At 39.8% G+C, this 60,948-nt stretch overlaps 1 protein-coding gene across 3 annotated transcripts; it reads left to right on the forward strand.

Moving 5' to 3' along the window:
• The first annotated feature begins 25,399 nt into the window (after window positions 1-25,399).
• Window positions 25,400-56,052, forward strand: LOC128695945 (probable peptidoglycan muropeptide transporter SLC46). 3 transcript variants are annotated; one of them, XM_053786914.2, is made up of 6 exons: window positions 25,400-25,509; window positions 44,613-46,323; window positions 47,000-47,101; window positions 51,402-51,539; window positions 51,745-51,985; window positions 52,816-56,052. In XM_053786914.2, the coding sequence occupies exons 2-6, from the start codon at window positions 45,420-45,422 to the stop codon at window positions 52,850-52,852; spliced, it is 1,422 nt and encodes a 473-aa protein (XP_053642889.2). In that variant the 5' UTR covers window positions 25,400-25,509; window positions 44,613-45,419; the 3' UTR covers window positions 52,853-56,052. The 3 variants fall into 3 exon arrangements, with proteins under 3 accessions (XP_053642889.2, XP_053642888.2, XP_069949168.1); XM_053786913.2 differs by lacking the exon at window positions 25,400-25,509 and adding an exon at window positions 28,868-29,039; XM_070093067.1 differs by lacking the exon at window positions 25,400-25,509 and adding an exon at window positions 29,245-29,368.
• The last annotated feature ends 4,896 nt before the right edge of the window (window positions 56,053-60,948 follow it).

The following is a 60,948-nucleotide window of genomic DNA, read 5'->3' on the forward strand; positions in this document are numbered from 1 at the left end:
GTTGCTGTGTCCAGTCTCTGGAACATCCTGTCTTTGTCCACCTTGTCAATTCCTCTCAGTATTTTGTAAGTCGTTATCATGTCCCCCCTATCTCTCCTGTCCTCCAGTGTCGTCAGATTGATTTCCCTTAACCTCTCCTCATAGGACATACCTCTTAGCTCTGGGACTAGTCTTGTTGCAAACCTTTGCACTTTCTCTAGTTTCTTTACATGCTTGGCTAGGTGTGGGTTCCAAACTGGTGCCGCATACTCCAATATGGGCCTAACGTACACGGTGTACAGGGTCCTGAACGATTCCTTATTAAGATGTCGGAATGCTGTTCTGAGGTTTGCCAGGCGCCCATATGCTGCGGCAATTATTTGGTTGATGTGCGCTTCAGGAGATGTGCCTGGTGTTATACTCACCCCAAGATCTTTTTCCTTGAGTGATGTTTGTAGTCTCTGGCCCCCTAGACTGTACTCCGTCTGCGGTCTTCTTTGCCCTTCCCCAATCCTCATGACTTTGCACTTAGTGGGATTGAACTCCAGGAGCCAGTTGCTGGACCAGGTCTGCAGCTTGTCCAGATCCCTTTGTAGTTCTGCCTGGTCTTCGATCGAATGAATTCTTCTCATCAACTTCACGTCATCTGCAAACAGGGACACCTCAGAGTCTATTCCTTCCGTCATGTCGTTCACAAATACCAGAAACAGCACTGGTCCTAGGACTGACCCCTGTGGGACCCCGCTGGTCACAGGTGCCCACTCTGACACCTTGCCATGTACCATGACTCGCTGCTGTCTTCCTAACAAGTATTCCCTGATCCATTGCAGTGCCTTCCCTGTTATCCCTGCTTGGTCCTCCAGTTTTTGCACTAATCTCTTGTGTGGAATGTGTGTATGCGAGTCCAATGATAGAATCGTTGTTTTGCATCTTGTACATCTTGTTTGCGATTATATATATATATCTATATCTATATATATATATATATATATATATATTTTTATATATATATATATATATATATATATATATATATATATATATATATGTATATATATATATATATATATATATATATATATATATATGTATATATATATATATATATATATATATATATATATATATATATATATATATATATATATATATATGTATATATATATATATATATATATATATATATATATATATATATATATATATATATATATATATATATATATATATATATATATATATATATATATATATGTATATATATATATATATATATATATATATATATATATATATATATATATATATATATATATATATATGTATATATATATATATATATATATATAAATATATATATATATATATATATATATACATATATATATACATATATATATACATATATATATATATATATATATATATATATATATATATATATATATATATATATATATATATATATGTATATATGTATGTATATATATATATATATATATATATATATATATATATATATATATATATAAATATATATATATATATATATATATATATAAATATATATATGAAAAACAACCACTCTGAAAGAATAGAGAAATTCCAAGCGCTTTCGTGACTACTCACATTATCAAGGAACTATGAAAGTAAAGCATCCAAGGAAGCTATATAACGGGTCCGGCCAGCACCTCACTATCAGATCCCACAACGGTTAAACACGTGACTCGCGGCGACCCAACTTGGATACGTCCCTTGCACAACTCACCCCCAAGCTATTCTACCCAAGAAAGTTTAAAAATTATTATTTGTCTAGTGTATTATTAAATTCTTCCCAAATTCTATTAATTATAAATGGATCTAATTTATATAAACCAAAGGAAATATTCATATTATTGTCAAAACTGCTTTTTATGAAACAAGATTCAATTATATTCCTGTCGACCATGGACTTGCTTGATACTACTTTCTCAACTTTTTGAAAATCAATTGGATGGTTAAAATCTCTTACATGAATAAATAGAGCATTGGAATCTTGTCCAGTTCTAATGCTATATTTATGTTGTTTTAATCTTAGTTCGAGATTTTTACCAGTTTGACCGTAATAAACTTTATCGCAAATTTTACAAGGAATCTTATAGACACATCCATCAGCATTTTGGGGGGAATTCTTTATCAAAAGTTTTTTCACTGTATCAAGATTTTTGAATACAACTTTAATATTAAAAGTCTTAAGAAGAGAAGGCATATCAACCAAGTTTTCATGGTAAGGGAGAACCAACATATTTTTAGTTGAATAAGGCTGGTTGTCCCTTTTTGGATTATAAAAAGTTTTGACAATAATATGAATATTTCCTTTGGTTTATATAAATTAGATCCATTTATAATTAATAGAATTTGGGAAGAATTTAATAATACACTGGACAAATAATAATTTTTAAACTTTCTTGGGTAGAATAGCTTGGGGGTGAGTTGTGCAAGGGACGTATCCAAGTTGGGTCGCCGCGCGTCACTTGTTTAACCGTTGTGGGATCTGATAGTGAGGTGCTGGCCGGACCCCTTATATAGCTTCCTTGGATGCTTTACTTTCATAGTTCCTTGATAATGTGAGTAGTCACGAAAGCGCTTGGAATTTCTCTATTCTTTCAGAGTGGTTGTTTTGCATATTTTGAAATCACCTGTTTACTGTGATCTTATTGCATATATATATATATATATATATATATATATATATATATATATATATATGTATATATATGTATGTATCTATATATATATATATTTATATATATATATCTATATATATATATATGTATATATATATATCTATATATATATCTATACATATATATATATATATATATATATATATATATATATATATATACAAATATATATATATATATATATATATATATATATATATATATATATATATATATGAAAATATTTATTATAATACCGATACTCCAAAAGTCATTTCTTTATATATTAATTAATTCTGATTTGTAAATGTCTTTTTCAAGTTATTTTGAATGTTGGTGTTGTTACTATAAGAATAAGAAATTTAATAAGAGCCACCAAAGCTTTTCCAATTAGAACAAATAAACTTTCAATAGTTAAATTACTTATTTTCTACAAATTATAAAAAAAATATTTATTGTAAAATAACAGAAATAAGCACATTGTTATCGCTCAGTTATTAAATAAATATATACATATATATTAAACGCCAGTCAATTATGTACATACAACTGAAAATTGTTAGTGGGAAGTTATATATTTTTCACAAGTTGCGTCTAGAATGATACACAATAATATGTTATTAGGTATCACTGAAACGGACCTTCAGTAGCTGCCAGAGTTTTTTTTCTCTCCAACTTTTATTTCGCTCATAACTCGAGAACCTCTCATCCGATCTGCTTCAAATTTTGAATGCTTGTGTACGGTAGCTAAGCCCAGAGTCTAGGAAAAACTAGTATGTACATGTGCCTTATGTCTAAAGTTTCTGAAGGCATTCCCAGCATCCTGGAATGTGTCGGATAACTTCCAAAACCATTATTGGCGAAACATCTAACGTTCAACAAAGTGAAAGTCAAGCGGGTAGGAGCAGATCTGATTATTTTATGTAAAAAAAATGTGTGAAATTTTCATTCCTATTTAATCACATTAAAAATATTTGAGTCTTACTTTTGTGAATGGCTTCACATTTTTTCCAGATTAATAAGTATTAATTTCTCTTTAAAATGAGAGTTCAGTACAGGCATAGTTGTATTCATTTACCTAGAAATGGATAAGTGAAAGTATTTAATTTCACGCACGTACTGTATTTGCAAACCATGTGCACCAGAATTACTATTTCTAGATTTTTGTAATGTCTGATGCAACTTATAAACAGGATAGTATTCGACTCACGAAATCGTAATGACACGATTGTAAACAAACCATACCACGGGTGGGGTTTGAACTCGCGGTCAGAGTCTCAAAACTCCAGACCGTCGCATTAGCCAGTGGCTAACGCGACGGTCTGGAGTTTTGAGACTTTCTAACCGCGAGTTCAAACCCCACCTGTGGTATGGTTAGGATAGTACTCATTCAGTTTTAGTTTGTACTCGGTCAAATTCATCAGCGCAATAACTTTTTTTAGAAAACTAATCATTTGAATTTTAACCATTTTTCCTCTTTCTTATAAAACACAAAATAATTTTTTAGAGGATTATTCAGAATATAAAATCTAACGCGAAGGCAAAAAAGAAAACTTAAGAAATATTTTAAACTCACATTTTTATAGTTTATAAATTTCAAGAATTTCAATTATTATTTGATAAGGTCTTATCTGAGTGGCTTCTAATTTTAACTCCTAGTCAACTATTGATAGTTGAAGGTTCGTGGAGCAACTGATAAGTACAGTTACCCTCTGAGCAAGTTCATGTCGACCTTCCCTGACGATGGTCTCCACCAGATAACCTGAAAAAGCTTCTTTTAATCGGCTTCAGAATTTTAAAACTGGTGTATCCTACTTAGAAGAAACATGTCATTGTTTATGGAGTAAGTGCCACTTTTAATCTAGAAATTATACTGTAATATTTTCCAATATGCTTCCTGAAGGGCATCTCTTGATCCAAGGGAATGTGCTAGTCCTCCTACTTCCTTGGATCGAGTCTAAATGCCGCCCATTCTACATGAGCTATATGACTCTTAAGGGTTTAGCGTTTTCCCCTGATTAAACTAAAACAATCTTTAATGCCCCATGCAGTGTGTTAAATGGATCAATACTTTCTTGGCTTTAGGGTGACTAGCTGCAAATTTTGTTGGATTCTGTGCATTAACTGGAGAATGCATCTTCCGGTCAGCTGTAAACTTTTAGTGTTAATTTTAGGTTGTGTAAGCTTTAATTTGCCAATTTCGTTAATTAAATTGTTTTCTGTTAAATATCTGAAGAACATCTTTTTTGATTAGAAATATGTGTGTTTGATTTTATTGGGTTATCTTAGGGGAAATATACACAATGTTATATGTGCCTATAACATCTGTGTGCTCTGAGGAGTTGTGAAAAAATGTACCCAAAGCTTAAATAAAATTTAATTACCTTCTTTTACTTATTTAAACTTTAGTCAATCTTACTTAGAGGAAAAATTGAATTGATTTTGACCTGTATAGGTCAAAGTTTGCTTTATTATGTAAGAAATTTGGAAAATTGAAATAATGCTTTTCATGTCATAATTTCTGAATGTCGCATCTGATTAGCTTCAACCCTTCATCACTGATAACTTCGTAATGGAACTTCTGAGCGGCTTCACGCTTAATGCAATATTGATCTCTCTGAGATAACAAGAGAATGCCTCTTCAGTTAGTGGAAGGTTTGAATTAGATTTAGGCTCTGTATGTCCTAATTTGCCATTTTTTTTGCAGAAACAGGAATACTGTTTTCCATATAATGACTTGTCAATGCATCTTCTGACTTGCTTTAAATCTGCAGAGCTAATATCTAACTGCATTACAAACGTATGTTGCACTCTGCGCTATTCCAATCGCGTGCATTGAGGCACAGGGCACTGGGGCTGTGCAATACTGGGGCACCTTTTTTGAATCGCGCAGCGACCGAAATACATCTGGTCGACAAGTAACACAGCGGTTGGTACAGGTCGTCTAAACGGAACCAAAGGTAGTAAGAAGTACCTTGACGCCAGGAAAGGCCTCTTGACTGGTGAAAATGGAAATATTCTACTTTCCCTCTCATCAAATTTATATGCCACTCATTCCCTAGGTACTGTATAGCCCTCATGAGTATAGCGTTTCCCGTGAATATTATAATAATTATAATCCGCTGAGCAGGTCATCAATGAATGATGTCCGCATCAAGAGAAAGTTTTCTTGACGAAGAAATTTAACGTCACAGCTGCAGTATAAGATAAGATAAGATAAGATTTCGTTCGGATTTTTAACCCCGGAGGGTTAGCCACCCAGGATAACCCAAGAAAGTCAGTGCGTCATCGAGGACTGTCTAACTTATTTCCATTGGGGTCCTTAATCTTGCCCCCCAGGATGCGACCCACACCAGTCGACTAACACCCAGGTACCTATTTGCTGCTAGGTGAACAGGACAACAGGTGTAAGGAAACGTGTCGAATGTTTCCACCCGCCGGGAATCGAACCCGGGCCCTCCGTGTGTGAAGCGGGAGCTTTAGCCACCAGGCCACCGGGCCACTCGAGTTACATATCAGTGTATGTGTAGTGGGAGATTAATAAGAGACAGCAGCTTCATGGCAGCTGTCCACATAGTAACGAACCAGCAAATACGCAGAATCCCTAAAATATGAATATAATGATAATATAATATCTTTATTTCTACAAGTACATGTACAAGGTATACAGGCCTAGCTGACATCAATGACATACTGTTATATAGAAAGCCGCTTGTTATGCTGAGCATTCTGGGCAAATTAGGTCGGTTTTGTCCCCAGGATGCGATCCACATCAGTCGACTAACATCCAGGTACTCATTTTTGCTGATGGGTGAACATAGACAACCGGTGTAAAGAAACACGCCCAATGTTTCTACCCTCGCCGTGTTAAGCGAGAGCTTTATCCACCAGGCCACGGGGCACCACACCTCCAGGTGTTCTTTTGTATAAACGTACAGAGAACCTTCACGGCGCGCATAACGGAGATAAAACACCTCAATTACTGAGAGCGCTTGAGGTTCCTAAACCTGTACTCCCTGGAACGCAGGCGGGAGAGATACACGATTATATACACCTGGAAAATCCTAGAGGGACTAGTACCGAACTTGCACACGAAAATCACTCACAACGAAAGCAAAAGACTCGGCAGACGATGCAACATCCCCCCAATGAAAAGCAGGGGTGTCACTAGCACGTTAAGAGACAACACAAGTGTCAGGGGCCCGAGACTGTTCAACTGCCTCCCAGTATATATAAGGGGGATTACCAATAGACCCCTGGCTGTCTTCATATCCATCCTGTGGACGGTAGTGGCTAGTTTATTGTGTACTCCATATCCATCCTGTGGACGGTAGTGGCTAGTTTATTGGCACTGGACAAGCACCTAAAGTCGGTACCTGACCAGCCGGGCTGTGGCTCGTACGTTGGATTGCGTGCAGCCAGCAGTAACAGCCTGGTTGATCAGGCTCTGATCCACCAGTAGGCCTGGTCACAGACCGGGCCGCGGGGGCGTTGATCCCCGGAACTCTCTCCAGGTATACTCCAGGTAATACCATTGTGAAGACTAGCTGCAGCATATGCAGGACGAGCGTGGATCAGCCACTGTGGACACTTCAAGAAGACAGGAAAGACTCATCAGTCCGGTTCAATTCGAGCCTCATGAGGATGGGAATATATCCTGGCTGGACCCAGATAACCACAAGAAGTCATGTTGCGGCCTTCCCATGAATCACTGGCTCCAAACTGTGAATGTAGTCATCCATTCCACGCCAGAGTTTGTGTGGTCACCCCAGAGTGCACAAATGTAGCCTCTTTCGAGCCCCAGAAACGGGTCATCAATACCCATCAAGACAGTATTATAAATAAGTTTATTCAGGTACAGGTACACAAAAGTAGTTACATAAATTATCATACATAGCAGCACATGTGTAGATTACTATGATAACCCAAAAAAAGTCGGACAAAGTGGCATATTTACATTGGGGTCGAATATAACAACAACGGGACAGACCTTTGTGCATGCACTGGACAGGCACCTAAAGTCAGTACCTGACCAACCGGGCTGTGGTTCGTACGTCAATTTCCGTGCGGCCAGCGTAACAGCCTGGTTGATCAGACCCTGATCCACTATGAGGCCTGATCTCAGACTGGCCCGCGGGGGCGTTGACCCCCGAAACCCTCTCCAGGTAAACTCCAGGTATGCATTGTTTCCATGACTTCTTGCCGATCTAAACCTTTACCAAAATTTAATATTTGTTAGTTTAGGTTAGAACAGTGAAGTATAAATTAACTTGTACTTAGTTAACTGGAAATCGTAAAACAACACAAACAGAAGGGTTTATTCTGTTAGTACAGGGTCTTAGAGCGTTGGCATCCGAACGCATATTGTTTACATTGGAGGATGAGAGCAGGATGGTCAGTGATCTGAGGCAGGGAATAAGGTGTGAGGCGGCCCTGTAAGGGTGTATCAAGCAAGTCTAATGTTCAAGCGAGTGTTTGGGAGTAACACTACCAGGTGAAGAGGAAGTAATAAGACTGGATCGTTGTTGCCACTTTCAATCAACGACGAGAAGTTTTGAATCCCATAATGGTAGATGTTTCCGGGAATCATCCTCTATCACACAGCTTGATGGTTTTCCCGTTATACTCCGTTATTCGTTTTCTATCATACTCCACACAGGATGGTTTCTTATCATAGTCCGTTACACAGGATGGTTTTCCTCTATTATACACCGTCATGTAAAAGACTTTTTCTGTCAAATTGTCATACAGGGTGATTTTCCTCTCATATTCTATCACAAAGAATGATTTCCATGTCACACTCTATCAGACACCCGTACTTCATCCAGTCATCCATCCAAGAGGCTAACAACTTAAATATTCTGTATTTCTTTTTTATTTTCTACGTAAGTCGCCGAATATACCTTACCTACCCTCATACCGTTTTCAGTTTTCTTCATTACATATTGTTTCGGCATGTTAACACAATGTCGTAACTGCCTTATTAAAAACTCGTAATTCACACCGCTAAAAAAAATTATACTACACATTGATACAAAACATTATACTACACACTGATATAAAACATCATACTACATACACTGATACAAAACATCATACTACATACACTGATACAAAACATTATACTACACACTGATACAAAACATCATACTACATACACTGATACAAAACATTATACTACACACTGATACAAAACATCATACTACATACACTGATACAAAACATTATACTACACACTGATACAAAACATCATACTACATACACTGATACAAAACATTATACTACACACTGATACAAAACATCATACTACATACACTGATACAAAACATTATACTACACACTGATACAAAACATCGTACTACATACACTGATACAAAACATTATACTACACACTGATACAAAACATCATACTACATACACTGATACAAAACATTATACTACACACTGATACAAAACATCATACTACATACACTGATACAAAACATTATACTACACACTGATACAAAACATCATACTACATACACTGATACAAAACATTATACTACACACTGATACAAAACATTATACTACACACTGATACAAAACATTATACTACACACTGATACAAAACGTTACACTACACACTGATACAAAACGTTACACTACACACTGATACAAAACATTATACTACACACTGATACAAAACATTATACTACACACTGATACAAAACATTATACTACACACTGATACAAAACATTATACTACACACTGATACAAAACATTATACTACACACTGATACAAAACGTTACACTACACACAGATACAACTGATACAAAACATTATACTACACACTGATACAAAACGTTACACTACACACAGATACAACTGCAGCGGCATCCTGATGCACTAATAGTCCAGTTCCAGTTACCGCTGTGGGGCGCCACAAACATCTGTACTTGCCCCAACAATGTTTTCAGTTACCAGAAGGGACGGAAAACTATATGATTTTGCAGATGCAAAAATAAACTTAGTGCATACTAAATAATGAAGATGACTGGAATTTTTTGCGAGGTGATTTGGGTAATCTGAGCAGAGTAACTATCACCTGCCACTGTCACCTGCTACCATCATTTGCCACTGTCATTTGCCACTGTCATTTGCCACTGTCATCTTCCACCGTTATCTGCCACTGTCATCTGCCACTGTCATCTGCCACTGTCACCAGCTACTTCTCATCACACTCGCTGTGGTAACTCTACTTCCTAATCTCTAAGCATCACTTCAGATAATCAGGCGATACCAGTGACATATTAGATAGACTAAATTTAACACTCCATTTGCTGCTGCTATTATTATTATTATTATTATTATTATTATTATTATTATTATTATTATTATTATTATTATTATTATTATTATTATTATTATTATTATTATTATTAATGTAATTATTCAGTGAGAGAGAGAGAGAGAGAGAGAGAGAGAGAGAGAGAGAGAGAGAGAGAGAGAGAGAGAGAGAGAGAGAGAGAGAGAGAGAGAGAGAGAGAGAGAGAGAGAAAGAGAGAGAGAGAGAGAGAAGGCAAGGTTCCAGTGCTTCAGATTTTTCAATTTTATTGCCAAGAAACGACTAAGTACGCATATTCAGCCCTCTATACCCCGAAGAAATATTTTTTCATTGTCTCCTTCAGAATAAAAAAAAAGACAATAATGTTATTAATAAAAATAATGACGAAGAATAAAATCAAAGAAATTGCCTTGACGTTCAGTTTTTTATGTAATTAAAATTGTCAGCTGACGCGAGTCTAGTGCATGATGAATCAGTGGTTGATAGCCACTAGTGTACTGATGCTGGGTATCAGTCAGCAACACTGGTGTACTGTTCCTGGGTATCAGTAAGCAACACTGGTGTACTGTTGTTGTGTATCAGTCAGCAACACTGGTGTACTGATGCTGGGTATCAGTAAGCAACACTGGTGTACTGTTGTTGTGTATCAGTCAGCAACACTGGTGTACTGTTGTTGTGTATCAGTCAGCAACACTGGTGTACTGTTGTTGTGTATCAGTCAGCAACACTGGTGTACTGTTGTTGTGTATCAGTCAGCAACACTGGTGTACTGATGCTGGGTATCAGTAAGCAACACTGGTGTACTGTTGTTGTGTATCAGTCAGCAACACTGGTGTACTGTTGTTGTGTATCAGTCAGCAACACTGGTGTACTGTTGTTGTGTATCAGTCAGCAACACTGGTGTACTGATGCTGGGTATCAGTAAGCAACACTGGTGTACTGTTGTTGTGTATCAGTCAGCAACACTGGTGTACTGTTGTTGTGTATCAGTCAGCAACACTGGTGTACTGATGCTGGGTATCAGTAAGCAACACTGGTGTACTGTTGTTGTGTATCAGTCAGCAACACTGGTGTACTGATGCTGGGTATCAGTAAGCAACACTGGTGTACTGTTGTTGGGTATCAGTCAGCAACACTGGTGTACTGTTGTTGTGTATCAGTCAGCAACACTGGTGTACTGATGCTGGGTATCAGTAAGCAACACTGGTGTACTGTTGTTGTGTATCAGTCAGCAACACTGGTGTACTGTTGTTGTGTATCAGTCAGCAACACTGGTGTACTGATGCTGGGTATCAGTAAGCAACACTGGTGTACTGTTGTTGTGTATCAGTCAGCAACACTGGTGTACTGTTGTTGTGTATCAGTCAGCAACACTTGTGTACTGTTGTTGGGTATCAGTAAGCAACACTGGTGTACTGTTGTTGTGTATCAGTCAGCAACACTTGTGTACTGTTGTTGGGTATCAGTCAGCAACACTGGTGTACTGATGCTGGGTATCAGTAAGCAACACTGGTGTACTGTTGTTGTGTATCAGTCAGCAACACTTGTGTACTGTTGTTGGGTATCAGTAAGCAACACTGGTGTACTGTTGTTGTGTATCAGTCAGCAACACTTGTGTACTGTTGTTGGGTATCAGTAAGCAACACTGGTGTACTGTTGTTGTGTATCAGTCAGCAACACTTGTGTACTGTTGTTGGGTATCAGTAAGCAACACTGGTGTACTGTTGTTGTGTATCAGTCAGCAACACTGGTGTACTGTTGTTGGGTATCAGTAAGCAACACTGGTGTACTGTTGTTGTGTATCAGTCAGCAACACTTGTGTACTGTTGTTGGGTATCAGTAAGCAACACTGGTGTACTGTTGTTGTGTATCAGTCAGCAACACTGGAGTACTGTTGTTGTGTATCAGTCAGCAACACTGGTGTACTGATGCTGGGTATCAGTAAGCAACACTGGTGTACTGTTGTTGTGTATCAGTAAGCAACACTGGTGTACTGTTGTTGTGTATCAGTCAGCAACACTGGTGTACTGTTGTTGTGTATCAGTCAGCAACACTGGTGTACTGTTGTTGTGTATCAGTAAGCAACACTGGTGTACTGTTGTTGTGTATCAGTCAGCAACACTGGTGTACTGATGCTGGGTATCAGTAAGCAACACTGGTGTACTGTTGTTGTGTATCAGTCAGCAACACTTGTGTACTGTTGTTGGGTATCAGTAAGCAACACTGGTGTACTGTTGTTGTGTATCAGTCAGCAACACTTGTGTACTGTTGTTGGGTATCAGTAAGCAACACTGGTGTACTGTTGTTGTGTATCAGTCAGCAACACTTGTGTACTGTTGTTGGGTATCAGTAAGCAACACTGGTGTACTGTTGTTGTGTATCAGTCAGCAACACTTGTGTACTGTTGTTGGGTATCAGTAAGCAACACTGGTGTACTGTTGTTGGGTATCAGCAAGCAACACTGGTGTACTGTTGTTGGGTATCAGTCAGCAACACTGGTGTACTGTTGTTGGGTATCAGTCAGCAACACTGGTGTACTGTTGTTGGGTATCAGCAAGCAACACTGGTGTACTGTTGTTGGGTATCAGTAAGCAACACTGGTGTACTGTTGTTGGGTATCAGCAAGCAACACTGGTGTACTGTTGTTGGGTATCAGTAAGCAACACTGGTGTACTGTTGTTGGGTATCAGCAAGCAACACTGGTGTACTGTTGTTGGGTATCAGTAAGCAACACTGGTGTACTGTTGTTGGGTATCAGCAAGCAACACTGGTGTACTGTTGTTGGGTATCAGTCATCAACACTGGTGTACTGTTGTTGGGTATCAGCAAGCAACACTGGTGTACTGATGTTGGGTATCAGCAAGCAACACTGGTGTACTGTTGTTGTGTATCAGTCAGCAACACTTGTGTACTGTTGTTGGGTATCAGTAAGCAACACTGGTGTACTGTTGTTGTGTATCAGTCAGCAACACTGGTGTACTGTTGTTGGGTATCAGTAAGCAACACTGGTGTACTGTTGTTGTGTATCAGTCAGCAACACTGGTGTACTGTTGTTGTGTATCAGTCAGCAACACCTGTGTACTGTTGTTGGGTATCAGTAAGCAACACTGGTGTACTGTTGTTGTGTATCAGTCAGCAACACTGGTGTACTGTTGTTGGGTATCAGTAAGCAACACTGGTGTACTGTTGTTGTGTATCAGTCAGCAACACTGGTGTACTGTTGTTGGGTATCAGTCAGCAACACTGGTGTACTGTTGTTGTGTATCAGTCAGCAACACTTGTGTACTGTTGTTGGGTATCAGTAAGCAACACTGGTGTACTGTTGTTGTGTATCAGTCAGCAACACTGGTGTACTGTTGTTGGGTATCAGTAAGCAACACTGGTGTACTGTTGTTGTGTATCAGTCAGCAACACTGGTGTACTGTTGTTGTGTATCAGTCAGCAACACTGGTGTACTGTTGTTGGGTATCAGCAAGCAACACTGGTGTACTGTTGTTGGGTATCAGTAAGCAACACTGGTGTACTGTTGTTGGGTATCAGCAAGCAACACTGGTGTACTGTTGTTGGGTATCAGCAAGCAACACTGGTGTACTGTTGTTGGGTATCAGCAAGCAACACTGGTGTACTGTTGTTGGGTATCAGCAAGCAACACTGGTGTACTGTTGTTGGGTATCAGCAAGCAACACTGGTGTACTGTTGTTGGGTATCAGCAAGCAACACTGGTGTACTGTTGTTGGGTATCAGTCAGCAACACTGGTATAGTGTTGTTGGGTATCAGCAAGCAACACTGGTGTACTGTTGTTGGGTATCAGTCAGCAACACTGGTGTACTGTTGTTGGGTATCAGTAAGCAACACTGGTGTACTGTTGTTGGGTATCAGTCAGCAACACTGGTGTACTGTTGTTGGGTATCAGCAAGCAACACTGGTGTACTGTTGTTGGGTATCAGTAAGCAACACTGGTGTACTGTTGTTGGGTATCAGCAAGCAACACTGGTGTACTGTTGTTGGGTATCAGCAAGCAACACTTGTGTACTGTTGGGTATCAGCAAGCAACACTGGTGTACTGTTGTTGGGTATCAGCAAGCAACACTGGTGTACTGTTGTTGGTATCAGCAAGCAACACTGGTGTACTGTTGTTGGGTATCAGCAAGCAACACTGGTGTACTGTTGTTGGGTATCAGCAAGCAACACTGGTGTACTGTTGTTGGGTATCAGCAAGCAACACTGGTGTACTGTTGTTGGGTATCAGCAAGCAACACTGGTGTACTGTTGTTGGGTATCAGCAAGCAACACTGGTGTACTGTTGTTGGGTATCAGCAAGCAACACTGGTGTACTGTTGTTGGGTATCAGCAAGCAACACTGGTGTACTGACGCTGGGTATCAGTAAGCAACACTGGTGTACTGTTGTTGGGTATCAGTAAGCAATACTGGTGTACTGTTGTTGGGTATCAGCAAGCAACACTGGTGTACTGTTGTTGCGTATCAGCAAGCAACACTGGTGTACTGTTGTTGGGTATCAGCAAGCAACACTGGTGTACTGTTGTTGGGTATCAGCAAGCAACACTGGTGTACTGTTGTTGGGTACCAGCAAGCAACACTGGTGTACTGTTGTTGGGTATCAGCAAGCAACACTGGTGTACTGTTGTTGGGTATCAGCAAGCAACACTGGTGTACTGTTGTTGGGTATCAGGAAGCAATACTGGTGTACTGTTGTTGGGTATCAGCAAGCAACACTGGTGTACTGTTGTTGGGTATCAGCAAGCAACACTGGTGTACTGTTGTTGGGTATCAGCAAGCAACACTGGTGTACTGTTGTTGGGTATCAGCAAGCAACACTGGTGTACTGACGCTGGGTATCAGTAAGCAACACTGGTGTACTGTTGTTGGGTATCAGTAAGCAATACTGGTGTACTGTTGTTGGGTATCAGCAAGCAACACTGGTGTACTGTTGTTGGGTATCAGCAAGCAACACTGGTGTACTGTTGTTGGGTATCAGCAAGCAACACTGGTGTACTGTTGTTGGGTATCAGCAAGCAACACTGGTGTACTGTTGTTGGGTATCAGCAAGCAACACTGGTGTACTGACGCTGGGTATCAGTAAGCAACACTGGTGTACTGTTGTTGGGTATCAGTAAGCAATACTGGTGTACTGTTGTTGGGTATCAGTCAGCAACACTGGTGTACTGTTGTTGGGTATCAGTCAGCAACACTGGTGTACTGTTGTTGGGTATCAGTCAGCAACACTGGTGTACTGTTGTTGGGTATCAGTCAGCAACACTGGTGTACTGTTGTTGGGTATCAGTAAGCAACACTAGTGTACTGTTGTTGGGTATCAGTCAGCAACATTGGTGTACTGTTGTTGGGTATCAGTAAGCAACACTGGTGTACTGTTGCTGAGGTATCAGTCAGCAACACTGGTGTACTGTTGCTGGGGTATCAGTAAACAACACTGATGTACTGTTGTTGGGTATCAGTAAGCAACACTGGTGTACTGTTGCTGGGTATCAGTCAGCAACACTAGTGTACTGTTGCTGGGTATCAGTAAGCAACACTAGTGTACTGTTGCTGGGTATCAGTCACCAACACTGGTGTACCGCTGCTGGACATCAGTAAGCAACACTGGTGTACTGTTGCTGGACATAAGTAAACAACGCTGGTGTACTGTTGCTGGACATCAGTAAGCAACGCTAGTGTACTGTTGCTGGGGTATCAGTAAGCAACACTAGTGTACTATTGCTTGGTATCAGTAAGCAACACTGGTGTACTGTTGCTGGGTATCAGTAAGCAACACTGGTGTACTGTTCCTGGGTATCAGTAAGCAACGCTGGTGTACTGTTGCTAGGTATCAGTAAGCAACGCTGGTGTACTGTTGCTGGACATCAGTAAGTAACGCTGGTGTACTGTCGCTGGGTATCAGTAGGCAACACTGGTGTATACTGTTGCTGGACATCAGTAAGTAACACTGGTGTACTGTTGCTGGACATCAGTAAGCAACACTGGTGTACTGTTGCTGGATATCAGTAAGCAACACTGGTGTACTGTTCCTGGGTATCAGTAGGCAACGCTGATGTACAGTTGCTGGGTATCAGTAAGCAACGCTGGTGTACTGTTGCTGGACATCAGTAAGTAACGCTGGTGTACTGTCGTTGGGTATCGGTAAGCAACACTCCTGCACTGTTGTTGGACATCAGTAAGCAACACTGGTGTACTGTTGCTGGACATCAGTAAGCAACGCTAGTGTACTGTTGCTGGGGTATCAGTAAGCAATACTTGTGTACTGTTTGCTGGGTATCAGTAAGCAACACTGGTGTACTGTTCCTGAGTATAGTAAGCAACACTTTTGTAATGCTGCTGGGTATCAGTAAGCAACACTGGTGTAGAGTTGCTGGGTATCAGTAAGCAACACTGGTGTACTGTTGCTGGGTATCAGTAAGCAACACTGGTGTACTGTTGCTGGGTATCAGTAAGAAACACTGGTGTACTGTTGCTGGGTATCAGCAAGCAACACTGGTGTACTGTTCTTGGGTATCAGTAATCAACACTGGTGCACTGTTGCTGGGTATCAGTAAGCAACACTGGTGTACTGTTGCTGGGCATCAGTAAGCAACATTGGTGTACTGTTGCTGGGTATCAGTAAGCAACACTGGTGTACTGTTCCTGGGTATCAGTAAGCAACGCTGGTGTACTGTTGCTGGGTATCAGTAAGCAACGCTGGTGTACTGTTGCTGGACATCAGTAAGCAACACTGGTGTACTGTTCCTGGGTATCAGTAAGCAACGCTGGTGTATTGTCGCTGGGTATCAGTAAGCAACACTGGTGTACTGTTGCTGGACATCAGTAACATTGGTGTACTGTTGCTGGACATCAGTAAGCAACACTGGTGTACTGTTGATGGATATCAGTAAGCAACTCTGGTGTACTGTTGCTGGACATCAGTAAGCAACACTGGTGTACCGTTGCTGCCATGTGGGGTTCGAAACATGGATTGGGTAAAGGATACTCACATAGGCAATAATGGAGTATAAAACGGAATATATGGGAAGTGCCCAGCCTGACCTACGTCTCCGCTCCCTATCTTTAGACCGACTCACGAGATGGTTCCTAGGGTGAGCGGGTTCAAAACATGCTAAGGTCCGCTGTAACGGTGAATAACAAGTGATTCACACAGACAATTGGTAGTGAGTCACTGCTGATACGGTAACTGATTACTGGTATGGTACTACTGAGATTGCTGGGTATCAGTAAGCAACACTGCTGTACTGTTGCTGGACATCAGTAAGCAACGCTGGTGTACTGTTGCTGGGTATCAGTAAGCAACACTCCTGTACTGTTGTTGGACATCAGTAAGAAACACTGGTGTACCGTTGCTGGGCATCAGTAAGCAACACTGGTGTACTGTTGCTGGACATAAGTAAACAACGCTGGTGTACTGTTGCTGGACATCAGTAAGCAACGCTAGTGTACTGTTGCTTGGTATCAGTAAGCAACACTTGTGTACTGTTGCTGGGAATCAGTAAGCAACACAGGTGTACTGTTCCTGGGTATCAGTAAGCAACCCTGGTGTACTGTTGCTGGGTATCAGTAAGCAATGCTGGTGTACTGTTGCTGGACATCAGTAAGTAACGCTGGTGTACTGTCGCTGGGTATCAGTAAGCAATGCTGGTGTACTGTTGCTGGACATCAGTAAGTAACCCTGGTGTACTGTTGCTGGGTATCAGTAAGCAATGCTGGTGTACTGTTGCTGGACATCAGTAAGTAACGCTGGTGTACTGTCGCTGGGTATCAGTAAGCAACACTGGTGTACTGTTGCTGGACATCAGTAACACTGGTGTACTGTTGCTGGACATCAGTAAGCAACACTGGTGTACTGTTGCTGGATATCAGTAAGCAACAGTGGTGTACTGTTCCTGGGTATCAGTAAGCAACGCTGGTGTACAGTTGCTGGGTATCACGACGCAACGCTGGTGTACTGTTGCTGGACATCAGTAAGTAACGCTGGTGTACTGTCGCTGGGTATCGGTAAGCAACACTGATGTACTGTTGCTGGACATCAGTAAGTAACACTGGTGTATTGTTGCTGGACATCAGTAAGCAACACTGGTGTACTGTTGCTGGGGTAGCGGGTTCAAAACATGCTAAGGTCAGCTGTAACGGTGAATAACAAGTGATTCACACAGACGGTTGGTAGTGAGTCACTGCTGATACGGTAACTAGTTACTGGTATGGTACTACTGAGATTGCTGGGTATCAGTAAGCAACACTGCTGTACTGTTGCTGGACATCAGTAAGCAACGCTGGTGTACTGTTGCTGGGTATCAGTAAGCAACACTCTTGTACTGTTGTTGGACATCAGTAAGCAACACTGGTGTACCGTTGCTGGACGTCAGTAAGCAACGCTGGTGTACTGTTGCTGGGGTATCAGTAAGCAACGCTGGTGTACTGTTGCTGGGGTATCAGTAAGCAACGCTGGTGTACTGTTGTTGAGCACCTCTAAGCAATACTGGTGTACTGTTGCTGGGCATCAGTAAGCAATACTGGTGTACTGTTGTTGGGCCTCATTAAGCAATACCTTTGTATTTTTGCTGGGCATCAGTAAGCAATATTGGGTATAACAGTTAGTTTAAAATGTTTATTATGCACCCTATACCCATCCTGTGGGCTGTAGTCAAAAGATTACAGAGGTACACAATGGGTCCAGGAACTGGACTCCAAAGTTCTGATAGCTGAACAAGGTACCAAGGTAATGAACTCACAAGTTACAAAGGCAATGAATCGTGTATTACCTGGAGTTTACCTGGAGAGAGTTCCGGGGGTCAACGCCCCCGCGGCCCGGTCTGTGACCAGCCCTCCTGGTGGATCAGAGCCTGATCCACCAGGCTGTTACTGCTGGCTGCACACAATCCAACGTACGAGCCACAGCCCGGCTGGTCAGGTACCGACTTTAGGTGCTTGTCCAGTGCCAGCTTGAAGACTGCCAGAGGTCTGTTGGTAATCCCCCTTATGTATGCTGGGAGGCAGTTGAACAGTCTCGGGCCCCTGACACTTATTGTATGGTCTCTTAACGTGCTAGTGACACCCCTGGTTTTCATTGGGGGGATGTTGCATCGTCTGCCAAGTCTTTTGCTTTCGTAGTGAATGATTTTCGTGTGCAAGTTCGGTACTAGTCCCTGTAGGATTTTCCAGGTGTATATAATCATGTATCTCTCCCGCCTGCGTTCCAGGGAATGCAGGTTCAGGAACCTCAAGCGCTCCCAGTAATTGAGGTGTTTTATCTCAGTTATGCGCACCGTGAAGGTTCTCTGTACATTTTCTAGGTCAGCAATTTCACCTGCCTTGAAAGGTGCTGTTAGTGTGCAGCAATATTCCAGCCTAGATAGAACAAGTGACCTGAAGAGTGTCATCATGGGCTTGGCCTCCCTAGTTTTGAAGGTTCTCATTATCCATCCTGTCATTTTTCTAGCAGCTGCGATTGATACAATGTTATGGTCCTTGAAGGTGAGATCCTCCGACATGATCACTCCCAGGTCTTTGACGTTGGTGTTTCGCTCTATTTTGTGGCCAGAATTTGTTTTGTACTCTGATGAAGATTTAATTTCCTCGTGTTTACCATATCTGAGTAATTGAAATTTCTCATCATTGAACTTCATATTGTTTTCTGCAGCCCACTGAAAGATTTGGTTGATGTCCGCCTGGAGCCTTGCAGTGTCTGCAATGGAAGACACTGTCATGCAGATTCGGGTGTCATCTGCAAAGGAGTACACGGTGCTGTGGCTGACATCCTTGTCTATATCAGAAATGAGGATGAGGAACAAGATGGGAGCGAGTACCTGGAGTTTACCTGGAGAGAGTTTCGGGGGTCAACGCCCCCGCGGCCCGGTCTGTGACCAGGCCTCCTGGTGGATCAGAGCCTGATCAACCAGGCTGTTGCTGCTGGCTGCACGCAAACCAACGTACGAGCCACAGCCCGGCTGATCAGGAACTGACTTTAGGTGCTTGTCCAGTGCCAGCTTGAAGACTGCCAGGGGTCTGTTGGTAATCCCCCTTATGTGTGCTGGGAGGCAGTTGAACAGTCTCGGGCCCCTGACACTTATTGTATGGTCTCTTAACGTGCTAGGGACACCCCTGCTTTTCATTGGGGGGATGGTGCATCGTCTGCCAAGTCTTTTGCTTTCGTAGTGAGTGATTTTCGTGTGCAAGTTCGCTACTAGTCCCTCTAGGATTTTCCAGGTGTATATAATCATGTATCTCTCCCTCCTGCGTTCCAGGGGATACAGGTTTAGAAACCTCAAGCGCTCCCAGTAATTGAGGTGTTTTATCTCCGTTATGCGCGCCGTGAAAGTTCTCTGTACATTTTCTAGGTCGGCAATTTCACCTGCCTTGAAAGGTGCTGTTAGAGTGCAGCAATATTCCAGCCTAGATAGAACAAGTGACCTGAAGAGTGTCATCATGGGCTTTACCTCCCTAGTTTTGAAGGTTCTCATTATCCATCCTGTCATTTTTCTAGCAGATGCGATTGATACAATGTTATGGTCCTTGAAGGTGAGATCCTCCGACATAATCACTCCCAGGTCTTTGACGTTGGTGTTTCGCTCTATTTTGTGGCCAGAATTTGTTTTGTACTCTGATGAAGATTTAATTTCCTCATGTTTACCATATCTGAGTAATTGAAATTTCTCATCGTTGAACTTCATATTGTTTTCTGCCGCCCACTGAAAGATTTGGTTGATGTCCGCCTGGAGCCTTGCAGTGTCTGCAATGGAAGACACTGTCATGCAGATTCGGGTGTCATCCGCAAAGGAAGACACGGTGCTGTGGCTGACATCCTTGTCTATGTCGGATATGAGGATGAGGAACAAGATGGGAGCTAGTACTGTGCCTTGTGGAACAGAGCTTTTCACCGTAGCTGCCTCGGACTTTACTCTGTTGACGACTACTCTCTGTGTTCTGTTAGTGAGGAAATTATAGATCCATCGACCGACTTTTCCTGTTATTCCTTTAGCGCGCATTTTGTGCGCTATTACGCCATGGTCACACTTGTCGAAGGCTTTTGCAAAGTCTGTATATATTACATCTGCATTCTTTTTGTCTTCTAGTGCATTTAGGACCTTGTCGTAGTGATCCAGTAGTTGAGACAGACAGGAGCGACCTGTTCTAAACCCATGTTGCCCTGGGTTGTGTAACTGATGGGTTTCTAGATGGGTGGTGATCTTGCTTCTTAGGACCCTTTCAAAGATTTTTATGATATGGGATGTTAGTGCTATTGGTCTGTAGTTCTTTGCTGTTGCTTTACTGCCCCCTTTGTGGAGTGGGGCTATGTCTGTTGTTTTTAGTAACTGAGGGACGACCCCCGTGTCCATGCTCCCTCTCCATAGGATGGAAAAGGCTCGTGATAGGGGCTTCTTGCAGTTCTTGATGAACACAGAGTTCCATGAGTCTGGCCCTGGGGCAGAGTGCATGGGCATGTCATTTATCGCCTGTTCTGGACGTTGTTCTCGATTTTGATTTGGCATAGGAGAAGAAATACTTTGGGTTTCTTTCGATTTCATTTATAGCTTTTAGTTCTTCCCGCGATTCCTGACTCCTAAAGGATTCTTTTAGCTTAAGTTCGATGCTTGCTATTTCTCTGACCAGTGTCTCCCTGCGCATTTCAGATATATTGACCTCTTTTAGCCGCTGTTATTCTTTTCCGTCGCCTGTAAAGGGAGCGCCTGTCTCTTTCTATTTTACATCTACTCCTCCTTTTTCTTAGAGGAATAAGCCTTGTGCATACATCGAGTGCCACCGAGTTAATCTGTTCTAGGCATAAGTTTGGGTCTGTGTTGCTTAGTATATCTTCCCAGCTTATATCGGTTAGGACTTGGTTTACTTGGTCCCACTTTATGTTTTTGTTATTGAAGTTGAATTTGGTGAATGCTCCCTCGTGACTAGTCTCATTTTGTCGGTCTGGGGCTCCACGCATACATGTCTGAACCTCAATTATGTTGTGATCTGAGTATATTGTTTTTGATATGGTGACATTTCTTATCAGATCATCATTGTTAGTGAAGATGAGGTCTAGTGTATTCTCCAGTCTAGTAGGCTCTATTATTTGCTGGTTTAAATTGAATTTTGTGCAGAGATTTAAAAGCTCGTGTGAGTGTGAGTTTTCATCAGAGCTGCCTCCTGGTGTTATTACTGCAACAATATTATTTGCTATATTCCTCCATTTTAGGTGCCTTAAGTTGAAATCCCCCAGGAGCAAGATGTTGGGTGCAGGAGCTGGAAGATTTTCCAGACAGTGGTCAATTTTTAACAGCTGTTCCTGGAATTGCTGGGATGTTGCATCCGGAGGCTTGTAGACTACCACAATGACTAGGTTTAGGTTCTCGACCTTTACTGCTAAAACTTCCACTACGTCATTTGAGGCATTAAGCAGTTCTGTGCAAACAAGTGACTCTGCAATGTACAGGCCAACCCCCCCCTTTTGCCTGTTCACTCTGTCACATCTGTATAGGTTGTAACCTGGGATCCATATTTCGTTGTCCAAGTGATCCTTTATGTGGGTCTCAGTGAAAGCCGCGAACATTGCCTTTGCCTCTGCAAGCAGTCCACGGATGAAAGGTATTTTGTTGTTTGTTGCTGGCTTTAGACCCTGTATATTTGCAAAGAAGAATGTTATCGGACTGGTGGTATTGTTGGTACTGGGGGGGGATTTTTTTTCCGGCATTAGTATCTGTATCTGTTAGTTTGGAGTGGAGGCCATCGACTGTGGTTCCACTCCAGGAATGACTGGATTTGGTGTACGATTTCTGCCATTTCCTGCCAGTTTTTTTTTCCTTCCTGGCACTAAAAAACCTCTCCCTCTTGAGTGGCTGTGGCTACCCAGGTTTTCCCATGGCCTGGATGTTTTGTATCTTTTTGTCCCCTTTAGATGGTATGCCTGGCAATTTAAGTTATAGCACAGTCTTTCCTGTACTGAAGAGGTACACATTTCAGGGTGAAAAAGCTTACAGGAAGGGAGTTTGCATTTTCCTGTTGTCATATGGGCATGGCATTTTCTAGGGTGGTCATAGCTGCATGTCCCATCTGTTTTTCCAGATTTCCCATGCCAGCAGATACCAAGTGCATAGTATGTGCACAGTGCCTTTTGGAACAGAGCTTTTCACCGTAGCTGCCTCGGACTTTACTCTGTTGATTACTACTCTTTGTGTTCTGTTTGTGAGGAAATTATAGATCCATCGACCAACTTTTCCTGTTATTCCTTTAGCACGCATTTTGTGCGCTATTACGCCATGGTCACACTTGTCGAAGGCTTTTGCAAAGTCTGTATATATTACATCTGCATTCTTTTTGACTTCTAGTGCATCTAGGACCTTGTCGTAGTGATCCAATAGTTGAGACAGACAGGAGCGACCTGTTCTAAACCCATGTTGCCCTGGGTTGTGTAACTGATGGGTTTCTAGATGGGTGGCGATCTTGCTTCTTAGGACCCTTTCAAAGATTTTTATGATATGGGATGTTAGTGCTATCGGTCTGTAGTTCTTTGCTGTTGTTTTACTGCCCCCTTTGTGGAGTGGGGCTGTCTGTTGTTTTTAGTAACTGTGGGACGACCCCCGTGTCCATGCTCCCTCTCCATAGGATGGAAAAGGCTCGTGATAGGGGCTTCTTGCAGTTCTTGATGAACACGGAGTTCCATGAGTCTGGCCCTGGGGCAGAGTGCATGGGCATGTCATTTATCGCCTGTTCGAAGTCATTTGGCGTCAGGATAACATCAGATAGGCTTGTGTTAACCAAATTCTGTGGCTCTCTCATAAAAAATTAATTTTGATCTTTGACTCTCAGTCTGGTTAGCGGCTTTCTAAAAACTGAGTCATATTGGGACTTGAGTAGCTCACTCATTTCCTTGCTGTCATCTGTGTAGGACCCATCTTGTTTAAGTAGGGGCCCAATACTGGACGTTGTTCTCGACTTTGATTTGGTATAGGAAAAGAAATACTTTGGGTTTCTTTGGATTTCATTTATGGCTTTTAGTTCTTCCCGCGATTCCTGACTCCTATAAGATTCCTTTAGCTTAAGTTCGATGCTTGCTATTTCTCTGACCAGTGACTCCCTACGCATTTCAGATATATTGGCCTCTTTTAGCCGCTCTGTTATTCTTTTCCGTCGCCTGTAAAGGGAGCGCCTGTCTCTTTCTATTTTACATCCACTCCTCCTTTTTCTTAGAGGAATAAGCCTTGTGCATACATCAAGTGCCACCGAGTTAATCTGTTCTAGGCATAAGTTGGGGTCTGTGTTGCTTAGTATATCTTCCCAGCTTATATCGGTTAGGACTTGGTTTACTTGGTCCCACTTTACGTTTTTGTTATTGAAGTTGAATTTGGTGAATGCTCCCTCGGGACTAATCTCATTATGTCGGTCTGGGGCTCCGCGCATACATGTCTGAACCTCAATTATGTTGTGATCTGGGTATATTGTTTTTGATATGGTGACATTTCGTATCAGATCATCATTGTTACTGAAGATGAGGTCTAGTGTATTCTCCAGTCTAGTAGGCTCTATTATTTGCTGGTTTAAATTGAATTTTGTGCAGAGATTTAAAAGCTCGTGTGTGTGTGTGAGTTCTCGTCAGAGCTGCCTCCTGGTGTTATTACTGCAACAACATTATTTGCTATATTCCTCCATTTTAGGTGCCTAAAGTTGAAATCCCCCAGGAGCAAGATGTTGGGGGCAGGAGCTCTCAGATTTTCCAGACAGTGGTCAATTTTTAACAGCTGTTCCTGGAATTGCTGGGACGTTGCATCCGGAGGCTTGTAGACTACCACAATGACTAGGTTTTGGTTCTCGATCTTTACTGCTAAAACTTCCACTACATCGTTTGAGGCATTAAGCAGTTCTGTGCAAACAAGTGACTGCGATGTACAGGCCAACCCCCCCCCCCCCTTTTTGCCTGTTCACTCTGTCGCATCTGTACAGGTTGTAACCTGGGATCCATATTTCGTTGTCCAAGTGATCCTTTATGTGGGTCTCTGTGAAAGCCGCGAACATTGCATTTGCCTCTGCAAGCAGTCCACGGATGAAAGGTATTTTGTTGTTTGTTGCTGGCTTTAGACCCTGTACATTTGCAAAGAAGAATGTCATCGGGCTGGTGGTATTGTTGGTACTGGGGGGGATTTTTTTTTCCGGCATTAGTATCTGTATCTGTTGGTTTGGAGTGGAGGCCATTGACTGTGAGCAACAGCTGAGAATGCATGACAAAAGAAGTTACTGGAAAGTGTTCAACTCTGGTGTACTGTCTGCCAAGCCTCTTGCGTGTTTGGAAGCATGGCTAAACATTTCGCTGTACCTTGGAATCGAACCCAGGACCATGCGATTGTGAGACGAATGCTCTTGCCAGAGAGGAAGTGTATAAGCACCGTGATAGTGGTGAGTCTGTGGTGTAGCGTGGGCGTTGCTACATGATTGCCAGTCACCACGTTATGCTTCATGCTTCCTCCCACACAACTCTCCTCTCATACACCGTAAGTACTCTCACACACTATAGCGCTTTATAATGGAAAAGAGTTTTTGATATTCCACTAATCATTGTTGTTAGTTTGTTAAGTTTATGGCCTGCCGACTACACGATAGCTATTAAGATGCACCCAGTCTCTGATATTAGTGTCAAAGAGAATTCAATCCCTAACATAGGGAGGGACTGAAGTAAGCTCATAGTTTATTTTTGTTTTGCTTGCAAGATTTACAATGTGGTTCCGCATAGACACTTTGATATCCATCTCATCCAGGGGTTCCATTCGTTCTTAACACTGATCCTGCATTACCATCATGGTAAGTAAGTTTATTCAGGTACACACAAATACAGTTACATAGATTATCATACATAGCAGGATATGTGTAAAGAACCTAGGATAACCCAAAAAAGTTAGACAGAGTGACTTATTTCCACTGGGGTGCCTAGAGATCATCATATGTGTATTCTCAGAAGCAACGGTAACCTGATATAGGTGTAAGATGATGTATATCCTGCTCTTTTTCTGTACAATATAAAATAAAATATTTGACATAAATAATGAAAAGGTAACCATTAGTGATATTCGTAATAATGGTAGAATTACCGACTAAATGCTAAGTAGCTGGACACAGATGCAACTAATGTGACATTTTATTGAGGCAACGTTTCGCTCTCCAGGAGCTTTGTCAAGCCGTAACGAAAAAATAAGACAATAAACTGTCACATTAGTTGCATCTGTGTAAATCTAGCAAACATTAATGATGTTGTACAGAGTATGAGAGAATGTTGTGATGATGACACCTTGTGTTAAATACTCGTACATGACGACGATCATAGATATACTTCAGCGGCGTTATCATTATTAATTTATTTATTAATTATTTGGACATGATACATAGTTGTACAAAAGAAATACAGTGGTTGAGTGTACATGCCAACAGCCCCTTGTATGCAGAGCATTGTGGGCAGGCTTAAAATTAACTTAAGATTAACTAAGCAATGGTATATTCAGTGGTAAAAATACAGTAAACAAATTACAACATGAAGTACAAATGAGTATTTCAAATATGAGGCTTTATAGTTGCACAAATTTGTAGCAAATTTATATAATCTTGTCAAATCGAATAAAATCAATGATTTGTAGTGCAGAAACAGGTCATACGGTCATTTCATATCTGAGAGAGGGCTGAGCTTGCTACCATCTGCAGCTCATAAGACTGCCATCCCCACGAGCCCCTTTGAGGCGGGGTAGATGGCAGACCAGAGGCCTAGCTTCTCCCTACGAGCCCCGTGAGGGCGGGGAATGTGGCTAGGCCTGGGGACACTTGGTCCCAAAGATGAGGAGACTTAAGTCTCGAGACACTCCCCAGATAGGGAGCCAAGGCCGGGTCACCACTACTTGGAAAAGACCCGGGCCGGGAGAATACCGGCGAATAAAAAAAAAAAAAAATTTCATATCTGTTATTCATCAATAACATAATGGGAAGGGCAGTGTGGCCACTCTCAGGAGAACGACAACATCCTGAGCGCTTGTTTGCAAAAAAAAAAAAAAAAACTAAACTGACAGATTCTGACATGGAAAAAAATGTGGATTTATATTAAGTATATGAATACTGTGGAAACTTTTGAATTTTCCTACATTCAGCATGTGTAAATTTGAATTATATAATAACTGTGTATTAAAATGTGATGCTGATTTGACCCTTTGAGAAATTTTGATTGAGGGGGAGGCGGAAGAGCCCGGGAGTGATGCCGCGGGAGGAAGTCATTGGTAATTTACGAGCACTGGTTGTCGAAGAAAATTCTGCAGTGTAATCAGGTGTCATCAAAGTTCACTTGGTGTATATTGAACCCAATCCGTAATTTAGAAATAGTTAACACGCTCCCGCTGAAGAACTGGGATAAATAATATGGAAAACCTTTTTATTCGGAAACAAGAACGAAAAAATAGAGGACACCGATTTTTCCCAGGAGCACACCTTAGCTAAGTGACGCTTACCCATAATGTACAATAGTTTTGCGTTGGCCATCATAAATTCTAGCTGTTGTGATAGCGTTAGGGTGTGTTTCCAAAAAATAATAATTATGATCCAGTAATTAAATGGTAAGTAGTAATACGAATTTCTTTTCTAATAACACCATTGTATTATATGTACTGAAGTAATAGTAATATTTTGTGTACCCAGCAGGTAAACTAAAACACAGTCCACACAGTTTTAATCTACCAGAGTAGCTGGTTTTAATATTGTAATTATTAATTTAATTCAGGTCTAGCTTTTTGTGAGAGTGGTTATGGAGTGGACATCGAGGGAGTGACAGTTTTGCGACCTACTGTGACTAAGTCCCACTTACCTCACCCAAATTACTTGCACGTAATAATTCAGGTAATGCCCTGTAAACCTCGTGCAGGTAATTGCTCACATAATAATAATTCATAAATACTTCAAAATTCTATTATTATATTTAGAGAAAAGCGCTAAACCCACAAAGGTCATACAGCGCCCGGAAATGGGAAGCAAGGAGGTTCGTTCCACGGAAGAGATGGGGAAGTTCAGTTCCTTGAATTAGGAGCCCCCTAGCCAGCATCAGTGAATCTCACTTGAAGGGGACCCTTCAGAGACATGTACCTCACTTTCGAGACTATTCTGTCTGTGAAAGACAGCATGGTGCTCTTACCATAGACTTTGCAGATCCTTTTAAGAACATTATTAATTGAAAAGAAGGGAGAGGTAAAGATTATATCAGTGGGGCAGGCCAGTGTTGAAACTACTGCACCAGGGGTCTTCATCTCACTACTTCAGATAGGTCTGCCCGTTCGAATGCATCGCCATCTTGGCTAATTCAATAAGCAGCCATAGATTTTGTTAAGCTTACTCAGAAGTGAAGAGGTCTGAATCTAGTGCAGAAGATCAAAACGTACAACCATCCCATGATCATTTTGTGCAGACTGAATGGCTTCAACAAATTCCATGGATTGGGATAGTAGCTGCAGTGACTTCTGGTACTAAACTGCAAACAGTAGCGCCAAAATGTATAGAAGTATCGACTATAGGGAAAATTTTATATTAATGTTTTTAATAGTCCGTCCTGTAGTAAACCTAGGTAAATTGTCTACACAAACTAATCTCCCACGGAAGCTCTGATAAACATTATTACTCAATTCAAATAGGGTTCGATTAAAAGAGTGTGAGTTTAAATTTAAAAACTATCACTTCATCAAGTAATTAAAGATTCATTATGAATTCAGGAAAGCTTGTATAATAACTGAATAAATCATAATTATTGGAGAATACTATATCATATCGTTGTCTTTGGGAGCGATATAATTAACAAAGATTAGATACTGTTTTGAGCCGTGGGTCGTCCGGACGAGAGAAGTAGCAGTCACCATCATTTCAGACACCAAGAATTTAGCAAGTATGTCAAAGCCTGGAGATCCTCCTCAATAGCCTATCCAAATATCCAGAAATCTGAACTGCTGGAAGAGAAGGAGTCAATGGAAGCCTTAATGCAATATACCACTCACTGCAGCATCTACAGGTCTGTTTCAGCGAGAATATTAGCTAGGATAGCTATTCTTGAATCGGTTTAGTCATTCATCTAAATCGTGAACAGTTCATTTATAAGTGGATTCTTTACCCAAAATACGTATATCACTAGTCCTTAACACCTTAATGATAATATTGTTTGTAGCATGACGTAAATTAGGAATTTACGTCATGCTACGTCAGTTTATCATTATTTACAGTTAACCAGCCATCATCAGCACGAGCGTTCAAATTCCAAGACAGTTAATTAACCTAGAAACAAGCTTGTTAGAAGTTAGCTATCTGGGAAAACCTTAGCAAGAGACAATTTCTACATCTCGGGTAAGTCTGTTCCTTGCGTTTGTGTGATGCTGTACTGTTGGTCTTTCCTGTATTTTTAGCCAGGGAAAATAAATATACAGGAAATTTGTGGGAGCACGAGTATCACGTTAATTTGCGAAAGAAGAATCTACCTAATGTATATATATATATATATATATATATATATATATATATATATATATATATATATAGGTAGATTCTTCTTTGAATATATATATATATATATATATATATATATATATATATATATATATATATATATATATATATATATATATATATATATATTCAAAGATTTCTACACTGATTAATCAGTGTTGAACAGTCTTGAAGTTCTGGACTACAGAGGTGAACTCTTCTCCAAACTGATAGATTGAACACCTCAAAACTGTCTTTAAGACTGATGGATTGATCACATCATCTTTCCTTCTCTACTACTACTGTCTCCATATTTAGACACCTTTGTATTCGACTGAAGAAGCCTACTGTGTAGGCGAAACGTTTCGGAAAAAAAGATACCTAACTGTTACACATGTGTCTTGTTCACGAATAATGATGCAAGTGTTTAATTTGCGCATTTTGAACTCCAACGAGACAAACCACACAAGTCATTACACTTTCAGCACTCGTTCCACTTTCAATGTAAGACGTCAACGAAAATTTCATCATAGTAGCATAACAAATTAACTGATGGTGAACTTTCAGCAGATAAAGTCGGTTTAGAAGTATCTATCTGGCAAGTCCGACAAAACGTGGATCATGAAAAGGTTTGTTTGCAATCGTGTCATTACGATTTCGTGAGTCAAGCCTGCTATAAATTGTCATCGCCCTAGAGGTCTGTTTGCAATACATATTTTATACCATTTTCAACATACCTGTCAGACACGGCAGCACAACAGTATCTTGGTACAGAGGACATCTTCCACAACCTCGTCGCTTAACTAATAGTTAAAACTGAGAAGGGTTGGATTCCAGAGGGACCTGTTTAGCATGGACCTGTAGGATTGCTGCAATGCTCCTCAATTCTTGCCTTCTTGTTTCTACTAGTGAATCTCATCCCCTGCAACGTCTTCGAGATCTTCCACCTCACCTTCGACAGTATTTAATATTCCATTTTCAAGCTTCAGCTTCATATCATTCCAGACCATGGAGCTGAACTCTTCTCCAGACTGCGGGACTGAACACTTCAAATACTATTTCTCCAAGATTGATGGACTAATTACATCATCTTTACCTAGCCACTATTCTTGCTGTTTACAATACATTCTTCTCTATTTTTGACTGATGAAGCCTACTGCGTAGGCGAAACATTTCAACAGATACCTAACTGCTGTCATTGTGTCTTAATCATCATAGAGATGACTGATGTTGGGTACAATTTGTTCGCAAAATTTGTGCAAATCTATATTAAACAGATTATCCATCTCATAAACCAGGTGATAGGTTGTGTCGTAAATAAGTCAGCAAGGAAATAAACTTAGCAGGGCAAGCGAGGACAAATGCAAATAAGCAGGAGTAAGAGCCACTAAGCACAGAGGGCACGACCAGAGACGGATGGTCTCCTAATCCTGCTCGCTACGTGGAATACGTCACTTGGCAGATTTCGTAGGCTTTCACTGATTGGCTGTTTTGAACCAGTAATAAGCACTGCGGTAGGGCGCCAGAACTGCTACTCTGAATTGCTAGTTCACTGGTCGAGAGGGCATAACACAGTAGGTGTGAGCCGCACGTCGAATAAAATGTAACATACTTGATTCGCGCCACACTGGTTATCGAACAAGTACTAATGAAAAACATGAAAACGACAGGAAAGAAGTTGAAAAGAGTGGAATCCTAGCTGGAATCATGCTACCTAAAGTCGGTACCTGACCAGCCGGGCTGTGGCTCGTACGTTGGTTTGCGTGCAGCCAGCAGTAACAGCCTGGTTGATCAGGCTCTGATCCACCAGGAGGCCTGGTCACGGACCGGGCCGCGGGGGCGTTGACCCCCGGAACTCTCTCCAGGTAACTCCAGGTAAACAATGAATTTTAGTAATTTAGCAGAGGAAAATAACTATTATATGACACTTCACTTATTATGGGTGACATGGCTGTATAGTCCTTGTGGCTTAGCGCTTCTTTTTGATTATAATAATAATAATATGGGTGACATGTCGTGTAACAAAGGTGTTCCCTACTGAAAGTATCTCTGAAATTTCCACTTGTCGGCTTACACCACTTGATATCTACAAACGCTTTTGTATGTGCCTGCATGAGCTGATTTAATGGTGCCATGCAGGAGGTAGCGGATGATGGAGGTGTCAGCGCCTCTACCACTGCCACTGCAAGATGTATGTTAACTCTGTTACTAGTACGTATAAATGCCCCAATTTGTTTATGTATATGAAGCCAGTCCATCTACTATGATGTTACACATCCTCGTCAAACAAGAGGGACTATAAGTAAACTTTGTGGGGAACATGCCCATCAGAATGAAGAAGGTAACATTACAAAGATTTGATATCGTGCTCAGTGAAAAGCTGCAAGAAACTGGATGCATGACTGTTCAGACAGAATTTTTTATTAAATAGTGGGGCAGCACTAAATCCATAGGTGTCATATAGCGCCTGGGGAATGGGAGATATTTAGGTTCAGTCCAAGTCCAGTTGCTAGGATCAAGAACTCCTCACCAGAATGAAGGCATCACCTTCTTGCGGGTGATACCGATTTGTTAACTGTTCAAACAGCGATAAAATCTGCTTCCACGTAACCGTTAAGGAAGAGGACGCAGATATTGTTTTGCTTTCATGCTAGTTAAACAAAAGAATATCCAATAAGACTAAAAAAAAAAAATCTGAAGCATTCCTTGGCTGTAGTGCTTTGGGTCCAGAGACGTGCGATTTGCTTCCATTTATACATGCAGTATGTTGTTTTGACTCAACGTCAAGTCTGTTCGGCATTCTAAAAGAAGTTGCCCTGATGAAGATGAACAATAATAATCACTTCAAGAAACAGGCAGAAGTATTTTGCCGAGTAGCAACGTAGATGAGGTCACACAACTGAAGAGGCGCTCGTCTACCTGTACAATGGTACCCGACGTGGACTAGGATGCACTGCTGCATCATGACGCAAACACTACTGTGTAGATTCACACTCTGAATGTAGCTGCATGATATCATAGTATGTGTATTAATTTCAAACTTCGGCAGTGGATGGGTATGCTTTGGGTCCAGTAGAATATAGATGAAAACTGGTCAATGGTCGACTTGAACCACAAATAGATTTACCACCAGCTCCAGAAGTTCTACTGAAGGTTTATCAGATGCAATTAGAAAACGGACTGGGATATGAAATGATGTACCTAGTTTTATCTACAACATACTTCTTATCATCAAAGCTACACAACTTTCTCCCTTTTTGCTGTTGGTGGTACACATTGCAATTTTCACATTCGTTTTACATATAGAGACAAACTTATCTGTACCAGGAATGGTTAATATCCTTTTAAGTCTATCATGTGTATGTAGGGGAGTATAATGATTATTATAATCATGGGGAAGCACTAAACCCGTAGGATTATACAGCGCCTGTGGGGGAGGGGATAGAAGGTATTCAGGCTTAATTCAGAGAACTGGAACACTGATCCAATTCCCTAGATCAAGAGCCCCTCACCAGCGTCAAGGAACCTCCCTTGAGTGGGGGGGGGATAAGCACAATGAGAAAGGATTCATATCGTCCTACACGAGTTCTGAATCTACTTTTCATTCTACATTTAATAAAATTTAGTTAGACCTGATTATGATTTATCTTGAGTTTATGGACTATATGTCTTGGGAGTATGAGAATAGATGTACCATGCAAGTTCCTGGACTGTAGGATGAGGAGATATACACGATACATGACACAGAGTCGCCGTGCAGCCACCGTGCAGAGAAGGCGTCTTCGTTCCTGCTCTTCGGTTATCCTGAGTAATTCTTGATCAGAGCAACTCTGAACACTGTTACTCGAGATTTTTCTTGGGTTATCCTGAGTTGTTCTCGACCAGTGCTGAGAGGAAACTTGCTGGCAGGCACTTCAAACACCATCCCATCAAGAGGATAAGGCGGTAACTTGTTTGCTTGTTCACCCCTCTCTTCCCCATACCCCCATCTTTCCCCATCCTTCCCTCACCCAAACATCCCCTCACCCACACACTAACACACTACTTACATTGCTATCCTTCTGACTTTCCTATCTTCTTCTTTTTGGCGAGTTAGCACAAGGCATTTTGACCATCCGGTAGCCCGTGTGGTTTTTTAAAATCCAGCCGATCTTTGCCTTGGGCCCTGTCCCCCTCACTACTCGAGGGCAGGCTATCTTAGGGGCCCTGTCCCCCTTACTACTCGAGGGTAGGCTATCTTAGGGGCCCTGGCCCCCTCACCACTCGAGGGTAGGCTATCTTAGGGGCTGACCTTCATAAGTCAGCTGAAATAGGATGTCAGGACTAACACTAAGGAAAGACCCTTTTTGTTAAAGCAACTTCTGGGCCAGATGTACCTTCCTGGACATCATGGCACGAATAAGAGTTAGAATACGTGTTGATGACAATCAAAAGTCGAAGAAAGAAATTCTCGAATGTATTTGTTCGAATTCAACTGTTGCTCCAGTGGATGTTTTTCAAACCCACGCTGTGGCAGTACTTCTCTCTTCTGAAGAAGAGTTACTCCAACTGCTTAAGCAGGATGTTCTGGAAAAATTGAAGACTTTTGGTATCACCCCAATTGCATCTGAAAGCTATCAAGCACAACGAACTGTGTTTGTGGCCATAATTAACAGTTTCATGAAAGAGAGCACAGTGGATGAACTTGTTGATGACTTTAATAGGGAGAATTCTGAATTTAAGGTTGTTGAAGCATATAAATTCTCTAAACGTGGCAACAACCAGGTAACATTAAAGTTAATACTTGAGACACTTGAAGCAGCCAGACTAGTGTGTCAAAATGGTTTCAAATGTTTTGGCACCAGATGTACACCTGACCAAATCTCTGTTGAACGGTTTGTCAGTGTTACACAATGTTTTAAATGTTATGCATTTGGCCATACCACCAACAAATGCAGTAGCCAATCACTGATTTGCAGCATATGCTCTGGTCAACATTCTTTTAGAGATCGTCATAACAAAACTAAGCCCAAGTTTGTCCTCTGCAATGTAAAACATCATGCTGTTTCTCCTATCTGTCCTGAAAGGAAAAAAGTTATACAGAAAATTCTAGAAGCCAAGAAACTATCCAATTCTTCGAAGACCATTCCCCAGGCACCTCCAACAATGTCCCAGACTTCCTTCCCAGCTTTGCCTGGATCTAGTGGGACTCCTCAGGTCTCTTCCACCGGTTCCAATGTTTGGAATTCTATTCCTCTTGGAGTGCCCCAATCTAACCCTCACCTACAACATACACAAACGCAACCACAAGGTTCATCCTCACCTCCCATGTCTCAGGGGTCCTCAGCCGGGGATATGACGAGAGCTCAATTAATGTATATGATGGCCAAAGACATAGCAGTTGGTGATATTCAACTCTGCTCTAATATTTTCAATGATTTGTTAATGGCTAATGGGATCACTCCCATTACTATCCCAGATAATGTTAAGGTTATTATGGCCCAGCCCTCTCAAAACAGGAAGTATGTGCCCTACTCTACCTCTACAAATACGCCTAATTCATCCCTTGTTCAGCGATCACCCGCCTCGCATACCCAGGTTGTCAACTCCCCTCAGCCCGATGTGTCAATACCTGACCCTAACCATGCCCCAGAGATTGGTGCTTACTCTTCCGCTATTACAGCTGATCCTGTTGAACAAGAACAGAAACTTTCCCAGGGTAATTCACCTGGCCTACCAAATTTTACCTTGGAGCCTCCACAATCTCCCATTAACTCTCATGAGCCTCTGCTTCCTGAATCTGGGAATATCACACCTCAGTTTTCTGATGATGACTCTAATGCTTCTGTTAATATTACCAATTCTAGTGAGGATGGTGACACTTTTAGTACACAAGCAACTACTCAGAATTTCCCTCCTCCCCTTGACGAGTCCAGCAGGGATAGTGTGTACACCAAACATGTTGGTTTAGAAAGACACGTAAGCAAACACTATAACATATTTATTAGAAAACGTTTCGGTCCTGGAACCTTGATCACTGATCAAGGTTCCAGGACCGAAACGTTTTCTAATAAATATGTTATAGTGTTTGCTTACGTGTCTTTCTAAACCAACTTGTCGGTATTTATTACCAAGGTTTATACCACACCAAACATGAAATTACTTAAGAACATAAGAACATAAGAAAGGAGGAACACTGCAGGAGGCCTGCTGGCCCATACTAGGCAGGTCCTTTACAATTCATCCCACTAACAAAACATTTGCCCAACCCAATTTTCAATGCTACCCAAGAAATAAGCTCTGATCTGAAAGTCCCACTCAAATCCAACCCCTCCCACTCATGTACTTATCCAACCTAAATTTGAAACTACCCAAGGTCCCAGCCTCAATAACCCAACTCGGTAGACTATTCCACTCATCAACTACCCTATTTCCAAACCAATACTTTCCTATGTCCTTTCTAAATCTAAACTTATCTAATTTAAATCCATTACTGCGGGTTCTCTCTTGCAGAGACATCATCAAGACCTTATTAATATCCCCTTTATTAATACCTATCTTCCACTTATACACTTCGATCAGGTCTCCCCTCATTCTTCGTCTAACAAGTGAATGTAACTTAAGAGTCTTCAATCTTTCTTCATAAGGAAGATTTCTAATGCTATGTATTAATTTAGTCATCCTACGCTGAATGTTTTCTAACGAATTTATGTCCATTCTGTAATATGGAGACCAGAACTGAGCTGCATAATCTAGGTGAGGCCTTACTAATGATGTATAAAGCTGCAGTATGACCTCTGGACTTCTGTTGCTTACACTTCTTGATATAAATCCCAGTAATCTATTTGCCTTATTACGTACGCTTAGGCATTGCTGTCTTGGTTTAAGGTTGCTGCTCACCATAACCCCCAAGTCCTTTTCGCAATCTGTATGGCTAAGTTCTACATCATTTAACTTATAAGTACTAGGGTTATGGGCACTCCCAAGCTTCAGAACCTTGCATTTATCTACATTGAACTGCATCTGCCACTTTTCTGACCAAGAATAGAGTTTGTTTAAATCCTCCTGAAGTTCCATAACATCTACGTTTGAATCGATTATCTTACCTATCTTTGTGTCATCGGCGAATTTGCTCATATCACTAGTAATTCCCTCATCAAGATCATTGATATATATTATAAACAACAACGGGCCCAAGACTGATCCCTGTGGAACGCCACTTGTTACAGATCCCCACTCGGATTTAACCCCATTTATGGACACTCTGCTTCCTGTCAGTGAGCCATGACTCGATCCACGAGAGCACTTTTCCCCCAATGCCATGAGCTGCCACTTTCTTTAACAGTCTATGGTGCGGAACTCTATCAAAAGCCTTACTAAAATCTAAGTAAATAATATCAAATTCTTTATCGTGGTCAACAGCCTCAAAAGCTTTACTGAAGAAAGTTAATAAATTAGTTAGACAAGACCGGCCTCTTGTGAATCCATGCTGAGTATCCTTAATCAAGCTATGCTTATCGAGATGGCCTCTTATAATCTCAGCTATAATTGACATAGTAATTTGCCTACAATTGACGTCAGGCTTATTGGGCGGTAATTTGACGGTAACGACTTGTTCCCTGTTTTAAAAATAGGAATTACATTAGCCATCTTCCACATATCAGACACTACACCTGTTTGAAGAGATAAATTAAAAATATTAGTTAATGGTTCACAGAGTTCCATTTTGCATTCCTTAAGAACCCTTGAAAAAACCTCATCAGGACCCGGCGACTTATTTTGCTTCAGTCTGTCTATCTGCTTCACAACCATTTCACTAGTGACTGTGATGTTACATAATTTATCTTCTTCTAGCCCACTATAAAAATTAATTACTGGAATATTGTTAGTGTCTTCCTGTGTAAAAACTGAGAGAAAATAATTATTTAAAATTGAGCACAGTTCATTCTCTTTGTCAGTAAGGTGCCCATAGTTATTTTTAAGGGGACCTATCTTATCTCTAACTTTTGTTCTATAGACCTGGAAAAAACTTTTTGGGTTAGTTTTAGAATCCTTAGCAACTTTAATTTCATAGTCCCTTTTAGCTTTTCTTATCCCCTTTTTAATGTCCCTCTTAATGTCAATATACTGATTCATAAGATGACCCTCACCTCTTTTGATACGCCTATAAATTCCTTTCTTATGCCCTAGTAGATATTTGAGCCTATTATTCATCCATTTTGGGTCATTTCTATTTGATCTAATTTCTTTATATGGGATAAACGTTCTTTGAGCAGCATGTATAGTGTTCAGAAAACTGTCATATTGATATCTCTCTTCGTTACCCCAGTCAACAGATGATAAGTGTTCTCTAAGCCCATCGTAATCTGCTAAGCAAAAATCTGGGACTGTTACTGAGTTATCGCTACTATCGTACTTCCATTCAATGCTAAATGTAATTGATTTGTGGTCGCTAGCACCCAGTTCCTCTGAAATTTCTAAATTATTAACAAGGGATTCATTGTTTGCCATAACTAAGTCAAGCAGGTTATTTCCCCTTGTAGGTTCTGTCACAAACTGCTTCAAAAAACAATCCTGAACTACTTCTAAGAAGTCGTATGATTCTAAATTCCCAGTCAAGAAATTCCAATCAATATGACTAAAGTTAAAGTCTCCTAGAATTACTACATTATCGTGCCTTGTGGCCTTAACAATTTCCTCCCATAGTAGTCTCCCTTGGTCCCTATCTATGTTTGGGGGATGGTATATCACTCCTAAAATCAGTTTTTCATGCCCCTCTGAAAATTCTATCCAAACAGACTCTGTATGTGTTACTTCAGACTTAATACCCGTTTTTATGCAGCAGTTCAAGCGATCTCGGACATACAATGCTACCCCACCCCCCTTCCCGATACTTCTATCTACTTGGAACAATTTAAAACCCTGAATATGACATTCCGCAGGCATGTCCCGACTTTTTGAATTAAACCACGTCTCAGTTAAGGCAAATACATCAATGTTACCTGCACTAGCAACTAATCTCAACTCGTCCATCTTATTCCTAGCACTACGGCAATTAGCATAATAAACATTGAAAGACTCTCCTTTCTCTTTACCCTTCCTGCTCATTTCTGTTTTTCTACTAAACCTATTACTGTCCTTATCACCCAAAGTCACTGGCTTTTCAATATCTACCTCGTTCTGCTTATTACTAGTTCCCCTAGAACTCGTAATATTACTACACTGGGACTTCACTGTTTTCCTGCCAAAACCCATACCAATAACTATTCCTAGTTTAAAGTCCTAACTGCTCCCTCCACTGCAGTTGCCAGTGCTACCACCCCAGACCTAGATAAGTGAACCCCATCCCTGGCATACATGTCATTTCTGCCATAGAAGAGGTCCCAGTTGTCAATGAATGTTACCGCATTTTCCTTACAGTATTTGTCCAGCCAGCAATTGACACCAATTGCCCTGGACAACCATTCATTTCCAACTCCCCTCCTTGGCAAAACACCACATATGACAGGGTTCCCACCCTTACTCCTTATTATTTCTATTGCTGACCTATACCTGCTAATCAGGTCTTCACTCCTACGTCTGCCAACATCGTTGCCTCCAGCACTGAGACAGATAATAGGATTGCTCCCATTACCTCTCATGATGTCATCCAGACGGCTAACAATATCCTCCATCCCAGCCCCAGGAAAGCAAACTCTCTGTCTCCTACTCCTGTCCTTCAAGCAGAACGCCCTATCCATATACCTAACTTGGCTATCCCCAACAACAACAATATTCTTACCTTCCTTAATGTCGTTCGCCGTGACATTCCCAGTAGTCGACTCACATTCGTCGGGTAGCACTGAGAATGTATTAGATGTTTCCACAACAGTTTCCACGGCAGTCTCTTTCTTCTTCATCGTTTCTACCTTTCCATTCGTCCTCTTGATCGTCAACTTCGTTCCCTGCTGTCCAGCCACTGACCAGTTTCCCTTCTTGACCTGAAGACTCAAAACAGGAGGACTACTTCGAATCTTCTTATTTTCCTCGGTCAGTCGCCGAATCTCCATCTTCGCCATCCTCAATTCTTCCTTAAGCTGTTGGTAAAGTTGCTCGATGGAGGGCATCTTGCTTCAATTCGTAGAGAGCGCGCAAACAGGTCTTCACAGAGCTAAGTACACGTCACTACTGCGCAAAAGCCAACCCAATCAGGAGCTATTGCGCAGCACGTCCGCACGGCCCAACAGCGATGCGTACAATACTTGCAGACGTTCATACTGCAGTACACGCGCGAAGTGCAAGAAATAATGGGGATTACAATTTTCCAACAATTTTCAACATTTCTTTAATAACCGTTACCTCCTTGAAGTTGAACTACATGGTTACAATCCTGTTATACTCTTAAATGAGACAGCTGCAAGAGTTGATCAACATATTAAATTACGTGGTTACTCTACTGTGGAGAAATCCAAAGGACCCTATAGTGGAATAGCCATCTTAGTTAAATTAGGCTATGCATTTAGAAATATTCATGTTGATGAAGATAACAAACATTCTTGCAATAGAACTGACGACGTCTCATGGCCAACTATTGATAGGAAATGGATATTTTCCCCCGAGACAACCATATATAGAGTTAATTCCCCTACATAGGATATTAAGCAGAAATATTCCTACAATTCTTGCGGGAGATTTTAATGCTCATCACCCTGCCCTCTTTAACTGTGGAGTTGGTAATCCACTGGGTGACTTGAAAGGAAAACAACTATTTAATATCATGACAGTCAGAAACTTGTCCTTTCAAGGCCCATTCTTTAAATCGTATATTGGTCCTCATCCGGGGACACCAGATATAGTCCTGACAAACAGACACTGTGACCTCTTTCATTGTCGTGTCTCTCCTGGTGGAAACGTAGGATCTGACCATATCCCTGTTATAATACAACTACAAACTTCTCCATTTAGAACACCTGTACCTCCTAAACCCAATCTCAATACCCTAGGATTTGACCCCTTCAGGGCATTTCTATGTGAAGATGAAATTGTGTCGTTGGAAAATCTACCTTCCACTGCAATTGAAGACGCGATTAGGTCCCTTCACAATCGAATAATTGATGCTACTAATGCAACTTGCCAATTCGCTTCCACAAAGATCTACCAACAATATAAACCTACTAAGGAAATTAGAGATGGTATGAGAAATTATCAAACAGAATGTCGAAGGCATCTTCAAACACGGCAACTACCAGTAGCTACATTGAATAGATTGAGGCAAGAATTAACTAATATGATTAGTCATCACAAACGTGACTTATGGAAATTGCTAGCTCTCAAAGCTAATCAGTATAAACGAGAGCCTGCAAAATTTTGGAGTAAGATTCAGCAACTTTTGGGTGCAAAGCACAAGGCTCCTACCTACCTAATTGATACCTTCACTGATGATGATGATGAAGAGGTTGAGATTAAACTTGATGATCCACAGGACCAGGCTAATTTGATGGGTGATGTATGGGAGAAAATTCTCTCCCACAATAACAGTCGTCGATATAATAATAATCACTATCAGTTGGTCAATGAATGGAGAGATGAGAACTTAGCTGATCTCCAACCACTACCTTCCATCGATACATCAACTCTTGAAGAGGCACACCCGCTTACTAGACCTATCACACTACTTGAGATGAGTCAAGTTACTGGAAGAGTGCGAAATAAAGCCCCTGGTCTCTCTGGAATAACAATGAAACAAATAAAGTTCCTACCCAGAAATTGTAAACAGTCTTTGGTTAATATCTTTAATGCCATCTTGGCCTCCGGACATTTTCCAATTGTCTTTAAGACTGCTAGGATGATCTTTCTTGCTAAACCCAATAAAGACATCCATCAACCAGTGAACTATAGACCTATATCCTTACTTGAAGTCACTGGGAAAGTTCTTGAGAAGATCATTTCCAACAGACTGAACTACTATATGCAGTAAAGCCAAACTGAACCTCTTTACAGAAAAACAGTTTGGCTTTAGGACACATAGAGGTACCCATCATGCAATAAATATTATTTTTGATACTGTAGCGAGTTTGAAACATCAGGGCAATCTTGCCCTAATTGCCACCAGAGATGTTCATAAAGCTTTCGATAGCTTATGGCATGATGGTCTTATATACAAACTTATTGACCTACCAGACCATAACTGGACCTTTCTCAGATTTATATATAACTTCTTAACTCGAAGAAAAATCATTCCAACCTTTCACGGCAGGCCAACAGAGCCTTTTATACCGACAGCTGGTGTCCCACAAGGTTCTTGTCTTAGTCCAATTCTATTCATTATTTATGTGAATGATATTCCTCAACCAGAGTTTAATGATACAATTATAAAGCAATCTGCAGATGATGTTATCCATGTCGTCTCGTCAACCCCTGTAACAGGAAAATACAAATACGAGTCATAGAAAAAATGAATATTGAACTTCGTCGAACATCTAATTGGGAAAGAATGGAGAATTACGACTAACCCTGACAAAGTCCTGATTAGCACGATAGGATGTTTTGCATCAACCATCGAAGACAACGGGGGTATCTCCATCAGAGGTACACCTGTAGCCATTAGAAATCCTAACAAGATCTTGGGATATGAAATAGACAGGCTGTTCCACTCAACATATCACGTCAATAAAAAGATCAACATAGCTAAAGCCGGTCTTAGCAGTCTCTATAGATTTAACCAAGCCCCTTCACATGTCAAAAAACATCTGTATAAAATGATGATAAGACCTATACTCGAATACCCATGTGTCTCCGCTTTATTACGGGTACCAGGAGGAGAGACAGAGTAAAAATGGCAGATTAACACATACAGCAGGATATTACTGCCTTAAATGTACGCCTTGATACGCTTTAGAAGAGACAACTCTATGCAATGCAAGAACTCTACATATCAGATAGAGAACATCCTCCCCAAGTTGAAAATACCACTGACTATATCATTAATACTCCTCCTCACAGGACCCCAAGAATGACTCTCCCACAGAGGCTGCGTCGCTTCATCCATAAAGACGATTACCATCGACCAATGATCTTGAGGAACCTCCTGCAGATGAAGATGATTGGGTAACACCAGAACCCTTCTATGTCTGCTAAGAAAATTATCGCCCCTGATTCACGAAATCGTAATGACACGATTGCAAACAAACCATACATACCACGGGTGGGATTTGAATCCGCGGTCAGAGTCTCAAAACTCCAGACCGTCGCGTTAGCCACTGGACCAGCTAGCCACAATAAGATTTGTCCAACTAGGTATATTTATCGCCCCTGATTATGGAGATATCTTGTATAACATTTCTACTTTTACATCTACTGTTATAAATACGCTACATTTACTATGGCGGAAGACCACCTTGAAAGAAGCTAATGTGTCAAGTAATTCTTCATGAATTGCTTAGACAATTATCGCCTTGTCTTGAAGTTTAAGTATTCGTTATGCAATCGAAAAAAAGGCCATTTCAACTTGTATATCTACTACCAATTCAGTCATGTACCTATATATCTGTTATATCTGTGTGACTCTGATGGGTTAGTATTATACCTCTTCAAGAATTTTCTATTATTCCACATACGCTTTTTAAATTGCACCAAAGTGGTTGGGCCACTTCCCTTTTATATCCTACCTCACTTCCCCCTCCCACCCTTTTCCAATATTTCTATCCTTACCCATCCTTCTTCCTTACCCACCTTACCAAAGACTCTGGTCATAAGAAGTGAAGGGATGAGGCAGTAAGGTCACAGATCGTGCCACTCCTATGCACGTGTAATTCGTAGAACAAAAGACTTTACTTTCAGACATTTAATTCAGGCCAGAGTTGTTGGGTTTTAAGACAAAGCAAAGAGTGCTATCCACACCAAGCCAGACCACACATACCTGGTGCCACCGTCTCTACAGCAAACGCCTAGTTTGCTGCCAGTCAGTTATGTAGGTTTGAGCCTCCTTTCTAAAATTTTCTCTTATACGTTTAAAAATATATTTTTTCACTTATATTACTGTAAAAATTAATAATTTTGTATCAAAAAAAATTAGAAAACTTAACTAACAAACCGCAATTAAATTTAGCCTAATCCAACAAAAAAAAATTAAGATAAGGTTACAATAATTTAATAATAAACAAACACAATGAAATATATTTTTTCTTTAGGTTCAGAATGAGTTTTGCGAAATTATTGCATACACAAATTTTCGCTTGCCTTATTCAGCAAGAAGAGTATTCCTATTGAAACCACAATCGCAAGTTTTACCTATTCGGCATGACACACACACATACACACACATTTATATATATATATAATATATATATATATATATATATATATATATATATATATATATATATATATATATATATATATATATATATATATATATATATATATATATATATATAAAGAAGAAATGTATATAAATCATAAGTGTTGGGCCATGATAAGTGGGGAAAAGAAATCTATTTAGCAGTTTAATAATTATAATAATAATAGTTTATTTGGACATGATACATAGTTGTACAAGGAATTATAGTAGTTGGGTGTACATGCCAAAAGCCCCTTGTATGCAAAGCACTATGGGCAAGCTTAAAATTAACTTAAGATTAACTTAGCAAGTTTAGCTCAGCTAATTTACGTTATCAATTACTTTAGGCTGGAAAAGCGGATTCCCTTTTATTATATTAAATTTTTGGTGCACCGTATAGAACTGATTAGTATAACCAATATTTGCATTGATAATAAAATACAATTTGCTCAGTAATTGTACACACAGGTATTGATAAGTTATGCGGTGTATGACCCTCTTGGGGTCATCAACTATCTTACTCCTGAAGAGTAAGACAGAACACATTTCAACACTGATTGAGCTTTATTTTAATTATAGTAAACAGTTTGCAATGAATATGTAGACACTGATTTGAATGCAATTTTGAGAAAGATAGATATAAACTTATTGTTTATGAAGGTTTTTACGTCTACTTGCAAATATTTATGGGTAGAACCACGTAATTGTATTTCCAAAGTATATTTGATTTATCTTTATATCCAGATAGAGCACCCCAATTTATAAATGTCAATTACTTTCATATATTTTAACCAGAGAATTTCTTTTCAGTTTAATCACTGCTGTGCCAACAACAACCACCACCAGCTTGGAGTGTGAGGTAATAGTGTGGCGACACACAAATGTCTTCACACACACCTCGTCAAGAACTCCATCAACGCTACTTTGACTGCAATCGTTGTTGTTAGTTTACTACTCAAGAAATATTACGAGACAATATACTCATGGCTTCTTACGTTTCATAAGGATTTCATTGCGACACTGTTTGGGTAACTGAGTCGCAATATCACTCTTGGCAAAGTTACTGAATGTGGCAGAGCCCATAGCTCACTGGGCTATGAGATATCTGGGGGAACAGAAATGATATCAAAACAGGCGTATGACATTCTGCTACCAACACGTCACTCTACAGTTAACTGGATCCATGCCTTCAAAAGCTTTTGTAGCAAAGTATCGTTAAACACTATGCCTACACAATTACTTTAATTTCAGAATTACATGTTTGTTTACTTGTTTTTAATAACTAAGACTGTAAACAGAGTACAACTATACATTGTGCAGTATCTGTAAGATTTCTACTATTTTTAAAAAGTACTGAAAATCTTGGTGGTAATCAAGAAAATCTGGGCCCTTGTAACACTTACGTTTAACCTATTATTTATTCTAATAATTTTTGCCAAGAATAAGGTAGAATCGCGCCCAGAGAACTCTTATTAGGCTTCTGGTTAATGAACTTCATGAACAAACTTTTGGTACTTTCTCACATATATTTACTCAATATAGCGAGTTTGATCAACATTTCCGTGGAATAGTATCTGAATAAATATTTTGAGTGATTAAAGGATACAAAACACTAAAATGGATGATATTACCGAAACATCCCCACTCCTGAAGAGTAGGGCTGCAGAAACTCCGAAGAGCTACAGATCAAAACTTGCTGAAACACTAGGTGAAGTAACAGTAGAGCCTGCTATTTTACTACACTCCATTGCTTACGCCGCAGACCAGGTGTATCTAACAAATATTAAAATTGACAAAATATGTTTGAATCAATTTAATTATAGTGCAGAAATCTGCGAGTCCCTCGACACGGGGAATTACACGCTACAACAAGACCAAGTGCAACGTGTAGCTGCTGACTACAATGTATACTGCCATTGGGCTGAATACCTGCCCGCCATCATCAGTATGGTCATCCTTGGTGCCTGGGGAGACACTAGAGGTCGTCGTCTTCCTGTAGTGCTGCCTTTTATTGGTAGCTTATTCTCTTCCCTCTGTGTTTTTGCCAATGTTTATTGGTGGACCTTACCGACGCCATTTATTATCTTGGCCTTAATCCCTCTTGGAGTCACAGGAGGAAATTTGGGCTTAAGCATGAATACATGTGCCTATTTGAGTACCATGTCCAAAAAACGATCAAGAACTTTCAGATTATCATCCACTGAGTGGATTAAAATGGGTTGCTATCCATTAGGCATATACGTTTCGATGCTTCTTTTTGGCTATGGTGGATACTTGGCAGTTTTCAGCTTCGAAATATTACTGTATTTTATAGCTGGAGTGTATCTAATAGTGCGCCTGAAGGAGCCCCCATCCACGAGAGAACAAGGTAGTCAAGCCAAGATAACCAACATTGGCCAGGTACTCTCACCCTCAAGATTAAAGAGGACCTTCACAGTCATCTGCAGACCCCGCGAATCCGGAGGCCGAACAACATTAATTTTTCAATCAGTCATCCTTCTCTTCCTAGTATTTATGCTTGGTAAGTGGCAAATGATTTTATAATTACTGCAGGAAAATATATATATTCTCTGAAATGATGGGTAATATCATATTGAACTGTATATTTTAATTCGCTTATCTGTACAACTGATAAAAAAGATTTTCCAACATTGCATTTGATAATATGCAAGATTTTTACATGCTAGCAGATCCCCAACTGATATGTAAATATCTTTACAAGTCTGAAACACTACATTGGCTACAGTGAGAGAGTATATGAATAAGCATAAATAACACTTGGAAAGGTGAAATAGCACCAGCTATCTCACCTGATGACAAATTGTTTAAAAAGACACGTGAAGAGTCAAGGTCCCAGGACCAAAACGTTGTATTAGTGTTTGCTCATTGTTTTTAAACTGGCATGATTGGTGCTCACACTAAACATATCTGAGGTCATAATGACGATCTTATTTTGATAATGGCTTGTGCGAAAAAAATAAATTCCTATATCAATTTTTATAGATCTTTCAACATTAGCAGTCTTATACCAGTTAGTTGAGAAAACATGCCGCTATGCCTGAATATTTATGTTGCTTATGTTGGGTCAATACAAAATGCATTACAACTTTTGCGATCTCTTGCTTGAATTATGGCTTTAGAATTTTGGGGGATATCCCTACTGTTATAAAAAGTAAATTTTCTTTTCCGTCTCGCAGGTGCCAAGAACTATTTTTACCTCTACACCAGAAAGAAATTTGACTGGAATTACCAAGATTATTCAGACTGGACTGTTGTCGATTATTTGGTGAAAGCCATCGGTTAGTAATTTGCACTTGATTGTACCGTAAACACTTAATCACCAAAGATCAGTGATGAAATACTGACATTCAGATATATGAAGTTATTATTAATAAAGTGTAATATGTAGCTAGAAAAGTTGACCACGGTGTTTAAACAAGCAGACAGTATGTTGACAGTCTCACTCTGGCGAGTACATGTTACACATGTCTGGACGATAGGCTAGTATTTAAGTTTATAATCAGTTAGTATAGGAAGTTGAAATTACTATTTGTAATGGGTAAGTACTGAACCAACTTACGAATCAGAGGACGAACTGTAATTTTTGTTATAACTGTACAAAATAAATGAGAACATTACTAATACACTTCATTGAGGTTAAATAATAATACCTAAGTTAGGTAGGATTAAGATATTTGATACTGCATAAATTCTAATGTTAAGTTAGGTTACTATATTAGTTCTGGTGTAAAATTAAACATTTCTCATGAATTTTCATTGTGGAAAATACTTAGACATAACTTAATGTCTTACAAAAGTACTTGTGCTGACGGGAGGTCCGTTTCCCAGCTACACTCAGACACGTCTGTAAATTTCACACACCAGCATTAATACATAGGACATGAGAGGGCTAACTGACGATTTCAGTTAAAGGATATTAGATGTACTGCTTGTAACAGGGCATACGTGCAACACTTGGGTATCTTTATTGCAAAAAGGTGTTGCCAACCAATGGCTTTATCAATCTATTACAGAGAATAAACGGTGCTAAACGAGAGGAGGTAATTTAACTGTTTTACATAATGGTAGGATTGCTGGTGTCTCTTTCTGTCTCATAAACACGTTAGATAACAGGGATATCTTGCTACTCCTACTTACACTTTCGTCACATTTCACAGACACGCACATGCATATATATATATATATATATATATATATATATATATATATATATATATATATATATATATATATATATATATATATATATATATATATATATATATATATATATATACATACATACATCTAGGTTTTTCTCCTTTTTCTAAATAGCTCTTGTTCTTCTTTATTTCTTCTATTGTCCATGGGGAAGTGGAAAAGAATGTTTCCTCCGTAAGCCATGCGTGTCGTATGAGGCGACTAAAATGCCGGGAGCAATGGGCTAGTAACCCCTTCTCCTGTAAACATTTATTAAAAAAGAGAAGAAAAAAATTTATAAAACTGGGATCCTTGAATGTGCGTGGATGTAGTGCGGATGACAAGAAACAGATGATTGCTGATGTTATGAATGAAAAGAAGTTGGATGTCCTGGCCCTAAGCGAAACAAAGCTGAAAGGGGTAGGGGAGTTTCGGTGGGGGGAAATAAATGGGATTAAATCTGGAGTATCTGAGAGAGTTAGAGCTAAGGAAGGGGTAGCAATAATGTTGAAGGATCAGTTATGGAAGGAGAAAAGAGAATATGAATGTGTAAATTCAAGGATGTAAAGAGCAAATGAGAGAGTGGGTGAGATGTTATCAACAAATTTTGTTGAAAATAAGAAAAAGTTTTGGAGTGAGATTAACAAGTTGAGGAAGTCTAGAGAACAAATTGATTTGTCAGTTAAAAATAGGAGAGGAGAGTTATTAAATGGAGAGTTAGAGGTATTGGGAAGATGGAGGGAATATTTTGAGGAACTGTTAAATGTTGATGAAGATAGGGAAGCTGTGATTTCATGTATAGGGCAAGGAGGAATAACATCTTGTAGGAGTGAGGAAGAGTCAGTTGTGAGTGTGGGGGAAATTCGTGAGGCAGTAGGTAAAATGAAAGGGGGTAAGGCAGCCGGGATTGATGGGATAAAGATAAATATGTTAAAAGCAGGTGGGTATATAGTTTTGGAGTGGTTGATGCTATTATTTAATAAATGTATGGAAGAGGGTAAGGTACCTAGGGATTGGCAGAGAGCATGCATAGTTCCTTTGTATGAAGGCAAAGGGGACAAAAGAGAGTGCAAAAATTATAGGGGGATAAGTCTATTGAGTATACCTAGTAAAGTGTATGGTAGAGTTATTATTGAAAGAATTAAGAGTAAAACGGAGAACAGGATAGCAGATGAACAAGGAGGCTTTAGGAAAGGTAGGGGGTGTGTGGACCAGGTGTTTACAGTGAAACATTTAAGTGAACAGTATTTAGATAAGGCTAAAGAGATTTTTGTGGCATTTATGGATTTGGAAAAGGCGTATGACAGGGTGAATAGGGGGGCAATGTGGCAGATGTTGCAGGTGTATGGTATAGGAGGTAGGTTACTGAAAGCAGTGAAGAGTTTTTACGAGGATAGTGAGGCTCAAGTTAGAGTATGTAGGAAAGAGGGAGATTACTTCCCAGTAAAAGTAGGCCTTAGACAAGGATGTGTGATGTCACCGTGGTTGTTTAATATATTTATAGATGGGGTTGTAAGAGAAGTAAATGCGAGGGTCTTGGCAAGAGGCGTGGAGTTAAAAGATAAAGAATCGCACATAAAGTGGGAGTTGTCACAGTTGCTCTTTGCTGATGACACTGTGCTCTTGGGAGATTCTGAAGAGAAGTTGCAGAGGTTGGTGAACGAACTTGGTAGGGTATGTAAAAGAAAATTAAAAGTGAATACAGGAAAGAGTAAGGTTATGAGGATAACAAAAAGATTAGGTGATGAAAGATTGGATATCAGATTGGAGGGAGAGAGTATGGAGGAGGTGAATGTATTCAGATATTTGGGAGTGGACGTGTCAGCGGATGGGTCTATGAAAGATGAGGTGAATCATAGAATTGATGAGGGGAAAAGGGTGAGCGGTGCACTTAGGAGTCTGTGGAGACAAAGAACTTTGTCCTTGGAGGCAAAGAGGGGAATGTATGAGAGTATAGTTTTACCAACGCTCTTATATGGTTGTGAAGCATGGGTGATGAATGTTGCAGCGAGGAGAAGGTTGGAGGCAGTGGAGATGTCTTGTCTGAGGGCAATGTGTGGCGTGAATATAATGCAGAGAATTCGTAGTTTGGAAGTTAGGAGGAGGTGCGGGATTGCCAAAACTGTTGTCCAGAGGGCTGAGGAAGGGTTGTTGAGGTGGTTCGGACATGTAGAGAGAATGGAGCGAAACAGAATGACTTCAAGAGTGTATCAGTCTGTAGTGGAAGGAAGGCGGGGTAGGGGTCGGCCTAGGAAAACTTGAAGGGAGGGGGTAAAGGTTTTGTGTGCGAGGGGCTTGGACTTCCAGCGGGCATGCGTGAGCGTGTGTGATAGGAGTGAATGGAGACAAATGGTTTTTAATACTTGACGTGCTGTTGGAGTGTGAGCAAAGTAACATTTATGAAGGGATTCAGGGAAACCGGCAGGCCGGACTTGAGTCCTGGGGATGGGAAGTACAGTGCACTCTGAAGGAGGGGTGTTAATGTTGCAGTTTAAAAACTGTAGTGTAAAGCACCCTTCTGGCAAGACAGTGATGGAGTGAATGATGGTGAAAGTTTTTCTTTTTCGGGCCACCCTGCCTTGGTGGGAATCGGCCAGTGTGCTAATAAAAAAAAATTGTCCCTTAGGCTTGATAAGTGGTGCTGAGTCCCAGAGCCTTGCTAAATCTAAAGCTGATGTACGAAGACTGAGACAAGTGAGGTAAAGCACTTGGTAACTGAATTACAGGTAAGCGGAGTTCATTAGTGAAAGTAAGTCATACAAATAGGTAGTACAAGGTGTAAAAAAAAAAAAAGATCTGCTGCAAGATTTCAAGATATTACTGTCTGATACTGGAGAAGGCCTCGGTCATATGACCAAAAGCTCAATTGGCAGGTCATCATTTGATCAAGACCATGACAGGAAATACGCGTCCTTTTTCCTGAACAATAAATGCCATCAACACAGTTTTCATTTCTCTAGTTAAAAAAAAAAAGAAAAAAAAACTCAAGGAAGGTTCCTTGATGTTGGTGAGGGACTTGATTTAGGGAATTGGATCTGTGCTCCAGTTCCCCGAATTAAGCTTGAATGCCTTCCACATCCCCTCCCCAGGCGCTGTATAATCCTCCGGGTTTAGCGCTTCCCCTTGATTATAATAATAATAATAATAATAATAATAATCTAGTTAAAAAAGTCACATGTACATCTATTAATTACTGTTATTACTATTGTTACTACTATTATTATTATTTACTGTTATTTAGATTCATTCTGGCAACAAGTTATTTTTTTAAATCATTTAATAATTGTTTATTATGGAGGGAATCAGGAAGCAGACTTTTAGCAACAATTTAGAATTTTTAAAAACAAATAACTTTTCTGCGTGTCTAAAATTTCCTAATTGTTACTGTTTCTTGGTCAGGAGTCCTATTGGTGGTACCAACACTCAGTTACTACTGTCGTGTTGAGGATAATATGCTGATCTTCATCGGCGGCGTGTCGGCCATGTTTTATTACGTAATGTTTGGGACTGCTCCTGTCGCTTGGGTTCTATATCTTGGTAAGAACACTGAAAGTTATCATTATAAAATTCGTGAGAAGCGCTAAACCCATGTTTGTCATTCAGCGCTACATGGCAAATACGTGAAAATTGAAGGTGGGCATATTTTCTGGAAAATATTGGTTCATTTTGCATGGCTGCTCGTACCTTGTACCCGACATCCTACCAAGGTATATTTTTATTTACGCATTACTTACTGTTCCAGCTTCAGCAGTGTCCATGTGTGTTACCATTCCTGTAGCAGCTTCAAAAGGTGCCATCTCTAAGGTTGTATCCATGGATGAACTAGGATCTATGTTCTCCCTGCTGGCGGTCACTCAGTGTATCATGCTACTGATCGCCCCGTCACTCTACACATTCATCTACAACCTCACACTAGAGTTCTTCCCGGGAACGTTGTTTCTGATGATGGCAGGCGTTGCGGCGGAAGTGTGTTGCATCAGTGTGTAAGTCTGATATCGTGTGTAATTCATTTTCTGAAGGCAACAACTCTTAAGATCTTGTAATAAGGGCCGTAACGCGTGTGACATGGGTAAGATAAGCATAAATATAATTTTAAATACTCTCACATAATGATAGCCGTCACAGGTTATAGGCTCCCCATCCATGGTCACTTCTGATTAAGTGGTCGACAGGTGAAGGATGAAAAATAAACGAGGAAAAACTCGAGGGAGAGAATATTGCATATTTTAATATCCGTTTTGTATGACACCCAAACATTTTCCCAGGCATCTAATATGCACTTAGAAAGGCATCAAGTAACTAAATTTTACAAAATTGAGAAACCAGATGATAATCAGGAATACAGTCTAATATGAAGGACGAATATTTTTAAGCCTCAACTTTTCATAAACCTAGTCCTTACTGGTAGTTATGGAACAGTGGCATCGATGTCTCATAGTTTAACGATATCACCTTCGACTCGTAGTTCAGTAACTCGGTTGGTTACCGGAACTGAGGGAGACGTGAGGCATGTTTCCTTACATATGTTGTCTCTTCGTGACTCACGAAATCCTAATAACACGATTGCAAACTAATCACAGAACGGGTGGGCTCGAACCCATGACAACTGAACTGAAGATCAAGCTAGTACTCGAATCACTCGCGCTCTATTAAGATTCGTCCAATCTTTAATATTAGAGCCAGCTGGCCGAGTGGTTAACACACTAGCCTTACATAGGGTCGGATTCTGAAATAAACTGAAGTAAAATAAGGTATTTTTGCCTGTAAATTCGAGTGAAAAATATTTGATATCAATGAAGCCTATCGTTCACAGGTGGATGCTGACTCATCATCTGCCCGGGAAAGAGTAGACCGACGGAGTTTACAAAGGGATGCACTACAGATATTCAACCTATACTCCAAATCAACGTCCATAGATCAATGGCTAAGAACGTCAAATATGTGACTGTTACACTGGAATGAAAGCGTGATTATTTGCCTATTTTACCCTGTACTCAGTGAGTCCGATATCTGTTCTCACTCCAAAAAGTTTCTATCGCTTTTATATTCTTTTGCAGTTACTGACATTATGGTGTTATAACCGAGTATTATTATTCTGGGGAGCGCTAAACCCGTGGGGATTATACAGCGTCTGTGGGGGTGGGGAGATGGAAGGTATTTAGGCTCAGTTCAGGGAACTGGAGCACAGACCCAGTTCCCTAAATCAAGAGCCCCTCACCAGCATCAAGGAACCTCCCTTGAGGGGTGTAACCGGTTAAACTTCGCTTATAGATGTCAAGTCAAACTTAGCCAAACAAATATGTCGAGAAATTTGCTTAGTCATACAAGAAATCAACAGGTTGTAGAATATAAGTGAAATTATGAAGAATGTTATTGCACTTAAAAACTAAAAAGTAATCTTATCACATTTTTAAAAAATCCTTCAGTGCATTTTGGTTTTGTGTTTTATCTGATTTATAAAATAACATTTACGTAAATCTGAATTAACTGTTAAAAGATGTTCCCAGAGAACGCCAGAACCATAGATCAGATTTCTGTCATAATGAAGGATGGGTTTGGTAAAACACTGCAGTTATAGTCGTATTTTAATTCCTAAATAAATAACACAGTTCACAATACAGCTATCATAACGGATTTCACAAATTCAAAATTTAAAATTTAATTTTCATACTGGTTCTATATATTCATATAAAAAAACGTGAGGAGCCTACATTATCACTGATTCTCACTCTAAAACCCTGACTTAACTGTCAGTTACTTCAGGTTTACAAATATATTTCAGCATTTTTCACATATATTTTAAATAGTTTTGTCATGTTACGCTATGCACAATAAAAAATATTAAAAGCATATTAATGTAAATGAATTGGTGGAAAAGGCTGAGGGACTGATTACCTCAACTTTTTTAATGTCTTCGTATATTATCTCTATATTTGGGACAAATCTTCATTTCTTTTACTAGGTGATTTATTTACAGTCACACTCGTGCAGTTATTTGTGGAGACAAGTGGCGATAAAGACAATTGCAGAGTAACTTCATTACGACGTTTCGCCTGTAGATATGTTTCTTCATTGAAGAAGTCTGTCCACAGACGAAACGTCTGGGTAAAATTCCTCTCTCGAACTGTCTTTCTCGTTGAATATGACGAATTAGTGGCCAGTATCAATAATCTTAATTTCATAAAACTTTCATGCATATGCAACCGATTATTTCAGCTATGAGCTATATAATATGTACTGTTTATAAAGACTGTATTGTGATACTGATGGACTGAATAATGAGCTACGAAGTACTCACCTGGAGTCTACCTGAAAGGTATTCCGGGGATCAGCGCCCCCGTTTTGATGCTCAGTCATGAAAAAATCATTTGGGTTGTTGATTTTTAGACTGATTAGTGGCTCGCTAAACAAAGAGTCGTATTGGGATTTCAGTATCTCACTCATTTCTTTGTTGTTATGTGTGTAAGTCCCATCTTGTCTGAGCAAGTGCCTGATACTAGATGTGGTACAGTACTCTCGATTAAGTGGTTATGGATATGATATATACAAATAAATATAGGATTCAATGCACCACTTTGTGATGATATTGGTCACCGCGTAACGCCCTGCCTTATAAAAAGTCTAGATATATTCAGATTCTTTAGTTCAAATCGCTGCATTTCCAAAATATACAATAATCAGAAAACCCATACCATACACAGCATTTTGGGACCTCCGATAGTCTAATAATATATAACCAAGTTCATTAAATGTTATCGAATTAGATACACTTGAAGACAAACAAATGCATGTAGCACACACTGACTTCAAAATCCTTTTAGGTAACTGCACACAGAGTTCGTGCCAAACGGTCTGCCAAAGACGGTCTGCAGATGGATATTTAACTTTCTATCAAATAGAACTCCAAGAGTAATAGTAAATCGAGTGAAATCAGAGGCTGCTGCCGTGAAAATGTACAACGAACCCTCATAGTTCATTTAAACTCAGTCAGGCACCTAAAATACTGGGAGCTCTTGTCATAAAAATGCCCAGAGGAAATAACAGGAGTACTAACAATGAAAGTAATCTTGAAGTAAATTGTTAAATAATAAACTATAACTGCTTTAGGAAAAAACACAAATTATACTATTTGGTTCATAAGGTAAAAAAAAAAAAATTAATGTATTGTATAACGAGTAAGTCATCACAATAGCACACAGTGAAATATCTGTGAATATCCGTAGAGACGTGCATGCCAGTTGCATTGATAGTAAATAATGTAGTAAATAAAGTATATGCCAGATAAGAATTCATTATAGGCAGGTACGGTGCTTGCGTGTTGGAACACGCAAGCACCGTTTTATGTAATACGCTGCCCTAACAAAAAAGCTGAAAAAAATAAAAATTACCCAAAATAAGATGAGATTGTTTCCTGGACCTGAGTCCAAGAAAACATTTAGGCTAGTATGAATTATAAAAACTGGAAAAGTTATTAAAATTTCAAGACAGAAATGCAGCTGAGACTCAACCATATATACATAATTACTGACAACCAGTGTTCAGAATACTTTGCTGTAAATTTTATAAAGGTAAAGAATCAAAACCAGTATGTTTTTCACAAAAGAAAAATAAATTTTGTAGCGTCCACAATAGGTGGCCAGGCCTTCAACACAGTGATAAGGGAATGAATGGGTTACCTAACCATCTTAATTACCGTAATTAAGGCCAGCTATACAATAAAATAATTTAAGAATAGAACCAAAGCACATTTAGCGAATTAAGCTGCAGAAAGGGAAGTTTTTTATTTATTGTAATGTTACAATATGCATAATTTCGTTTTGATAAATATATTATTTTTTGTGTTGACTTATTGTTAGTAATATCATTAAATGTGGACATTAAGATGACGTGTATTAATGCGTTATGTAAAAATAAAGTTATATATTTATATAACACGAGGACCCCAATGATTTTTCTGGGTTGAATTCTTCATAATTTACTATATAAAACCATATACTTTAGTAAAATCTACAAATTTGATTTCAGCATAAATCTCGAGTTAACTGGCTCTTCTAACTAGGCTCGAGACTGGTACAGTTTTTGTCACATGAGCAGAAGATTACGTGTTAAATGCTGTTCTAGCATATTCGTAGCTGCTTACCATAAACTGCATAAAGTATTCTGATAATAAATTTATATAATAAGTTCCGGTCGGGAGAATTGATTATTTTCCACAGAATTCTTACAAAATCCAATTTTCTTAAATTACTGTACCTTACATAAATGTCTATAACATCCTATTTAAAGTTTGTTTGGTCAAACTTTAATGTTAATGGCCTTAGATGAGTTTTTCTTTATAACATTCTGTCTTAATGCGCATTCATCATCAATGACACCATATCTGTTTTTTTACAAAACTTCATAGATATTACGATCCACTGACCCAACAAAACAAGAACTTCAGCATTCATCTTTCGAAGTGCAGGCACCATATTTCCCAGCTTTGTAAATAAGTCTGGCCTATTTCACTAAATTCCTTCACGGATATTACCACACACATATTCCAACAGATATTACCACACACATATTCCCAGCCCCACTTACCTTCCCTCCAGCCTAACACTCCCTCGTCCCACATGCCTGCAAGCAGATATCAGAAACTGTAAACAGTCTTTGGTTAATATCTTTAATGCCATCTTGGCCTCAGGACATTTTCCAGTTGTTTTTAAGACTGCTAGGATGATCTTTCTTGCTAAGCCCAATAAAGACATCCATCAACCAGGGAACTATAGACCTATATCTTTACTTGAAGTCACTGGAAAAGTTCTTGAGAAGATCATTTCCAACAGACTGAACTACTATACGGAGTTTAATCACCTTTTTACTAAAAAACAATTTGGCTTTAGAACACATAGAGGTACCCATGATGCAATAAATATTATTTTCGATACTGTAGCAAGTCTAAAACATCAGGGCAATCTTGCCCTAATTGCCACCAGAGATGTTCATAAAGCTTTTGATAGCTTATGGCATGACGGTCTTATATACAAACTTATTGACCTACCAGACCATAACTGGACCTTTCTCAGATTAATATATAACTTCTTAACTCAAAGAAAAATCATTCCCACCTTTCACGGCAGGTCGACAGAGCCTTTTATACCAACAGCTGGTGTCCCACAAGGTTCTTGTCTTCGTCCAATTCTATTCAACATTTATGTGAATGACCTTCCTCAACCAGAGTTTAATGATACAATTATAACGCAATTTGCAGATGATGTTATCCATGTCGTCTCATCAACTCCGGTAACAGGAAAATACAAGTATGAGAGAGTCATAGAGAAAATGAATATTGAACTTCGTCGAACATCTAATTGGGAAAAGAAATGGAGAATTACGACTAACCCTGACAAAGTCCTTGTTAGCACGATAGGATGTTTTGCATCAACCATCGAAGATAAAGGGGGTATCTCCATCAGAGGTACACCTGTAGCCATTAGAAACCCTAACAAGATCTTGGGATATGAAACAGACAGGCTGCTCCACTCAACATCTCATGTAAATAAAAAGATCAACATAGCCAAAGCCGGTCTTAACAGTCTCTTTAGATTTAATCAAGCCCCTCCACATGTCAAAAAACATCTGTATAAAATGATAATAAGACCTATACTCGAATACCCATGTGTCCCAATGTCATTAACAACAAAGACCAACATACTACGGTTGCAACGGGTCCAGGATAGAGCTCTCCGCTTCATTACGGTCACCAGGAGGAGAGACAGTGTTAAAATGGCAGATTTACATGTACAACAAGATATTACTGCCTTAAATGTACGCCTTGACACCCTGAAGAAGCAACAACTCTATGCAATCCAAGAACTCTACATGCCAGATAGAGAACATCCTCTCCAAGTTGAAAATACCACGGATTATATCATCAATACTCCTCCTCGAAGGACTCAAAGAATGACTCTCCCACAGAGGGTCCGTCGTTTTATCCATAAAGACGATTACCATCGACCAATGATATTGAGCAACCTCCCTGCAGATGAAGATGATTGGGTAACACCAGAACCCTTCTGTGGAAAATTGCATTTAGCTGAATGTATCATTATGTACATAACAGTAAATGAGCAAAGATAATTATTATTTATCAGTTAGACAAGTAGGAATTTGGGACACCTAGGTCGCAAAAAATGTCCCCCTTCGACACCTACCACTGTCATATCCACAAATTGCTCTGGACCTATTAATCATATATGGAATATACATCACCAGGAATGCTGGTAAATATATAAATTTGTGGACTGTATATTAAATTAAAAAATGATTATATATAAACACATTTACATAACAGAAGGAAAATATCTTAATCATAACACTCACCAATTTGACTGGAGATTAATGTGTCAAGTACAGGACCCCCCCCCCTTTTTGCCTACATTTATGAAGAATTTACTGGCCAGAATTTAAACATAATTTAGACAGCTTATCTGAGGTTCCTGGAGTTGTCCTGTCCTGTCGCCTGATTCTCAAATTATGCAGGAATGCACATCCAACAATTTCGCCTCCTATTTGAGAGGTGTCAGCCCGATTTTAACCTCTAGAGCACGAAAAATTCTTCCCATTATTCACAACGTGTTATTCAATTCAAACAAAATGGCGAATGACCTCCCCAGCCGCAGGTTTCCCATTTTCGATAACATACTTCTTTTAATAATACAATATAGGGCATCTATTTACCTATAAATTACCGTATTTTCGGAAAATATATACAGTATTTTCCACACCTTCTATGTTTACTAAGAAAATCATCGCCCCCAATTAGGGAGACATCTTTTATAACATTCTACTGTTAAAATTATGCTACATTTACTGTGATCGGACACCACCTTGTAAGAAGCTATTGTGTCAAGTAATTCTTTATAAACTGGCCAGAAAATTATTGCCTTCATTGTCGTTTAAATATCCGTTGTGCAATCGCAAAAAAAAAAAAAAAAAAAAAAGCAATTGCAACTTGTATATTTACTACCAGTTCAGAGTCATGTACTTATATATCTGTTATATCAATGTGACTCTGATGGGTTAGTATTTTACCCCTTCAAGAATATTTTATTATTGCTCATACACTTTTTAAATTACACCAAAGTGGTTGGGCCACTTACCTTTTATATCCTACCTCTGTTATATCTATGTGACTGATGGGTTAGCATTATACCCCTTCAAGAATATTTTATTATTGTATATACACTTTTTAAATTACACCAAAGTGGTTGGGCCACTTACCTTTTATATCCTACCTCTTTCCCCCTCCCAACCTTTTCCAATATTTCTATCCTTACCCATCCTTCTTCCTTACCCATCCTTCTTCCTTACTCATCTTACCAAAGCTCTGGTCATAAGAAGAAGATCCCTTAAAACCAACTTCATACCCTCGTTTCAACCCTTTCTCAGGTATCCTCTGCGAGTCTAACCCTTTATCCATCCACCTTAAATTTATACGTTCTCTTGACAAGCATACCTTACTCTTCTTTGTACATGACCACACAATCTTAACCCATCTTCCACTCATTAACTTACACTTTTTATACAAAATATAAAATTTCTTCATTGATTCTTTCCTTCAAGGGGGCAGTGCCTTAATGCTGGTGAAGGGCTCTTGATCCAACTAATAGAAGCTACCTTCCTTTTCTTTGGATCAAATAGGATTACCTCCCAGCCTCTAGGCGCTGAATGACCTTACGGGATTAGCGCTTCCCTATGGATATACTTATTATTTACTCATTTTGTGCATAATATTCACGATCCTCTCCTTACCTTGATTGGCTGCGAGAGTAGAGTCCAACGATTAGCGGATATCCGATAAAGGATGGAACCTCCAGTAGTACTCCTTGCACTTAACAGTGCACACGAGTGTAGCGCCTCAGATGAAATTTAAGAATACAGGCACCATATTCACACCACGCATTGATCTCAGACTCTACATCTCCCTTGTCTTCAGCCTCATCCTAGTTGCAACATTCAGAGACCACGATTCGCCCAAATATGTGCTAACACTCACATACTCTGATGCATTATCATCGTTGTATACACTGGCGAGCATCATCCTTGCCCAAATAACCCGTACATAGAAAAGAGGAGCTTACGACGACGTTTCGGTCCGACTTGGTTATTTGTGTATCGTTCCAGTCACGGTATTGTGCCTTTTTTTGTTATCGTCCTTACCATTACTTCCTTGACACTCTTGCTAGTTTCTTCTCCTCATTCATTTTGTGATTTATGTCATCTTTCGTAGACTCATCTTCCAACACATCCACTGCCAAATTTCTTATTACAATCACTTCCTTCATTTTTCTTCCTTCCAGTCTAACATACACATTTTCACCACAATCTTTTTTCTGTGTTGACTTTAAACTTTCATTCTTTAATACACCCTGATTTAATTCCACTGTCAACAATTCTCTTCCTTAAGTTATTCCTTTTCTTCTTCTCTGCGCGATTCAATGTATTTACTGAACGAAAATATTTAACACTGCCTAGACATCTTCCAGACTTAAGAGCATCAGAATTATTGCACCTTGTTATTTTCTTGCATTTTATTTCGTAGCAGGTATAGAGTTGCAATTAAGAGTTTACTACATTCCGTGTACTGTGCACGTATTTTATTCATCAACACGTCCAATATGGCTGACAAGTAACCCGCTATACCACATACAAAACTTCATTAGTGCACTGGTTGCTGGCAACTCGCCTAGGGAGTGCAACGGACAATTGTAGTAGTAGCAGCAGCAGCAACACACAGCAAGCATTCTTGAGCTTCCCCAGTGCTCGGGCTTAATGCCCAAAGCTGGGGTGTGACTCCAAAAGGATCCTGTAGTGCTTGCTGCTTTTGCACCTCCTGACATCGTCTGCTGCTATGCAGTTGCCATACCCTTCGAGCCCAGTGTGGGTGGGGTTTGTGGCAGCC

Source organism: Cherax quadricarinatus, chromosome 41 (assembly GCF_038502225.1).
Source record: "Cherax quadricarinatus isolate ZL_2023a chromosome 41, ASM3850222v1, whole genome shotgun sequence".
NCBI lineage: Eukaryota > Metazoa > Arthropoda > Malacostraca > Decapoda > Parastacidae > Cherax > Cherax quadricarinatus.

What these genes read in the sequence shown, in the direction of transcription:
- LOC128695945 (XM_053786914.2), top strand. Translation starts at nt 45,420, where the DNA reads ATGGATGATATTACCGAAACATCCCCACTCCTGAAGAGTAGGGCTGCA. An exon ending in CTTCCTAGTATTTATGCTTG is followed by an intron (nt 46,324 to 46,999) that starts GTAAGTGGCAAA and finishes TCCGTCTCGCAG; the next exon opens with GTGCCAAGAACTATTTTTAC. An exon ending in GAAGTGTGTTGCATCAGTGT is followed by an intron (nt 51,986 to 52,815) that starts GTAAGTCTGATA and finishes TATCGTTCACAG; the next exon opens with GTGGATGCTGACTCATCATC.